General features: G+C 43.4%; 3 protein-coding genes and 1 pseudogene across 5 annotated transcripts; 3 read left to right on the top strand and 1 right to left on the bottom strand.

Annotated features, from left to right (window-relative positions):
• Nucleotides 1-24284: 24284 nt before the first annotated feature.
• On the top strand, nt 24285-25052 carry LOC147972653 (uncharacterized; annotated as a pseudogene).
• A 337-nt stretch (nt 25053-25389) lies between these two features.
• On the top strand, nt 25390-30972 carry LOC125510395 (cysteine--tRNA ligase CPS1 homolog, chloroplastic/mitochondrial). Of its 2 annotated transcripts, XM_048675557.2 has the most exons (9): nt 25390-25826; nt 26375-26438; nt 26902-27063; nt 27750-27920; nt 28039-28320; nt 28396-28521; nt 29827-30027; nt 30172-30273; nt 30433-30972. In XM_048675557.2, the coding sequence occupies exons 1-9, from the start codon at nt 25453-25455 to the stop codon at nt 30667-30669; spliced, it is 1719 nt and encodes a 572-aa protein (XP_048531514.1). In that variant the 5' UTR covers nt 25390-25452; the 3' UTR covers nt 30670-30972. The 2 variants fall into 2 exon arrangements, with proteins under 2 accessions (XP_048531514.1, XP_048531515.1); XM_048675558.2 differs by lacking the exon at nt 25390-25826 and having other exon boundaries at nt 26382-26438; nt 26870-27063.
• Nucleotides 30973-31167: 195 nt separating this feature from the next.
• Nucleotides 31168-39585, top strand: PHT4;5 (phosphate transporter 4;5). Its single transcript, XM_048675556.2, has 15 exons — nt 31168-31710; nt 32434-32579; nt 33285-33384; nt 33930-33982; nt 34619-34693; nt 34937-35017; nt 35094-35152; nt 36090-36190; nt 37167-37282; nt 37841-37877; nt 38040-38135; nt 38329-38470; nt 38553-38605; nt 39014-39100; nt 39201-39585. Exons 1-15 carry the CDS (start codon nt 31180-31182, stop codon nt 39327-39329), a joined length of 1806 nt encoding a protein of 601 aa, XP_048531513.2. The 5' UTR covers nt 31168-31179; the 3' UTR covers nt 39330-39585.
• A 220-nt stretch (nt 39586-39805) lies between these two features.
• Nucleotides 39806-42151, bottom strand: LOC125510396 (uncharacterized). 2 transcript variants are annotated; one of them, XM_048675559.2, is made up of 4 exons: nt 41995-42151; nt 41756-41856; nt 40476-40534; nt 39806-40392 (listed from the first exon to the last, which is right to left on the bottom strand). In XM_048675559.2, the coding sequence occupies exons 2-4, from the start codon at nt 41852-41854 to the stop codon at nt 40050-40052; spliced, it is 501 nt and encodes a 166-aa protein (XP_048531516.1). In that variant the 5' UTR covers nt 41855-41856; nt 41995-42151; the 3' UTR covers nt 39806-40049. The 2 variants fall into 2 exon arrangements, with proteins under 2 accessions (XP_048531516.1, XP_048531517.1); XM_048675560.2 differs by having other exon boundaries at nt 41990-42127.
• Between the last annotated feature and the right edge of the window lie 29938 nt (nt 42152-72089).

The following is a 72089-nucleotide window of genomic DNA, read 5'->3' as shown; positions in this document are numbered from 1 at the left end:
AAAGGTATATGTGATATACATGTTATTGATGTGTACCTTACTAATGCTCGCAGTAGCACCTGGGTATTTGATACTGGTTCTGTTGCTAATATTTGCAACTTGAAACAGGGACTACGGATTAAGCGAAGATTGGCTAAGGACGAGGTGACGATGCGCGTGGGAAATGGTTCCAAAGTCGATGTGATCGCAGTCGGCACGCTACCTCTACATATACCTTCGGGATTAATATTAGACCTAAATAATTGTTATTTGGTGCCAGCGTTAAGCATGAACATTATATCTGGATCTTGTTTGATGCGAGACGGCTATTCATTTAAATCTGAGAATAATGGTTGTTCTATTTATATGAGTAATATCTTTTATGGTCATGCACCCTTAAAGAGTGGTCTATTTTTGTTGAATCTCGATAGTAGTGACACACATATTCATAGTGTTGAAGCCAAAAGATGCAGAGTTGATAATGATAGTGCAACTTATTTGTGGCACTGCCGTTTAGGTCATATCGGTGTAAAGCGCATGAAGAAACTCCATACTGAATGACTTTTGGAACCACTTGATTATGAATCACTTGGTACTTGCGAACCGTACCTCATGGGCAAGATGACTAAAACACCGTTCTCCAGTACTATGGAGAGAGCAACAGATTTGTTGGAAATCATACATACAGATGTATGTGGTCCGATGAATATTGAGGCTCGTGGCGGATATCGTTATTTTCTCACCTTCACAGATGACTTAAGCAGATATGGGTATATCTACTTAATAAAACATAAGTCTGAAACGTTTGAAAAGTTCAAAGAATTTCAGAGTGAAGTTGAAAATCATCGTAACAAGAAAATAAAGTTTCTACGATCTGATCGTGGAGGAGAATATTTGAGTTACGAGTTTGGTCTACATTTGAAACAATGCGGAATAGTTTCACAACTCACGCCACCCGGAACACCATAGCGCAATGGTGTGTCCGAACGTCGTAATCGTACTTTACTAGATATGGTGCGATCTATGATGTCTCTTACTGATTTACCGCTATCGTTTTGGGGTTATGCTTTGGAGACGGCCGCATTCACGTTAAATAGGGCACCATCAAAATCCGTTGAGACGACGCCTTATGAACTATGGTTTGGCAAGAAACCAAAGTTGTCGTTTTTGAAAGTTTGGGGCTGCGATGCTTATGTGAAAAAGCTTCTACCTGATAAGCTCGAACCCAAATCGGAGAAGTGTGTCTTCATAGGATATCCAAAGGAGACTATTGGATACACCTTCTATCACAGATCCGAAGGCAAGACTTTTGTCGCTAAGTTCGGAAACTTTCTGGAGAAGGAGTTTCTCTCGAAAGAAGTGAGTGGGAGGAAAGTAGAACTTGACGAGGTAACTGTACCTGCTCCCATATTGGAAAGTAGTGCATCACAGAAAACTGTTTCAGTGACACCTACACCAGTCAGTGAGGAAGCTAATGATGATGATCATGAAACTTCAGAACAAGATACTACTGAACCTTGTAGATCAACCAGAGTGAGATCCGCGCCAGAGAGGTACGGTAATCCTGTTCTGGAAGTCATGCTACTAGATCATGATGAACCTACGAACTATGAAGAAGCGATGGTGAGCCCAGATTCCGCAAAATGGCTTGAAGCCATGAAATCTGAGATGGGATCCATGTATGAGAACAAAGTATGGACTTTGGTTGACTTGCCTGATGATCGGCAAGCAATTGAGAATAAATGGATCTTCAAGAAGAAGACTGACGCTGACGGTAATATTACTGTCTACAAAGCTCGACTTGTCGCAAAAGGTTTTTCGGCAAGTTCAAGGAATTGACTACGATGAGACCTTCTCACCCGTAGCGATGCTTAAGTCTGTCCGAATCATGTTAGCAATTGCCGCATTTTATGATTATGAAATTTGGTAGATGGATGTCAAAACTGCATTCCTGAATGGATTTCTGGATGAAGAGTTGTATATGATGCAACCAGAAGGTTTTGTCGATCCAAAGGGAGCTAACAAAGTGTGCAAGCTCCAGCGATCCATTTATGGACTGGTGCAAGCCTCTCAGAGTTGGAATAAACGCTTTGATAGTGTGATCAAAGCATTTGGTTTTATACAGACTTTTGGAGAAGCCTGTATTTACAAGAAAGTGAGTGGGAGCTCTGTAGCATTTCTGATATTATATGTGGATGACATATTACTAATTGGAAATGATATAGAATTTCTGGATAGCATAAAGGGATACTTGAATAAGAGTTTTTCAATGAAAGACCTCGGTGAAGCTGCTTACATATTAGGCATTAAGATCTATAGAGATAGATCAAGACACTTAATTGGACTTTCACAAAGCACATACCTTGACAAAGTTTTGAAGAAGTTCAAAATGGATCAAGCAAAGAAAGGGTTCTTGCCTGTGTTACAAGGTGTGAAGTTGAGCAAGACTCAATGCCCGACCACTACAAAAGATAGAGAGAAAATGAAAGATGTTCCCTATGCTTCAGCCATAGGCTCTATCATGTATGCAATGATGTGTACCAGACCTGATGTGTGCCTTGCTATAAGTCTAGCGGGGAGGTACCAAAGTGATCCAGGAGTGGATCACTGGACAGCGGTCAAGAACATCCTGAAATACCTGAAAAGGACTAAGGATATGTTTCTCATATATGGAGGTGACAAAGAGCTCATCGTAAAAGGTTACGTTGATGCAAGCTTTGACACTGATCCGGACGATTCTAAATCGCAAACCAGATACGTGTTTACATTAAACGGTGGAGCTGTCAGTTGGTGCAGTTCTAAACAAAGCATTGTAGCAGGATCTACATGTGAAGCGGAGTACATAGCTGCTTCGGAAGCAGCAAATGAAGGAGTCTGGATGAAGGAGTTCATATCCGATCTAGGTGTCATACCTAGTGCATCGGGTCCAATGAAAATCTTTTGTGACAATACTGGTGCAATTGCCTTGGCAAAGGAATCCAGATTTCACAAGAGAACCAAGCACATCAAGAGACGCTTCAATTCCATCCGGGATCTAGTCCAGGTGGGAGACATAGAGATTTGCAAGATACATACGGATCTGAATGTTGCAGACCCGTTGACTAAGCCTCTTCCACGAGCAAAAAATGATCAGCACCAAGGCTCCATTGGTGTTAGAATCATTACTATGTAATCTAGATTATTGACTCTAGTGCAAGTGGGAGACTAAAGGAAATATGCCCTAGAGGCAATAATAAAGTTATTATTTATTTCCTTATATCATGATAAATGTTTATTATTCATGCTAGAATTGTATTAACCGGAAACATAATACATGTGTGAATACATAGACAAACAGAGTGTCACTAGTATGCCTCTACTTGACTAGCTCGTTAATCAAAGATGGTTATGTTTCCTAACCATGAACAAGGAGTTGTTATTTGATTAACGGGATCACATCATTAGGTGAATGATCTGATTGACATGACCCATTCCATTAGCTTACCACCCGATCGTTTAGTATGTTGCTATTGCTTTCTTCATGACTTATACATGTTCCTATGACTATGAGATTATGCAACTCCCGTTTGCCGGAGGAACACTTTGTGTGCTACCAAACGTCACAACTTAAATGGGTGATTATAAAGGTGCTCTACAGGTGTCTCCAAAGGTACATGTTGGGTTGGTGTATTTCGAGATTAGGATTTGTCACTCCGATTGTCGGAGAGGTATCTCTGGCCCTCTCGGTAATGCACATCACATAAGCCTTGCAAGCATTGCAACTAATGAGTTAGTTGCGAGATGATGTATTACGGAACGAGTAAAGAGACTTGCCGGTAACGAGATTGAACTAGGTATTGAGATACCGACGATCGAATCTCGGGCAAGTAACATACCGATGACAAAGGGAACAACGTATGTTGTTATGCGGTCTGACCGATAAAGATCTTCATAGAATATGTAGGAGCCAATATGAGCATCCAGGTTCCGCTATTGGTTATTGACCGGAGACGTGTCTCGGTCATGTCTACATTGTTCTCGAACCCGTAGGGTCCGCACGCTTAAGGTTTCGATGACAGTTATATTATGAGTTTTGATGTGCCGAAGTTAGTTCGGAGTCATGGATGTGATCACGGACATGACGAAGAGTCTCAAAATAGTCGAGACATAAAGATTGATATATTGGACGGCTTTATTCGGACACCGGAAGTGTTCCGGGTGATTTCGGAGAAAACCGGAGAGCCGGAGGGTTACCGGAACCCCCCCGGGAGAAGTAATGGGCCATATGGGCCTTAGTGGAGAGAGAGAGGGGCAGCCAAAGGTGGGCCGCGCGCCTCCTCCCCCCCTGGTCCGAATTGGACTAGGAGAGGGGGGCGGCGCCCCCCTTTCCCTCTCCCTCCCCACTTCTTTCCCCCTCCTAGTAGGAGTCCTACTCCTACTAGGAGGAGGACTCCTTGGCGCGCCATAGAGGGCCGGCCGGCCTCCTCTCCTTGATCCTTTATATACGGGGGCAGGGGGCACCCCTTGACACACAAGTTGATCCACGTGATCATATTCTTAGCCGTGTGCGGTGCCCCCTTCCACCATAGTCCTCGATAATATTGTAGCGGTGCTTAGGCGAAGCCCTGCGACGGTAGTGCATCAAGATTGTCACCACGCCGTCGTGCTGAAGGAACTCTTCCCCGACACTTTGCTGGATCGGAGTCCGGGGATCGTCATCGAGCTGAACGTGTGCTAGAAATCGGAGGTGCCGTAGTTTCGGTGCTTGATCGGTCGGGCCGTGGAGACGTACGACTACATCAACCAAACGCTTCCGTTGTCGATCTACAAGGGTACGTAGATCACACTCTCCCCTCTCGTTGCTATGCATCACCATGATCTTGCATGTGCGTAGGAATTTTTTTGAAATTACTACGTTCCCCAACAATAAGGTGCGAGCAGAATATGACCCGCCCGCCCTCCTCCGGCGCCGGCGATATTTCCCCCTCCGGCGCGAGGCGGACCCGCACTAAGCTCCTGCCGGGCAGCCGCCGTGTCTTGCGGAGGATCTCGACGTCGTCGTCATCGACCTCGGAGCCATCCCACACTCCGGAGCACACAGCAGGAGGCGCGGCGGCGGAGGAAGAGCTCATCGCTGCGGGCGCGGTGTGGTTCAGAGTAGCAGCGGCGAGAGGAAGAAGAAGCAAGAAGGAGCGAAAGGGAGTAGGGAAGATGGGCGCGCGCGCGTCGCCGCCCCCTCCCCCCGCCTACTTATAGGCTCGTAGGCTGAGAGGCCGATGGGGCAGTCGTGGGATTAACTGTGCCCAGGAACCCACGACCCCCACGATTTACCACGCGAAGTTACTGCGTGCAGTAACTGCGCGGGAACCCCAACCGTCTGCACGGCCACAACGGATCCGTTCACACGCCGAGGCACGGTAGTGGCGGGCCCCACCTATAGGCCCGTCCCATCGCGCGCGTGGGTGGGTAGACTAGCTCAGCCACGTGGCGCCTCGTGACGGGTCCACAACGGGCGGCAACCCGGAGGCTTATCAGGCACGCCGCCTGGACTCCGCCGCGACGTTCAAACTTTTTTAGGGGCAAGTCGGCCTTAAGCAAGTCCGGCTCCAACTAGTCGGCTTGACAGAAGACGGCTAGCGAGGCCCAGATCCAACCGCCGAAAAGAAGAAATTGTTGAGGCTCCTCGACATATCGCCCTCAGTGCCTCACCAGCTTCGGGGACTACTGTCGGAGTAATGGGCCACGGTAGGCTAACCCAGGCCCAGAACCTTTCAAGACATTGGGGCAGGCTGCACCCCTCAAGACCCCAGGACGAAGAGCCGCCTTTTGAGAGTCGGCTGCGAGGCAGCCGACTGCCCACTCGCGGCCGAGTCCCGAGGACGACTTCAGGATGAGCCGACTCCTGACTGGCGACTTCCAGAGAAGCCGGCCATGGGGAGTCGGCCCGCGACGCCAACAACCCCCATGCCCTCATAAAGAGGGACGAGACGGGGAGTGGCCACAGTAAGGTCCACTCCACCCTTTTCCAAGGGCAGGCGTGGCCACAGTATGCCGTACCCGCGGAGATCTCCGCCCGGCGCGACACTGTTGCCATGTCGGCCCTGACGACGGCCCCAGTGGGCGGAGTCCTGTGCCCACGACGGCCTGCCGGTACGACCCAGGGACGACGGGTCCCACCAGTCGGTGGGCGTACGGAAGACGGCGAGAGCGCCACCAGTCGGCCCAGTTAGGAGTCGGCCCCCAGGAGTCGGTCGGCCCTTCCCACGGGCCCCACGCTCCATTAACCAGACGCGACAGGGAGTGGCCACAGTGATCGCCCGCCAGACGGCGGAGCTGTCGCCACGACCCCATGACCGAGCCCGCGTCATTAGAGGCACGGCTACAGTAATCTACAGCCGGCAAGACCCACCCGCGGTAGACGCGGCCTGTCGGCTCCATACCGAGCCAGTTGGCGGGCCCCAGGAGTCGGCGGATAAGACGGCGGCCAGAGAGACTAACGGTTGGGCCCGCGTCCAGCCAGATTACCATTGTACCCCTGGGGGGTAGGCCTATATAAACCCCCCAGGGCACCCATGCAAAGGGTTGGAATCCATTAGCACTAGACCAGATCATATAGGAAGGAGAGAGCTAGCCTTGCCTTCTCCTACCTCCAGGAAACAGCTCAAGGAGCAACCGTGTGCACACTTTGCCATAGTGATCATGCGGAGACCCCGCAGAGCAGCAGTAGGGGTATTATCTCCACGGAGAGCCCCGAAGCTGGGTAAGATTCGCCAGCGTGCATGCCTTCGCCTTATCCCGTTTCCAGGCACCGGCGACGTTCTACTCGCTCCCACCATGATAAGCCATCCTTTGGCATATGTCGCACCCAACCCCCGACACCTCCATAATCGAGAAACATATCCTTATTCCACTAAGGATAATTTTGACCGCTGTCTAGAGATCTACTCCTAGATCACTATTGTACTCCCTTGCCAAAAAAACAGTGTAGGGTATACAATAGATCTGGTACACAGCATGGCATACTTTGTAGAACCTATGGCTGAGGCATAGGGAATGACTTTCATTCTCTTTCTATCTTCTGCCATGGTCGGGCTTTGAGTCTTACTCAATTTCACACCTTGTAACACAGGCAAGAACTCTTTCTTTGACTGTTCCATTTTGAACTACTTCAAAATCTTGTTAAGGTATGTACTCATTGAAAAAACTTATCAAGCGTCTTGATCTATCTCTATAGATCTTGATGCTCAATATGTAAGCAGCTTCACGGAGGTCTTTCTTTGAAAAACTCCTTTCAAACACTCCTTTATGATTTGCAGAATATTTCTACATTATCTCCGATCAACAATATGTCATTCACATATACTTATCAGAAATGCTGTAGTGCTCCCACTCACTTTCTTGTAAATACAGGCTTCACCGCAAGTCTGTATAAAACTATATGCTTTGATCAACTTATCAAAGCGTATATTCCAACTCCGAGATGCTTGCACCAGTCCATAGATGGATCGCTGGAGCTTGCATATTTTGTTAGCACCTTTAGGATTGACAAAACTTTCTTGTTGCATCATATACAACTCTTCTTTAATAAATCCATTAAGGAATGTAGTTTTGTTTATCCATTTGCCGGATTTCATAAAATGTGGCAATTGCTAACATGATTCGGACAGACTTAAGCATTGATACGAGTGAGAAACTCTCATCATAGTCAACACCTTGAACTTGTCGAAAACCTTTTGCGACAATTCTAGCTTTGTAGGTAGTAACATTACTATCAGCGTCCGTCTTCCTCTTGAAGATCCATTTAATCTCAATTGCTTGCCGATCATCAGGCAAGTCAACCAAAGTCCACACTTCGTTCTCATACATGGATCCCATCTTAGATTTCATGGCCTCAAGCCATTTCGCGGAATCTGGGCTCACCATCGCTTCTTCATAGTTCGTAGGTTCGTCATGGTCTAGTAACATAACTTCCAGAACAGGATTACTGTACCACTCTGGTGCGGATCTCACTCTGGTTTACCTATGAGGTTCGGTAGTAACTTGATCTGAAGTTACATGATCATCATCATTAGCTTCCTTAATTGGTGTAGTAGTCACAGGAACATATTTCTGTGATGAACTACTTTCCAATAAGGGAGCAGGTATAGTTACCTCATCAAGTTCTACTTTCCTCCCACTCACTTCTTTCGAGAGAAACTCCTTCTCTAGAAAGGATCCATTCTCAGCAATGAATATCTTGCATTCGGATCAGTGATAGAAGGTGTACCCAACATTTTCTTTTGGGTATCCTATGAAGACGCACTTCTCCGATTTGGGTTTGAGCTTATCAGGTTGAAACTTTTTCACATAAGCATTGCAACCTCAAACTTTAAGAAACAACAGCTTAGGTTTCTTGCCAAACCACAGTTCATACGGTGTCGTCTCAACGGATTTAGATGGTGCCCTTTTTAACGTGAATGTAGCTGTCTCTAATGCATAACCCCAAAATGATAGTGGTAAATCGGTAAGAGACATCATAGATCGCACCATATCTAATAAAGTAGGGTTACGACATTCGGACACACCATTACACTGTGGTGTTCTAGGTGGTGTGAGTAGTGAAACTATTTCACATTGTTTTAACTGAAGGCCAAACTCGTAACTCAAATATTTTACTTCTGCGATCATATCGTAGAAACTTTTATTTTTGTTATGATGATTCTCCACTTCACTCTGAAATTCTTTGAACTTTTCAAATGTTTCAGACTTGTGTTTCATCAAGTAGATATACTCATATATGCTCAAATCATCTATGAAGATCAGAAAATAATGATACCTGCCGCGAGCCTCAATATTCATCGGACCACATACATCAGTATGTATGATTTCCAACAAATATGTTGCTCGCTCCATTGTTCCGGAGAACAGAGTCTTAGTCATCTTGCCCATGAGGCATGGTTCACAAGCATCAACTGATTCATAATCAAGTGATTCCAAAAACCCATCAGCATGGATTTTCTTCATGCGCTTTACACCAATATGACCTAAATGACAGTGCCACAAATAAGTTGCACTATCATTATTAACTTTGCATCTTTTGGCTTCAATATTATGAAAATGTGTATCACCACGATCGAGATCCAACAAACCATTTTCATTGGGTGTATGACCATAGAAGGTTTTATTCATGTAAACAGAACAACAATTATTCTCTAACTTACATGAATAACCATATTGCAATAGACATGATCCAATCATATTCATGCTCAACACAAACACTAAATAACATTTATTTTAGGTTTAACACTAATCCCGAAAGTATAGGGAGTGTGCGATGATGATCATATCAATCTTGGAACCATTTCCAATACACATCGTCACTTCACTTTTAACTAGTCTCTGTTCATTCTACAACTCCCGTTTCGAGTTACTATTCTTAGCAACTGAACTAGTATCAAATACTGAGGGGTTGCCATAAACACTAGTAAAGTACACATCAATAACATGTATATCAAATATACCTTTGTTCACTCTGCCATCCTTCTTATACGCCAATTACTTGGGGTAGTTCCGCTTCTAGTGACCAGTCCCTTTCCAACAGAAGCACTCAGTTTCAGGCTTAGGTCTAGACTTGGGTTTTTTCACTTGAGCAGCAACTTGCTTGCTGTTCTTCTTGAAGTTCCCCTTTCTTCCCTTTGTCCCTTTACTTGAAACTAGTGGTTTTGTTTACCATCAACACTTGATGCTTTTCTTGATTTCTACCTTCGTCGATTTCAGCATCACGAAGAGCTTGGGAATCGTTTCTGTTATCCCTTGCATATTATAGTTCATCATGAAGTTCTACTAAATTGGTGATGGTGACTAGAGAATTCTGTCAATCACTATTTTATCTGGAAGATTAACTCCCACTTGATTCAAGCGATTGTAGTACCCGGAAAATCTGAGCACATGCTCACTGCTTCAGCTATTCTCCTCCATCATTTAGCTATAGAACTTGTTGGAGACTTCATATCTCTCAACTCGGGTATTTGCTTGAAATATTAACTTCAACTGCTGGAACATCTCATATGGTCCATGATGTTCAAAACGTCTTTGAAGTCCCGATTCTAAGTCATTTAAGCATGGTGCACTAAACTATCAAGTAGTCATCATATGGAGCTAGCCAAACATTCATAACATCTGCATATGCTCCTGCTACAGGTTTGTCACCTAGTGGTGCATCAAGGACATAATTCTTCTGTGCAGCAATGAGGATAAACCTCAGATCACGGATCCAATCCGCATCATTGCTACTAACATCTTTCAACTTAGTTTTCTCTAGGAACATATCAAAAATAAAACAGGGGAGCTAAACGCGAGCTATTGATCTACAACATAGATATGCTAATACTACCAGGACTAAGTTCATGATAAATTTAAGTTCAATTAATCATATTACTTAAGAACTCCCACTTAGATAGACATCCATCTAATCCTCTAAGTGATCACGTGATCCATATCAACTAAACCATGTCCGATCATCACGTGAGATGGAGTAGTTTCAATGGTGAACATCACTATGTTGATCATATTTACTATATGATTCAAGCTCGACCTTTCGGTCTCAGTGTTCCGAGGCCATATCTGTTATATGCTAGGCTCATCAAGTTTAACCTGAGTATTCCACGTGTGCAACTGTTTTGCACTCGTTGTATTTGAACGTAGAGCCTATCACACCCGATCATCACGTGGTGTCTTAGCACGAAGAACTTTCGCAACGGTGCATACTCAGGGAGAACACTTGTACCTTGATAATTAGTGAGAGATCATCTTATAAAGCTACCGTCAAACTAAGCAAAATAAGATGTATAAAAGATAAACATCACATGCAATCAAAATATGTGACATGATATCGCCATCATCATCTTGTGCCTTTGATCTCCATCTCCAAAGCATCGTCATGATTTCAATCGTCACCGGCATGACACCATGAACTCCATCATCTTGATCTATATCAATGTGTCGTCACATGGTCGTCTCGCCAACTATTGCTCTTGCAACTATTGCTATCGCATAGCGATAAAGTATAGCAATTATTTGGCGCTTGCATCTTATGCAATAAAGAGACAACCATAAGGCTTCTGCCAGTTGCTGATAACTCGGTTACAAAAAATGATCATCTCATACAATAAAATTTAGCATCATGTCTTGACCATATCACATCACAACATGCCCTGCAAAAACAAGTTAGACGTCCTCTACTTTGTTGTTGCAAATTTTACGTGGCTGCTACGGGCTTAGCAAGAACCATTCTTACCTACGCATCAAAACCACAATGATAGTTTGTCAAGTTGGTGCTGTTTTAACCTTCGCAAGGACCAGGCGTAGCCACACTCGGTTCAACTAAAGTTGGAGAAACTGACACCCGCCAGCCACATGTGTGCAAAGCACGTCGGTAGAACCAGTCTCGCGTAAGCGTACGCGTAATGTCGGTTCGGGCCGCTTCATCCAACAATACCGTCGAACCAAAGTATGATATGTTGGTAAGCAGTATGACTTATATCGCCCACAACTCAATTGTGTGTCTACTCGTGCATGTGACATCTACGCATAAAACCTGGCTCGAATGCCACTGTTGGGGAACGTAGTAATTTCAAAAAAATTCCTACGCACATGCAAGATCATGGTGATGCATAGCAATGAGAGGGGAGAGTGTTGTCCACGTACCCTCGTAGACCGAAAGCGGAAGCGTTAGCACAACGCGGTTGATGTAGTCGTACGTATTCACGATCCGACCGATCAAGTACCGAACGGACGACACCTCCGAGTTCAGCACACATTCAGCCTGATGATGTCCCTCAAACTCCGATCCAGTCGAGTGTTGAGGGAGAGTTTCGTCAGCACGACGGCGTGGTGACGATGATGATGTTCTACTGACGCAGGGCTTCGCCTAAGCACCGCTACAGTATTATCGAGGTGGACTATGGTGGAGGGGGGCACCGCACATGGCTAAAAGATCAACTGATCAATTGTTGTGTCTCTAGGGTGCCCCCTGCCCCCGTATATAAAGGAGCAAGGGGGGTGCGGCCGGCTAGGAGAGGGGCGCGCCAGGAGGAGTCCTACTCCCACCGGGAGTAGGACTCCCTCCCTTTTTCCTAGTTGGATTAGGACTTGGGGGGAAAGTGGACGAGAAGAAGGAAGGGGGGGCGCCCCCCTCTCCTTGTCCTATTCGGACTAGGGGGGAGGGGCGCGCAGCCCTTGCCCTGGACGCCTCTCCTCTCTTCCATTAAGGCCCACTATGGCCCATTAACTTCCCGGGGGGTTCCGGTAACCTCCCGGTACTCCGGTAAAATCCCGATTTCACCCGGAACACTTTCGATATCCAAACATAGGCTTCCAATATATCAATCTTCATGTCTATACCATTTTGAGAATCCTCGTCGTGTCCGTGATCACATCCGGGACTCCAAACAACCTTCGGTACATCAAAACATAAAAACTCATAATATAACTGTCATCGAAACGTTAAGCGTGCGGACCCTACGGGTTCGAGAACTATGTAGACATGACCGAGACACGTCTCCGGTCAATAACCAATAGCGGAACCTGGATGCTCATATTGGCTCCCACATATTCTACGAAGATCTTTATCGGTCAGACCGCATAACAACATACGTTGTTCCCTTTGTCATCTGTATGTTACTTGCCCGAGATTCGATCGTCGGTATCTCAATACCTAGTTCAATCTCGTTACCGGCAAGTCTCTTTACTCGTTCCGTAATACATCATCCCGCAACTAACTCATTAGTTGCAATGCTTGCAAGGCTTAAGTGATGTGCATTACCGAGAGGGCCCAGAGATACCTCTCCGACAATCAGAGTGACAAATCCTAATCTCGAAATACGCCAACCCAACAAGTACCTTCGGAGACACCTGTAAAGCACCTTTATAATCACCCAGTTACCTTGTGATGTTTGGTAGCACACAAAGTGTTCCTCCGGTAAACGGGAGTTGCATAATCTCATAGTCATAGGAACATGTATAAGTCATGAAGAAAGCAATAGCAACATACTAAACGATCGGGTGCTAAGCTAACGGAATGGGTCAAGTCAATCACATCATTCTCCTAATGTTGTGATCCCGTTAATCAAATGACAACTCATGTCTATGGTTAGGAAACATAACCATCTTTGATCAACGAGCTAGTCAAGTAGAGGCATACTAGTGACACTCTGTTTGTCTATGTATTCACACATGTATTATGTTTCCGGTTAATACAATTCTAGCATGAATAATAAACATTTATCATGATATAAGGAAATAAATAATAACTTTATTATTGCCTCTAGGGCATATTTCCTTCAGCTATGCTGTTTACTAGTCCTATTGTATACCTTAGCATTTTTCTATCAAGGGAGTGCAATAGTGATCTAGGAGTAGATCACTAGACAGCGGTCAAAATCATCCTTAGAAGACTAAGGAAATATTTCTCGGTTATGGAGGTGATAAAAGAGTTCGTCGTAAAGAGTTACGTCGATGCAAGCTTTTTACATCGATCTGGATGACTCTAAGTCTCGATCTAGATACATATTGAAAGTGTGAGAAATTAGCTAGAGTAGCTACGTGCAAAGCATTGTAGACATAGAAAATTTACAAAATACATATGGCTCTGAATGTGACAGACCCGTTGACTAAATTTCTCTCACAGGCAAAACATGATCACTCTTTGGGTGTTAATCACATAATGATGTGAACTAGATTATCGACTCTAGTAAACCCTTTTGGGTGTTAGTCACATGGAGATGTGAAATAATCACATAAAGATGTGAACTATTGATGTTAAATCACATGATGATGTGAACTAGATTATTAACTCTAGTGCAAGCGGGAGACTGAAGAAAATATGCCCTAGAGGCAATAATAAAGTTGTTATTTATATTTCCTTATATCATGATAAATGTCTATTATTCATGCTAGAATTGTATTAACCGGAAACTTAGTACATCTGTGAATACATAGACAAACAAAGTGTCGCTAGTATACCTCTACTTGACTAGCTCGTTGAATCAAAGATGGTTAAGTTTCCTAGCCATAGACATGAGTTGTCATTTGATTAACGGGATCACATCATTAGGGAATGATGTGATTGACTTGACCCATCCGTTAGCTTAGCACGATGATCGTTTAGTTTGTTGCTATTGCTTTCTTCATGACTCATACATGTTCCTATGACTATGAGGTTATGCAACTCCCGATTACCGGAGGAACACTTTGTGTGCTACCAAACGTCACAACGTAACGGGTGATTATAAAGGTTCTCTACAGGTGTCTCCGATGGTACTTGTTGAGTTGGCATAGATCAAGATTAGGATTTGTCACTCCGATTGTCGGAGAGGTATCTCTGGGCCCACTCGGTAAGGCACATCACTATAAGCCTTGCAAGCATTGTAACTAATGATTTAGTTGCGAGATGATGTATTACAGAACGAGTAAAGAGACTTGCTGGTAATGAGATTGAACTAGGTATTGAGATACCGACGATCGAATCTCGGGCAAGTAACATACCGATGACAAAGGGAACAACATATGTTGTTATGCGGTTTGACCGATAAAGATCTTCGTAGAATATGTGGGAGCCAATATGAGCATCCAGGTTCCGCTATTGGTTATTGACCGGAGACGTGTCTCGGTCATGTCTACATAGTTCTCGAACCCATAGGGTCCGCACGCTGAAAGTTCGGTGACAATCGGTATTATGAGTTTTTGTGTTTTGATGTACCAAAGGTAGTTCGGAGTCCCGGATATGATCACGGACATGACAAGGAGTCTCAAAATGGTCGAGACGTAAAGATTGATATATTGGACGACTATATTCGGACACCAGAAGTGTTTCGGGTGGTTTCATAGAAAACCGGAGTGCCGGAGGGTTACTGGTGTTGGAAATATGCCCTAGAGGCAATAATAAAATGGTTATTATTATATTTCCTTGTTCATGATAATTGTCTATTGTTCATGCTATAATTGTGTTATCCGGAAATCATAATACATGTGTGAATACATAGACCACAACACGTCCCTAGTGAGCCTCTAGTTGACTAGCTCGTTGATCAAAAGATAGTCATGGTTTCCTGACTATGGACATTAGATGTCATTGATAACGGGATCACATCATTAGGAGAATTATGTGATGGACAAGACCCAAACCTAAGCATAGCTCAAAGATCGTGTAGTTCGTTTGCTAGAGCTTTTTCGAATGTCAAGTATCATTTCCTTAGACCATGAGATTGTGCAACTCCCGGATACCGTAGGAGTGCTTTGGGTGTCGTAACTGGGTGACTATAAAGGTTCACTACGGGTATCTCCAAAAGTGTCTGTTGGGTTGGCACGAATCGAGACTGGGATTTGTCACTCCGTATGACGGAGAGGTATCTCTGGGCCCACTCGGTAATGCATCATCATAATAATGTGACCAAGTGGTTGGTCACGGGATCATGCATTACGGTATGAGTAAAGTGACTTGCCGGTAACGAGATTGAACGAGGTATTGGGATACCGACGATCGAGTCTCGGGCAAGTAACGTACCGATTGACAAAGGGAATTGTATACGGGATTGATTGAATCCTCGACATCGTGGTTCATCCGATGAGATCATCAAGGAGCATGTGGGAGCCAACATGGGTATCCAGATCCCGCTGTTGGTTATTGACCGGAGAGTCGTCTCGGTCATGTCTGCGTGTCTCCCGAACCCGTAGGGTCTACACACTTAAGGTTCGGTGTCACTAGGGTTGTTGAGATATTAGTATACGGTAACCCGAAAGTTGTTCGGAGTCCCGGATGAGATCCCGGACGTCACGAGGAGTTCCGGAATGGTCCGGAGGTGAAGATTTATATATAGGAAGTCAAGTTTCGGCCATCGGGAAAGTTTCAGGGGTAATCGGTATTGTACCGGGACCACCGGAAGGGTCCCGGGGGTCCACCGGGTGGGGCCACCTATCCCGGAGGGCCCCATGGGCTAAAGTGGGAGGGGAACCAGCCCCTAGTGGGCTGGTGCGCCCCCCTTGGGCCTCCCCCTGCGCCTAGGGTTGGAAACCCTAGTGGTGGGGGGCGCCCCACTTGGCTTGGGGGGCAAGCCACCCCCTTGGCCGCCGCCCCCCCTTGTAGATTCCATCTCCTAGGGCCGGCGCCCCCCTTAGGGGTCCTATATATAGTGGGGGGAGGGAGGGCAGCCGCACCCTAGCGCCTGGCGCCTCCCTCTCCCTCCCGTGACACCTCTCCCTCTCGCTAAGCTTGGTGAAGCCCTGCCGAGATCGCCGTTGCTTCCATCACCACGCCGTCATGCTGCTGGATCTCCATCAACCTCTCCTTCCCCCTTGTTGGATCAAGTTGGAGGAGACGTCTTCCCAACCGTACGCGTGTTGAACACGGAGGTGCCGTCCGTTCGGCGCTAGGTCATCGATGATTTGGATCACGACGAGTACAACTCCATCAACCCCGTTCTCTTCAACGCTTCTGCTCGCGATCTACAAGGGTATGTAGATGCACTGCCCTCTCCCTCGTTGCTAGATGACTCCATAGATTGATTTTGGTGATGCGTAGAAAATTTTAAAATTCTGCTACGTTCCCTAACAGTGGTATCAGAGCTAGGTCTATGCGTAGTTTCTATGCATGAGTAGAACACAAAGCAGTTGTGGGCGTCGATATTGTCAATTTACTTGCCGTTACTAGTCTTATCTTGATTCGGCGGCATCGTGGGATGAAGCGGCCCGGACCGACCTTACACGTACGCTTACGTGAGACTGGTTCCACCGACTGATTTGCACTAGTTGCATAAGGTGGCTAGCGGGTGCCTGTCTCTCCCACTTTAGTCGGATCGGATTCGATGAAAAGGGTCCTTATGAAGGGTAAATAGAAATTGGCATATCACGTTGTGGTTTTGGCATAGGTAAGAAACGTTCTTGCCAGAAACCTATAGCAGCCACATAAAAACTTGCAACAACAATTAGAGGACGTCTAACTTGTTTTTGCAGCATGTGCCGTGTGATGTGATATCCCCAAAAGGATGTGATGAATCACGACTTGCATGTCGATGAGTATGACAACCGGCAGGAGCCATAGGAGTTGTCTTAATTTATTTATGACCTGCCTGTCAACATAAACGTCATGTAATTACTTTACTTTATTGCTAAAGCGTTAGCCATAGTAGTAGAAGTAATAGATGACGAGACAACTTCAAGAAGACACGATGATGGAGATCATGGTGTCATGCCGGTGACAATGATGATCATGGAGCCCCGAAGATGGAGATCAAAAGGAGCAAATGATATTGGCCATATCATGTCACTATTTGATTGCATGTGATGTTTATCATGTTTTACATCTTATTTGCTTAGAACGACGGTAGCTTAAATAAGATGACCCCTCGTAATAATTTCAAGAAAATGTTCCCCCTAACTGTGCACCGTTGCGAAGGTTCGTTGTTTTGAAGCACCACATGATGATCAGGTGTGATAGATTCTAACGTTCGAATACAATGGGTGTAAGCCAGATTTACACACGCAATACACTTAGGTTGACTTGACGAGCCTAGCATGTACAGACATGGCCTCGGAACACGGAAGACCGAAAGGTCGAGCATGAGTCGTATAGAAGATACAATCAACATGAAGATGTTCACCGATGTTGACTAGTCTGTCTCACGTGATGATCGGACACGACCTAGTTGACTCGGATCATGTTTCACTTAGATGACTAGAGGGATGTCTATCTGAGTGGGAGTTCATTGAATAATTTGATTAGATGAACTTAATTATCATGAACTTAGTCTAAAATCTTTACAATATGTCTTGTAGATCAAATGGCCCACGTTGTCCTCAACTTCAACGCGTTCCTAGAGAAAACCAAGCTGAAAGATGATGGCAACAACTATACGGACTGGGTCCGGAACCTGAGGATCATCCTCATAGCTGCCAAGAAAGATTATGTCCTAGAAGCACCGCTAGGTGACGCACCCATCCAAGAGAACCAAGACGTTATGAACGCTTGGCAGTCACGTGCTGATGATTACTCCCTCGTTCAGTGCGGTATGCTTTACAGCTTAGAACCGGGGCTCCAAAAGTGTTTTGAGCAACACGGAGCATATGAGATGTTCGAAGAGCTGAAAATGGTTTTCCAAGCTCATGCCCAGGTCGAGAGATATGAAGTCTCCGACAAGTTCTTCAGTTGTAAGATGGAGGAAAATAGTTCTGTCAGTGAGCACATACTCAAAATTTCTGGGTTGCATAACCGCTTGACTCAGCTGGGAGTTAATCTCTCGGATGACGCGGTCATTGACAGAATCCTTCAGTCGCTTCCACCGAGCTACAAGAGCTTTGTGATGAACTTCAATATGCAGGGGATGGAAAAGACCATCCCTGAGGTATATTCAATGCTGAAATCAGCGGAGGTGGAGATCAAAAAGGAACATCAAGTGTTGATGGTTAATAAAACCACTAAGTTTAAGAAAGGAAAGGGTAAGAAGAACTTCAAGAAGGACGGCAAGGGGGTTGCCGCGCCCGGTAAGCAAGCTGCCGGGAAGAAGCCAAAGAATGGACCCAAGCCCGAGACTGAGTGTTTTTGCAAGGGAAGTGGTCACTGGAAGCGGAACTGCCCCAAATACTTAGCGGACAAGAAGGCCGGCAACACTAAAGGTATATGTGAATATGTGATATACATGTAATTGATGTGTACCTTACCAGTACTCGTAGTAGCTCCTGGGTATTTGATACCGGTGCGGTTGCTCACATTTGTAACTCAAAGCAGGAGCTGCGGAATAAGCGAAGACTGGCGAAGGACGAGGTGACGATGCACGCCAGGAATGTTTCCAAGGTCGATGTGATCGCCGTCGGCACGCTGCCTCTACATTTACCTACGGGATTAGTTTTAAACCTCAATAATTGTATTTAGTACCAGCTTTGAGCATGAACATTGTATCGGGATCTCGTTTAATTCGAGATGGCTACTCATTTAAATCCGAGAATAATGGTTGTTCTATTTATATGAGAGATATGTTTTACGGTCATGCCCCGCTGGTGAATGGTTTATTCTTAATGAATCTCGAGCGTAATGCTACACATATTCATAGTGTGAATACCAAAAGATGTAAGGTTGATAATGATAGTCCCACATACTTGTGGCACTGCCGCCTTGGTCAGATAGGTGTCAAAGGCATGAAGAAGCTCCATGCGGATGGACTTTTGGAGTCTCTTGATTACGAATCATTTGACACGTCCGAACCATGCCTCATGGGTAAAATGACCAAGACTCCGTTCTCAGGAACAATGGAGCGAGCAACCAACTTATTGGAAATCATACATACTGATGCGTGCGGTCCAATGAGCGTTGAGGCTCACGATGGCTATCGTTATGTTCTCACCCTCACTGATGACTTGAGTAGATATGGGTATGTCTACTTAATGAAACACAAGTCTGAGACCTTTGAAAAGTTCAAGGAATTTCAGAGTGAGGTTGAGAATCAACATGATAGAAAAATCAAGTTCTTGCGATCAGATCGTGGGGGAGAATACTTAAGTCATGAATTTGGTACACACTTAAGGAAATGTGGAATAGTTTCACAACTCACGCCGCCTGGAACACCTCAGCGTAATGGTGTGTCCGAACGTTGCAATCGCACTCTATTGGATATGGTGCGATCTATGATGTCTCTTACCGATCTACCGCTGTCATTTTGGGGCTATGCTTTAGAGACTGCTGCATTCACTTTAAATAGGGCTCCGTCGAAATCCGTTGAGATGACACCGTATGAATTATGGTTTGGGAAGAAACCTAAGCTGTCGTTTCTAAAAGTTTGGGGATGCGATGCTTATGTCAAGAAACTTCAACCTAAAAAGCTCGAACCCAAGTCGGAAAAATGCGTCTTCATAGGATACCCTAAAGAAACTATTGGGTATACCTTCTACCTCAGATCCGAAGGCAAGATCTTTGTTGCCAAGAATGGATCCTTTCTAGAGAAAGAGTTTCTCTCGAAAGAAGTAAGTGGGAGGAAAGTAGAACTTGATGAAGTATTACCTCTTGAACTGGAAAGTGGCGCAACTCAGGAAAATGTTCCTGAGGTGCCTGCACCGACTAGAGAGGAAGTTAATGATGATGATCATGAAACTTCAGATCAAGTTGCTACTGAACTTCGTAGGTCCACAAGAACACGTTCCGCACCAGAGTGGTACGGCAACCCTGTCTTGGAAATCATGTTGTTAGACAACGGTGAACCTTTGAACTATGAAGAAGCGATGGCAGGTCCAGATTCCGACAAATGGCTGGAAGCCATGAAATCCGAGATAGGATCCATGTATGAAAACGAAGTATGGACTTTGACTGACTTGCCCGATGATCGGCGAGCCATAGAAAATAAATGGATTTTTAAGAAGAAGACAAACGCGGATGGTAATGTAACCATCTATAAAGCTCGGCTTGTCGCTAAGGGTTACCGACAAGTTCAAGGGGTTGACTACGATGAGACTTTCTCACCCGTAGCGAAGTTGAAGTCCGTCCGAATCATGTTAGCAATCGCCGCATTCTATGATTATGAGATATGGCAAATGGACGTCAAAACGGCATTCCTTAATGGTTTCCTTAAGGAAGAATTGTATATGATGCAGCCGGAAGGTTTTGTTGATCCTAAGAATGCTGACAAGGTGTGCAAGCTCCAACGCTCGATCTATGGGCTGGTGCAAGCATCTCGGAGTTGGAACATTCATTTTGATGAGATGATCAAAGCGTTTGGGTTTACGCAGACTTATGGAGAAGCCTGCATTTACAAGAAAGTGAGTGGGAGCTCTGTAGCATTTCTCATATTGTATGTGGATGACATATTGTTGATGGTAAATGATATAGAATTCTTGGAAAGCATAAAGGCCTACTTGAACAAGTGTTTTTCAATGAAGGATCTTGGAGAAGCTGCTTACATATTAGGCATCAAGATCTATAGAGATAGATCAAGACGCCTCATTGGTCTTTCACAGAGTACGTACCTTGACAAGATATTGAAGAAGTTCAATATGGATCAGTCAAAGAAGGGGTTCTTGCCTGTATTGCAAGGTACGAGATTGAGCACGGCCCAATGCCCGACCACGGCAGAAGATAGAGAAAAGATGAGTGTCGTCCCCTATGCCTCGGCCATAGGGTCTATCATGTATGCTATGTTGTGTACCAGACCTGATGTAAACCTTGCCGTAAGTTTGGTAGGAAGGTACCAAAGGAATCCCGGCATGGAACACTGGACAGCGGTCAAGAATATCCTGAAGTACCTGAAGAGGACTAAGGATATGTTTCTCGTTTATGGAGGTGACGAAGAGCTCGTCGTAAAGGGTTACGTCGATGCTAGCTTCGACACAGATCTGGATGACTCTAAGTCACAAACTGGATACGTGTATATTTTAAATGGTGGGGCAGTAAGCTGGTGCAGTTGCAAGCAACACGTTGTGGCGGGATCTACATGTGAAGCGGAGTACATGGCAGCCTCGGAGGCAGCACAAGAAGCAATCTGGGTGAAGGAGTTCATTACCTACCTAGGAGTCATTCCCAATGCATCGGGCCCGATGATTCTCTTCTGTGACAACACTAGAGCTATTGCCCTTGCCAAGGAGCCTAGGTTTCACAGGAAGACCAGGCATATCAAGCATCGCTTCAACTCCATTCGTGAAAGTGTTCAAAATGGAGACATAGATATTTGTAAAGTACATACGGACCTGAATGTGGCAGATCCTTGACTAAACCTCTCCCTAGAGCAACACATGATCAACACCAAAACTCTATGGGTGTTAGATTCATCACAATGTAACTAGATTATTGACTCTAGTGCAAGTGGGAGACTGTTGGAAATATGCCCTAGAGGCAATAATAAAATGGTTATTATTATATTTCCTTGTTCATGATAATTGTCTATTGTTCATGCTATAATTGTGTTATTCAGAAATCGTAATACATGTGTGAATACATAGACCACAACACGTCCCTAGTGAGCCTCTAGTTGACTAGCTCGTTGATCAAAAGATAGTCATGGTTTCCTGACTATGGACATTAGATGTCATTGATAATGGGATCACATCATTAGGAGAATGATGTGATGGACAAGACCCAATCCTAAGCATGGCTCAAAGATCGTGTAGTTCGTTTGCTAGAGCTTTTCCGAATGTCAAGTATCATTTCCTTAGACCATGAGATTGTGCAACTCCCGGATACCGTAGGAGTGCTTTGGGTGTCGTAACTGGGTGACTATAAAGGTTCACTACGGGTATCTCCAAAAGTGTCTGTTGGGTTGGCACGAATCGAGACTGGGATTTGTCACTCCGTATGACGGAGAGGTATCTCTGGGCCCACTCGGTAATGCATCATCATAATGAGCTCAATGTGACCAAGTGGTTGGTCACGGGATCATGCATTACGGTACGAGTAAAGTGACTTGCCAGTAACGAGATTGAACGAGGTATTGGGATACCGACGATCAAGTCTCGGGCAAGTAACGTACCGATTGACAAAGGGAATTATATACGGGATTGATTGAATCCTCGACATCGTGGTTCATCCGATGAGATCATCGAGGAGCATGTGGGAGCCAACATGGGTATCCAGATCCCGCTGTTGGTTATTGACCGGAGAGTCGTCTCGGTCATGTATGCGTGTCTCCCAAACCCGTAGGGTCTACACACTTAAGGTTCGATGACGCTAGGGTTGTTGAGATATTAGTATACGGTAACCCGAAAGTTGTTCGGAGTCCCGAATGAGATCCAGGACGTCACGAGGAGTTCTGGAATGGTCCGGAGGTGAAGATTTATATATAGGAAGTCAAGTTTCGGCCATCGGGAAAGTTTCGGGGGTAATCGGTATTGTATTGGGACCACCGGAAGGGTCCCAGGGGTCCACCGGGTGGGGCCACCTATCCCGGAGGGCCCCATGGGCTGAAGTGGGAGGGGAACCAGCCCCTAGTGGGCTGGTGCGCCCCCCTTGGGCCTCCCCCTGCGCCTAGGGTTGGAAACCCTAGGGATGGGGGGCGCCCCACTTGGCTTGGGGGGCAAGCCACCCCCTTAGCCGCCGCCCCCCTTGGAGATTCCATCTCCTAGGGCCGGCGCCCCCCTTAGGGGTCCTATATATAGTGGGGGGGAGGGAGGGCAGCCGCACCCTAGCCCCTGGCGCCTCCCTCTCCCTCCCGTGACACCTCTCCCTCTCGCTAAGCTTGGCGAAGCCCTGCCGAGATCGCCGTTGCTTCCACCACCACGCCATCGTGCTGCTGGATCTCCATCAACCTCTCCTTCCCCCTTGCTGGATCAAGTTGGAGGAGACGTCTTCCCAACCGTACGTGTGTTGAACGCGGAGGTGCCGTCCGTTCGGCGCTAGGTCATCGGTGATTTGGATCACGACGAGTACGACTCCATCAACCCCGTTCTCTTCAACGCTTCCGCTCGCGATCTACAAGGGTATGTAGATGCACTCCCCTCTCCCTCGTTGCTAGATGACTCCATAGATTGATTTTGGTGATGCGTAGAAAATTTTAAAATTCTGCTACGTTCCCCAACAACCGGAACCCCCTCGGAAGAAATAGTGGGCCTTATGGGCCTTAGTGGAGAGATAGAGGGCTGGCCTAGGGCAGGCCGCGCGCCCCTCCCCCTTTGGTCCAAATTGGACTAGGAGAGGGGGGGGCGCCCCCTTTCCTTCTCCCTCTCCCCCTTCCTTTCCCCCTCCTAGTAGGAGTAGGAAAGAGGGGAGTTCTACTCCTACTAGGAGGAGGACTCCTCTTGGCGCGCCTATAGGGGTCGGCCGGCCTCCCACTTGCTCCTTTATATACGGGGGCAGGGGGCACCTCTAGAGACACAAGTTGATCATTGATCCCTTAGCCGTGTGTGGTGCCCCCTCCACCATAATCCACCTCGATCATATCGTAGTTGTGCTTAGGCGGAGCCCTGCGTCGGTAGCAACACCATCACCGTCATCACGCCGTCGTGCTGACGGAACTCTCCCGTGAAGCTCTGCTGCATCGGAGTTCGTGGGACGTCATCGAGCTGAACGTGTGCTGAACTCGGAGGTACCGTACGTCGGTACTTGGGTCGGTCGGATCGTGAAGACGTACGACTACATCAACCGCGTTCTCATAACGCTTCCGCTTACGGTCTATGAGGGTACGTGGACGATACTCTTCCCCTCTCGTTGTGCATCACCATGATCTTGTGTGTGCGTAGGAATTTTTTTGAAATTACTCGTTCCCCAACAGTCCGGTCACTAACCGATCACGATTTTTCAACCCGGACGACCCCCCCTCAAACGGGTCTCAAACGTCCGGACTGACCGGCACCCCTCATATCCAGTCAAATATGGGACAGATATGGGGCCCAAGCGCGTCTGCCACGTAGGATTGATGATGGGGTCCCACACGAACTTGTCCGGAAAACCGGTGGTCCGACGGACGCCTCCTCCGTCACTAGGGTGTAAACGTCGTGTGGCGCCGCTCTAACTCGCTGCCCAAGGCCAAATCCGGCTATTTAAGCCGGCCGACGTCCTCCAACCCTAGCCCATCCACCTCCTCCCTCTATGTGCCGCCACCCGAGCCCATCCGTCTCCTCTCCCCCACTCTTCCATCGCCATAGTCCGGCGGCTGATCACCACGTACGCTATGCTCACGCCTGAGCGCCGCAGGCAGATCACGGAGGAGATCCAGGCAAGGTGCGCCGCCCGCATCGCTGCTGGGTTGCTTCCGGACTCGCCGGAGCCAGAGGAGGACGAGGAGTAGTAGTTGGAGGAGGAGGAGGGAGAGCCTCTGTCGGAGCTGATGGAGGAGGCAGATCCGGAGGAGGACGAGGCGAAGCTGCCGGAGCATGGCTTCAATATGGCGGAGGTGGAGGCGGATTTCGCCGTCGCCCAAGCCGTGGAGATGGCGGAGCAGCAGGCCATCCTGGAGTCCATCCAGGATGAGGCCTTCGTGGAGGCCAACCGGCAATTCCTTTGGTAGGAGTAGGCGGTGTCCGACGGGCTCTTCGACGAACTCGGTACGAAGATAGAGGAGGAGAAGGCCGAAGCGGAGCAGCCGGAGGCTCTGCCGCCCATGCTTCCGGAGCTGGGCACGGAGATTGTCGGCATCTCCGACGAGGAGTAGTGGCCCGGTGGTGTGTTTCCGCCGGCGGATATAGTCGGAATTGAAGGCGGTGGGCGGGCGGCGACGGCGGCGGGTAGCTGCGGAATTGGAAGGGGGGAGGCGCGCGGGCTGAAATGTCCCTCTCATCAACTGTTTTTTCACTATAAAGGGCACCGGCGCAGCGAAGGGAATCTGTGTTTTCATGGGTGAAGGGAAGGCAATTAACCGCGCCTCTCAAAAGAATTTAAGGACCGGGGGCGTCTTAGATGTCTGCTCGAATCGCTTTTTCACGTAAAATTGTAAACTGACGGTTATTTGCAGTTTGGCGCGATACAAGGGGTCTGTTTTTACAGGGGGCAAAGCGAAAAATCCAGAAAAACGCTATCCTGCCCCTTGCGCGTGCGGCCTTCACGACCCACCCATGATGGCGGCGGCGGCGGCGGCGGCGGCGAGGCGCGCCGCCACCGGCCTCTTCCCGCTGCTCCTCTCCTCGCATTCCCGAGCCCTCCCGCGCCACGGAGATCTCCTAGCACTGCCCTCCCTCGTTCGCCCCCGCCGCCTCCCTTCTCACCCCGCCAAGCTCTTCTTCTGCTCCGCCGCCGCCTCCTCCAATGGTGCGGCCCCGGAGAAGGCCCGGGACATGCACCTGTACAACACGAGGTCGAGGAGAAGGGAGCCGTTCCGTCCCCGCGCGCCCGGCGGGGAGGTCGGCATGTACGTCTGCGGCGTCACGCCCTACGACGACAGTCACATCGGCCACGCCCGCGCCTACGTCGCCTTCGATGTCCTCTTCAGGTTCGTCCGTCCACTAGTCATTCAAGCTCGGGGCTGCTGATTCAGTGGCAGTTTTGGTCCACTTGGCCGTGTCCTGTGTTTGTACCAGTTGTTCGTGTGGGTCAAACGGTGGAAATCAGAAACGATTTTGCAACTGTAAACGCAATTCTAATACCTAATATTTGAATTTCATAGACCATTTTATCTCTGTGTATCTCTAGATGGAGAGGCCAGAAGCAATTCGTCCATTTGATAGTCAACACTTAATAGTACCCATTTTTGTGATATGCCCAGCTCAGTTTAGGAAGTTCTAACATTAACACCATAGTAAACTGTGCTATAATGATTCAGTTATTCGACTAAACTTGAATATGCATCTCATAGTAAATTTTGGCTATGGGCTTACGCACCCGCTGATAGTCTGGCATTCTAAAACACCATGCATGTAATGTCACCAGTGAACATTTGGTCCTCTCTTGTTTTCGTAAGTACGTTTTTCCAGGTAGGCAATCGGAAGCACTGCATCTGATTATCTTTGGTCTCCTGACATGTGATTATGGCCATCTTAGGTACTTGCGTTATTTGGACTATGAAGTATGCTATGTTCGGAACTTTACTGACATCGATGACAAGGTGATTTTCAGGTTAAATTTGTTTGCATATACCTACAAGCGATGTTTGGTTCTTACTTCTTAGTTTTTAAACTAATTTAAAACAAAAAATGCTACTATTGTATTTATAGCTTCTCTTGCATCATCTCCATTTGAAAGTTGTAAATTATACCTTTACTGTCCAGAAAAATGATTATGACCTGACCTGAAATAGAGAAGGCAGACTAATCCCTGAATTTAGTTTGCTCAGTAATATGAACTGTTCAGAAAAAAGTTGCATCATCTCCATCTTCTTTGGAATGCTCATGTCATATGAACTGTTCACTTCAGACTAATCCCTGAATTTAGTTTGCTCAGTTCATATCCACTGCATTCAGTTCGCTGCTAATTGTATTAAGCTAGTCTACCTGGAAAACTAGAAAGAAAATTTAAACACCGATTGCATCTGCACAGGAAACCTGAGTTGCACTTCTGGAATTCTGTAGATAATTGCAAGAGCTAACCAATTGGGGGAAGATCCTTTTAGCTTAAGCAAAAGATACTCTGATGATTTCCTGTCGGACATGGCTCATCTTCAATGTCTACCACCATCTGTGGAGCCCCGTGTTTCAGATCACATTGATCAGATTGTAACCATGATAAAACAGGTAAGTTGTACTTGTAGCGTGACTCTTTGGTGTTTTACTGTCTTATGTGCAGTACTTTATTTATATATATGAAGTTGGTTGTGGTTATTTTCTTTTGTTTTTATACTGCTTTCTGCAATAGCCTTGTTAAGTGGATTTGCTCCCATATTTGGTTGAAATATCCTTGTGTTGACATACTCTTATCTATCCAGACCATTCGGTTGTTATCATTATAATGTGCTGCTTTCATGGGGTTGATCAATGCATTTAGGGTTCATTTTTAAGCAGGTTATCTTATAAAATAGAATTCTTGTATAAAGGACATCCATTTTCAAAGTAGGTTGTTACCATGGCAACCTAAGAATTTGCCATTACATTCAGTATACTCACATCCTCTTCATTTATGTAAAGAAACAACCTGAGATTGCACTAAGTTCTTTGCACATGTATAATGTATATGGCAATGTTGGATGTGATATAATTCTGTATATGCAGCTGTGGACATGAATAGCAATGTTTTGTATTATTGATGTTTAGTATCTCTTACTGTTGATCTGAGTTCTAGTACCTATATAATATGTTTACACAAATCCAAAATAAATTACAGACACTTACAATTCTCATATTTTCAGAGTATAAAAGTTGTCATAATAGAGTTCTTGTTTTTTGGTTTGACTTCCTTTCTTATGCTATTTTTCTTGGAACAGATTATCGATAACGGTTGTGCATATGTAGTAAGTGGGGATGTCTATTTCTCTGTTGACAATTTTCCTGAATATGGGAAGTTATCGGGTCGAAAACTAGATGATAATAGAGCTGGTGAAAGGGTTGCAGTTGACGAGAGAAAGAAAAACCCAGCTGATTTTGCTTTATGGAAGGTAATAGATGCCCCATTTTTCCATTTCTAATATGTAGATTGTTCTGTGTCTGCTCTGTGAAGAGATGATATAGATATTTAGTTCAGCACTAAGTTAGTTGATTCTGTGTGAACTGTAGGCTGCAAAAGATGGGGAACCATGGTGGGATAGCCCTTGGGGCCCGGGTAGGCCAGGATGGCACATCGAATGCAGTGCCATGAGTGCACAATACTTGGGCAATTCTTTTGACATTCATGGTGGCGGGGAGGACCTGATATTTCCACATCATGAGAATGAAATCGCTCAAAGCCGTGCCGCATGTTGTGACAGCAGCATAAATTATTGGGTGCACAATGGTTTTGTCAATGTAAATGGCCAGAAAATGTCTAAATCGCTTGGTAACTTTATCACTATACGCAAGGTAATTCATCACATGAATACTTTATTTTCTGAATAACTATACCCCTGCTTTCTCAAAGATTGCCAACCTTTCCAGGTCATAGAGCTTTACCACCCACTTGCGTTGAGGATGTTCTTACTTGGTACCCACTACAGGTCCCCAATCAACTACACAGTAGAGCAGCTTAATGTTGCATCGGATAGATTGTACTACACTTATCAGGTATATTATATCTTTATATGTTCATGGCTTCACGCTGTTGCTATCTGTTGCTACTATATTCACATGAACTGCTTACACGCTTAATAACAGTTTGTATATGCTATTAGCCTATACTATGTCATATTGTTTTGAAATCGAAGTGGTGGGTCTCTGTGGCCGTTGGGGTAGTGGCTACAAGAATGTTCAAATAACAGCAACCAGTTTAAACAACATTGAGTCTATTTATATGAATTTGCTTGTAAATTGTAGGCGCCTGTTGGATATGAAGATCACTTCCTTGGATGCAGGAGCCGACAAATATGTCAGGCCTTCATAGTTTGGCTTTTCTTTTAACTGTGTTCATACTCCAAAAATGACCATCCTAGAAAAGTAAAGCCAGTGAAGCTTAAAATGGCGTGCGCAAAAAAGGCACTTTATTCCTATGCCAATGTACTTGTGTATCTACAAGTAAATTTAGTGATTTCACATATTATTTTGACTAGTAGAGGCGCACGTGCAACGCACGTTAATATTTAGGCAATATATTAATTACACGTGAATATTAGGAATGCAATCATTCGTGTGTTAATCGTGTGATTGGTGCAATATTTGGTATATATTAATTGCACGTTAAACACGTTTAACGCTCACCATTGGAGCAGTCTAGGTCGTTGGATTGACTTAGTTCGATGGCCGAGATCAGTTGGATCTACCCCTTTGGGTCTTTTTATATTGGTATAGATACACGATGCTTTTTGTCGCATCTTCTTGAAACGGACTTGTAGCATGGTTTCAGTGCTATTCTGCTGTACAACTTTCAGTAACTGAATAATCAATGCTCAACCTTGACTAGCTTATGAGATTGTCCCTGGATGTTGTTATCCCGGTCAGAAATTTTAATCTGAGCCTTTTGTGGCCTAGTCTGGCTTAATGTGAAGAACTGTTTTTTTTCCTAAACTGATTTTTTTAATATATTTTTTGAGCGCCCTGATTTTATCCTGCCTGTTTAGAAGTGCCGACAGATCAGCCCAAAATTTAGAGTTATTATTTCAGCCATGGTCTTGTTCTTCCACATGGTGTCACTCGACAGTGTTGTTTTAGAATCCATGGGAGTACGGTAGTAGTCGCTGTGTCTCTGGCTGAAGTCAGTTAGTTTACAGCCTGCAACGGCTATGAAATTGCTCCTCGTGCCTGACTAGTCGGAACTCTCAACTTGTGTTGGCACTGAAAGTTACATTTCAGCATTCTTGTTATTTCATCAGGCGACATTTTAAATGCCATTACTTCTACTTCATGGCCTTATGCTGAATCATTTCCTACATACAGACATTGCGCGATTGTGAAGAAAGCACCCAGCAGGACCAAAGCAGTAGTGGAGGTTCACTACCTTTTACTACCACGCATTGCGTCGAGAAGCTTCACGGGGATTTTGAGACGTCAATGTCTGACGATCTTCACACTTCGGTGGCGCTGGCTGCTATTTCCGAGCCGTTGAAAGTTATGAATGATTTGCTGCATACTCGTAAGGTAAAGCCAGTGATAATAAACTTGCGGAGGTACATTTCAGATTCACTACTCTACTCAGGTAGTGTCTGAGTTGCGCCGCTGTTAGACAAAGGTAGAAGTACTAGCCGCCTTGACTTTCTTTCCTCTGGCGTTGTGTTTGGTCAGGGAAAGAAGCAGGAGAAACGGCTGGAATCGCTTGCGGTCTTGGAAGAGAAAGTGAGAATGGTGCTTTCTGTCCTGGGGCTGATGCCCTCGAGCTACCATGAGGTGAGCGCCGTGTTGTGTAAACTGAAACCAGCAGATTGGCGGCCAGCCACTGTTGTGATGCTTGGTTCTTCGGGTGAAGAACACAAATGTTTTTCCATGCTGTGCATTCTAGTGTTGATGCTCTACCGACAATGACGACCTTGTGCTGTTGTGTCCCAGGCTCTGCAGCAGCTGCGGGAGAAGGCGCTGCGGAGGGCGTGCGTCACCGAGGAGCAGGTGCTGCAGAAGATCGAGGAGCGGACCGCCGCGAGGAAGGCGAAGCAGTTCGGTCGGTCGGACGAGATCCGGGATGAGCTGGCGGCCCTCGGCATCGCCCTCATGGACGGCCCCGACGGCACCGCCTGGAGGCCGTCCGTGCCGTCCTCCCAGCAAGCGGTGGTCACCAGCAGTACATGATCGGCACCACACACCACGGGCTCAGGGGTGTCTTGGACAGTTTTGAGGAGTTGCAGTGTTTTCCAGGGATCTATGACTGGAAGCCAGCAAATATTTAACGAATCAACTGGATTATACATACATGAAAAAAAAAAGAGCTGCGCACTCTCCTTGGAAGCTCCTGTAGAGTTTTTATTAAGTATAAATGAAATGAAATGTAGAGATTTTGATGATTTTTTTCTTTCACCCACATGTCTTGTTCTCGCCAGACATTCTTGACATATAGCTGAGCATTTTTTTTGCTGGTAGCCTATTGTTTTTATACATACGTACTTGTTTTATTTAAACGAGCCAGAAATTATATGTTCCAGTCAGTTGCCATTGACGTGGTTAGCATCCGGCTGCCAGAAACAATGAGTGGCAACGATTCCCACGTGGCCTGGCCGACATGCGGGCCCCGTGGGTCAGTGGCTGAGGGCCGACCCCAGCCACACGCTCGTCGCCGTCCCCTCCCCGCCGCGGAGCAGTGGCATGCGACACGCTTGCTCCGCTGCCCATGGCCGCTCGTTCCGCACCTCGCCGCGTGTACTCCTCCCCTCCTCTCCAAAAACCCCACCGAGAAATTTCAAACTCCACTGCAGCACCACGTCTAGCTCGCGAACCCCGAGCGAAGCGGCCATGGCGATGGCGGCCTCCTCCGCGCTGCAGCCCGAGCTCTGCCTCCTCCCCCACGCCGGGCCCCGCCGCCGCATGCTCCCGCCGCGCGCTCCGCATCTGCTTGTCCTCCCGCACCGGCGCCGCGGGGCCGTGAGGCGGTTCTCCTCCAGGGACGGCGGGGGCGGGGGCGGGGGAGGGCCCGCGGGCGCCGTGGAGAAGCGCTCCGTGGTCCCGGAGGTGGCGGCGGAGAGGAAGGGAGGAGGGGATGCGCACGCGGAGGAGTTTGAGGAGGAGGCGGTGGACGGGGCGCTGGAGCTGCGGTGGCCGCCCTGGGAGGGGCTGCCCGAGCGCTACAGGCTCATCGGCGCCACCTCCCTCGCCTTCGTCATCTGCAACATGGACAAGGTTTGCTCTCTCTCGTTGCATTTCTTACTGCCACTACTGCTTAATTAGCCTCTATCCAGTAGCACGGACGGTGCTAATGACACGCCGTGCGGTGGTCCGCGAGAGCAAATCGGAGAAACTCAACATGGGGGAAAAACAAAGCATGGCTTAAAACTGGGGCGCAGGTCGGCAATCTAGACTGAATCAAACACCATTGTTGCGTCAAAGCGTCGACAGAAATGCACGCGTCGCATTTGGGAGAATGCTAATACCGATTTGCTCATGATCAAAGCAAGTGGTTACCATTTACCACCACACATCTGCCACGCCGAACCAGTTTTGATGCTTGGGGTGGCGTCTTCTTTCGGTTTTCCTCTAGCCGCATGTACGACCCTGAGAGGGCGTAACTGTGAGAAACTTCAGTTCAAGCCTACCGGTTGGGATTTTCCTCTTATGATTTTGCTTAACGGTTAATTCCATACCAAACATTGAGTATCTGTCAAGTTGTGCGGTATCCGTTCTGGCATCCGTCTGCATCCATACTCCACGTATTTTTTGTCGTTGTTGACGTCAACCAAAGTGTTTCTTCACTTAGCATCTAACTTGCTCGAGGTTGTTAATGTGGTCTTGATATGTGCTTCTTCACTTAGCGTAGCTAATTACTTCTATGTGTAGCTTATCTAGGCAGTTCAGTTTTTGCTTCCTCTGGAATTTCTGCTAAATGCAACTAGTCTACCTTTTCAGGTTAACTTGAGTGTTGCGATTATTCCAATGTCACATCAGTATGGTTGGAGCTCATCGACTGCTGGCCTAGTTCAATCATCATTCTTTTGGGGCTATGCTTTGAGTCAACTACCTGGGGGCTGGCTGGCAAAATTGATTGGTGGAAGGTTTGTTTGGGGTAACAAAAAGCCTCCTGTACATTTTATAAATACAAATACAATGTTATCTTTGATTTTGCATACACAATGATTTTTTGCATCATAGGTATAGTTATTGACTGCTGCTGACTCTAATATGGCATTGTCCCAAATAAAAGTTAAATGTCATGATGACAGTTGTTTCTTCTTCACCTATGCTATCTAACTAAAACCATCTGTCCGTACCATCGGAAGAATCTTTAGACTAAGTGTAGTAGGTAAGGAAAAATGCAAAAGAGAAGTATGATGTGCTAAATGCTACTCCCTCCAATCCAAAATAAGTGTCGCAGTTTTGAACTAAGGTTAGTTCAAACCTACGACACTTATTATGGATAGGAGGGAGTATAATATGGTTTGTGAGTTCTACCTGGCTTTATAATGTTATTTTTCCTCTTTTCCGGTTGCATATTTTTATGTTATCAGTCTAGCTTGACTCTGTTAAATTCTTAGCCACAAAAATTCATAGGCGTAAACCAACAATAGATGAATTAAGAAACAAGCATGTAACTTGTTTAGCAGGCGCTTCTTGCATAACTCAAAGGCCATCTCTTATAATTTGATTTCTTATAATTTGATCATATGCTTTTTCTCATCTTATATTTCTCATATAATGCATATTATTCATTTATTTATTTTCATATTGCAATAATTGCTTTTCTCATATGCTAATTGCAGGACAGTGCTTAAGGCCGGTGTTCTTGTGTGGTCTTTGGCCACAGCTGTTATTCCTGTTGTAGCAGGATTCATGCCAGGACTTGTGCTATCAAGGATTCTGGTATACCTCTACTCATTAGTTAGCCTCTAGAAACTTCTTGTTCACATATGATCCGGTACACTTAACTTCTTTTGTGCTTTTTTTACCATGTTTTGTACATTGTTTTCATTTTTGTATTAGGAACACATACCCTTACAACGCATACTTTCATCCGAGAGTGATGGCTGTTATTATTTGGGTTAACGTTTCTGTGTATTCTGAGCATAAATTAGCATAGATTGGATTACCTATAAAAACATTTCGTTAAGATGATGATTGCTATATTATTTTATATGCACATCTCCAGGTGGCAGGTGTATCATATTTATGTATAAAAATGTGTTTTGGTGCAAATAAGTGTCCCTTCATCTTACCATATAAAGCACCCTATGCATTATTGCAATACCTGCATGTCAACTTTGGTTTTTAGAGCATTCCCATGCGATGACAATACTTAGTTTCTTTATGACATCTTCATGTCAGTACAGTGGGAGTGTTCCTAGTAATAATTTACTATCTAAATATTATCCTTGTATTTATTCATTTTAACTTTGTTGCTATGCTAGGTAGGCATTGGAGAAGGAGTCTCACCATCAGCAGCTACAGATTTAATTGCACGGTAAGCCTAAAATACCTTCTCCTTGGACGCAGGCTACCATTTACATCTCCTTCATGTGAATTTTAGGCTGCTTCCTAAAATTTTAAGCAGGAATGTCAGGGTTCTCATGTAGTTGTAGAGATATTTATTAGAAATACCCTGTATCGATGATGGTGAATCTCGTGACTATACACTCTTCGCTAGCTAACTAGTGTATTTGCATTGTTTTTGTGGATATTTGATGTTTAGATGGATTCTTTTTTAGCTACCTGTGCTAAATCGCAGGTGGTAGCTATTCACGTTCTTTTATTGAAATACACAAAAGATTGATGTACGTCTTATTCTGGATTTTTTATGACGATTATATTGCATAACTTTCTCAATGGTTCAGTTGCCATTGGTGTGGATATGATGTAGCTTCTCTGTTGACACGTTTATGAAAGAAAAGAGAACTATTTATTACTTGTTATGCTTAAAGGAAATCCAATAGAAAACTACCTTATCTCCCTGCTGGGATCTTAATTCTATTGAACATAATAGAGGGTAGTAGAGTTATTGCTGCTCTCTGGAAGAACATAGAATAAACACATTAAACTTGAGAAGCATCATTCTCATACATTATTATTGCATATTTAACTGCTATGGCTGCACATGCAGGACCATTCCTCTTCAAGAAAGATCAAGAGCGGTTTCTGTTGTTTTTGGTGGTTTAGCCTTTGGAAGTGTCTTAGGGTAAGTGTTTTGCAGTATTTTCTACATATATTCGGATGCACGTAAAAGTTTTTGGGTCTAAGCAGAAACTTTCATCTTTACAGAAATCCTGATAGATTATCAGACCTTTGTAACCTGATGTAACTTTTTTGCTTGGTTCTAAAACAACATTGCATTGCATTTTGACTGTATGACATTATGATTACACAACTTAATTGACAATGGTATGAGATAGTTAACTCCTGGTCTATGATAATATTACAGACTTCTGTTCGCCCCTCCCATCATTCAGAACCTTGGCTGGGAATCTGTCTTTTACATATTTGGTCTTCTTGGAATTATATGGTAAGCAAAAAACTTCTTAGCAGCACATAATTGAATATTTCTTCTGGTTTAGCTTCATCTTCTTTTATGTCCACAGGTGTCTAGTGTTTGAATCTGTACAAGAACTACAGCCAGGTGACAATGAAGACATATTAAGTAAGTGCACATCTATTTTTACAAGTCTTAACAACCATGATAGAAACTGTCCATTGAAACTTGCAATGAATGTTACTTCTAATCATATCTCCTTTTCAATATACTCCGTTTGTATGAGTTTATAGAAGAAAATGAATTGTGGCATGCTAGTTTAGCTGAAGGAATCATATTGTGGCCTTAATGATATCATTGTGTTTTTTTTTTCATAAGCAGATATGATATATCTAGTGAAAAATCATAGCTTGATGTAATTACCCAAACCATCTTGGTTTGTGTGATCGTATATGAACTGTAGAATATTCGGCAACCTTGTATAGCCAGGTTGTCGGTTTGGTTTGATCTTGTGATCATGATTGTACAATCTGGTCTTCGTAACCTCTATGTCAAGTTTGATCTAACATAAGTGCCATGCCCGACCCAAGTTTACGTATCGTGGCAAATCCTATATGTGCGCATCTGACTGCTTGAGCATCAAGGTAACTTGAAAATTTTCCCCAAAAAAAGAGAGAAGCAAAGAGTCACCCATGTAGTCTATTAAGTAACAACTGTTAAACTTGGAAGAGAGAAAAGGGAGATCAATGTGATGCTGACACAGATTTATGTCAGAAAATCATCCTTTCAATCTAGCACTAATCAGTTTTAAATATGAGAAATTTCAGTTGTGCAGCAGATACATTGAGGACTACCTCAAATTTGGTAGTTCCAAATTGATTTGATGTACTAACCAATATGTTTGCATGATTATGTTTTGAGTGTGGTTTGCACTAGATTTATTGATACTATTACAAAATAGCAGTCAATATGTTTAGTATTAAGTATTCTTTGAGCTTAGCTGTACCTGTTTGCTAAAAATATTTGTTCATTACGATCCTACTATTTCTGCGCAATAAGTACAAAATTTCAACTACAATACCTGAAAATATCATCTACTTTACAGATCTTGAAAATAGTTCTGCTGGATCTAATGGTCATGTCTCATCATCTGTGCCTTCAAAGTCATCGGCCTCATCACTTGAAGAGATGACAGACTCGCTAAAGGTTTGAGAGCTGACAGATTCACTGAGTTTTTTCCACCAGTTGCAAAGTAGCTATTGGCATGTCACTTAACTTCTTTGTTAGAACATAGAAGACATGAATCAAGTTAAAAGTGTTACAAAGTTGTGAGATCGATGAAAAAGTTCCAGAATCAAGATACATCAACTAATGTGATAGCCTTTTTAGTTCGTGGGGTACACCAAATTACATCAAATGATCTGAGAAACTTTTCAGTTCATTGGCAAGAAATATGTTGGTTGCTAGAGTGTTTCAAATTGTGAATTTGTCTGAACTGTTTGGTGTTGTAAAAGTGTGAAGACTCGAGAATCCTCTCAAGTAGTTAGTATGTGCAATATAATCGAAACTATCGTTGGTGTAGATTTTGTGCTAGCTTCTGCAATTTAATTTGCTCGAATGAAAATTTATTTTAATCTCTTTGTTTACATGCCATTCTTAGTTTTGTTTACTATATGCGCAGAATAGCCAATAGACTGTTCTGCTAGTCTGTTGCTGCTGTGTGGTGAGACTGCAAAATATAAATGCTGCTATAGACTTCAGTGGGGTTGCAGAAAGATGCCCACTGTACTTGGAAGACATCATTTTGTAATAACGATAAGCCAACAAACCAACGAAAACTGTGCCTTCCAGATAAGGAATTTTTCACATGTATCACATGGCCATCTTGGTCTAACTATAGCACATAACTATGTTTTTGTTAACTTGCATGACATTAAAGGCATACCACTGAGCCCCTCCCTATTTGAAAGTTGTATACAGTACATGTAGGGCTTTCCCCCATCAAGCGACAGTTCAGCACGAGTGCTCTGACCTGTTTCACTTAGCTGTAGATGTAGTTTATAACCCCCAATAAAATAAGGTGCCCTGTTGGTGGGAGTGATGCATTATTATGTATAAAATAGTGTAGGTGCTTGATTCACAAACATTACTGATATAGCAAGTTTTATCCTTTGTGTTGTAGGATGTGCCTTGGGGGGAATTCTTTAAAAGCAAGGCAGTGTGGGCAATGATATACACTCACTTTTGTGGAAGCTGGGGCCACTATACTTGCTTGTCTTGGCTTCCAACATTCTTTAGGTTTGGCACTTTCCATATTTGTCTTGTCATTTTTCACTCAATGTATCCCCTTTCGATTAACTAACTGTCTTGTTTTCATGAACTGTCCCTAGTGAGTTGAATACACCTATTTCTTTTACTATTCAACATTTTGGTTCTACTATTGAGATTGAATTGCTAGGATTTCATTCACTAACTTTTCAATGTGTTAACACCCTATATGAACAACTTTCTTGCACGTGCACACTTTTCCTACTCGTTCGGTTCAGTTTTCTGAAAGTGGGTTGACTTCAACAAAGATAGAACCAAATAAAACAGGAGATTTTTCAATATAAATTTTCTGAAACTTGTGCTCAAGTTGAGACTGGACATTATAGATTTACGGGGCGCTGTATTGCATAGCTGCTTTCGTATCATAGTTACATTTGTTGTGATACGTGAATTTAATAATGCTTTAGAAGTCCAGCAAAATGTTTGGAGGAATCCAATCTTCTTTCTGCTGTTCAGCACATTATGTTAAATATTTGTAACAATGTCCTTGCTTTTTTTGTGATATATTCCTGTTCAATTCTTATGCAGTGAGGAGCTAAACTTGAACTTGACAGACGCTGCATGGGTATGTACATGCTTTCATTTCTTATAATTACAGGAACACCCTTGTAGTGAAAGCATCATATCCCTCCTCGTTCTTACTATGTGATCATGTCATGTCCTTGTTTTTCATTTACGACTACTGCTCCAGTATCTTATGAAGTCCCATATTTGGTATTTGTTGTAGGTGTCAATTCTTCCTCCTTTGGGCTCGATGGTTATTACATCTATTGCAGCACCTTTTGCAGACAACTTGATATCAAGTGGAGTTGACACCACAAAGGTAAATCATTTCCTTGAAGATGAAAAAGGAATAAATAAAAATCTGATTGCTCCTAGAGTTCATTTGTAAAGGTTGGAATATTTAAAAATCATCACTGCAAATTGCCATGAGATGTCCAGTTTTCTTGTGTAAATAAGGCCTTTTTACAGGATAATGAAAAAGTTGAGTCTGAGTTGATTAATTTCCTTTGTAGGTACGGAAAATATGTCAAGCAATTGCGTTTCTGTCACCTGCAGCTTTTATGATGCTTTCCTCTGTCGATCTTGGACTCCCTCCCTGGGTAGTTGTTGCTTTCCTTACGGGTGGTATATCACTCTCCAACTTTGCATTATCAGGTAATTGTGCTAAGCTTGCATCCATTCTTATTCCTGCCATGTTTCCAAGGTCCAAAATCTTAATGTTTTTGCTTACAAACAGGTCTTTATTGCACCCATCAAGATATATCACGTGAATATGCAAGCATTCTCCTGGTAAGGCATGCAACTTATATTTGGTATTAAAACCCTCTAGGATTTTTCTGTGTTTGTCTTGTAAAAATGGGATGGTAAAAAGAAAACAAAATTCCTTGCTCTCTTTCCCCCTTTGTTTAGACCAGATATTTGGTTGTAATTTTGTTACTATATCAAACCCTGGACAGGGATTCGGAATCAAAACCCTTCAGATTTATCTGATGCTAATAAATGCTAAACATTTCCAGAGGAATATCCCTTGTCTAAACGCATCCTAGAGTTTTCACTTTTGGTAGTTTCAGTGCCAATCTCTTTGAGTCTATAATTCAAACGGTGGAGAAGCTCTGGTGGAAAGGGGAAGCAGAGTTGGCAAAAGAAAAGGCGATTTCTTATATTGGTAGTTGTTGACTCACTGCCTTTGCATTCCAGGGAATCACAAACACCGTAGGGGCCGTGCCTGGAATCGTTGGTGTCGCGCTAGTCGGCTATCTTGTCGACACAACTCATTCTTGGAGTGTATGCTTGCCAACACCACAAATCTGATCCATCTCCTTGACCTGTATTTTCTATCACGTATCATTCCAACAACTCATTATCGTCTTTTGTATATGTGCAGATGTCGCTCTTTGCTCCTTCGATCTTCTTCTACTTAACAGGCACTGCCGTCTGGTTGACATTTGCCAGCAGCGAGCCCCAGGATTTCAACAAGTTGGCATCGGAGTCGTTAGCAGAGAGTAATCAGTAGTCAAAGGACCATTCAGAAGGAAAATCCGTTGGGAGTTTAGCTCACCCTGCCCAGCAAATTTGGAGCTCCTGGGCACTGGATAGACTGGTAGGAACAAGTAGACAGTGTATGTACATGCCGCATGGGCATCCATATACGGTAGAGATCTCTGTATATTGTTATATTGTATAGGCCATTTCTGCAGTGGATGTATGTTAAGTGGAGTATGTTGTGGCACAATTTTGGAATGGAAGTGCCTGTCACTGTTTTCCATTGCTGGGAGCTGTGTTGTCCCATCCTGAAACACTGATTATCATTCAACATCCGTGCAAAGATGGGTTTCTCGAATGCTTCTTCGGTTCTTCTATTAGATTTGAAGTGCCTTTTCCTTCCAGGTTATTCAAATCCTAACATTCAAATAGCAGTCACCAAAAGCATAAAATAATTTGGATTTCATACAGTAAAACCAAAAGCCATTCAAAGAACATGTGACAACATGGAGTAACAAGAATTAGATTGAATGGTATCACAGCTCCAATAAACACAGCACATCAACACCGAAATGTTAAGACTACTTGCACAACGCAGGAAACAACATTAGAAGTTCAATGTTCTACCCTATGAGACACCAAACCACCAAGACACAGAAGCTACATAGGTCGGTGTGTACCAGACCCGCTCAATCAACATCTAGACAGCAGATAAACTAACGGACTGAAACACTGACAGCAGGAAGGCAGATCATTTCTTCTTCTTGGCCGGTGGCTGGTCCTCATCTTCCTCGTCCTCCTCATCCTCATCCTCGTCATCATCATCGTCGTCCTCGCCGTCTTCACCATCATCATCGTCGTCGTCACCATCATCATCATCGCTCCCCGCGCCAGCGTCGTCGCCGTTCGCCTCAGGGTCATCATCCTCGTCATCGTCCTCGCCTTCTTCACCCGAGAAGTCCTCTCCAGCATCGGCATCATCATCATCAGCATCACCAGTTTCATCATCCTCATCTTCATCATCGTCATCATCGTCATCAGACCCTGCATCCTTGTTCTCAGGAACAGTCTCGGATTTGATTCTGCCAAATTGCCTTCAGCATTGCAAAAACGAGTCAGCAACAGAAAACTATACATCGCAGTGGAAGTCATATGCAGAATAGGGTAATGGATTTACTTGATAATTTCTTGCTGGTCTTCAGTGAAGATATCTGCTCCATTGTTTACAGCTTCAATCTAAACATGATTCAAGTCACATCAGCACAGGAAGATAGGTAGTAATAAGAAATAAGGTTATCAAACAATTTGATGATACAAATAAATGCATATACAAAGCTTATTCAACCATGAGCAGGAATAAATGCAAGATCAGTAAGCAATCCCTTGGTATACAGAATAACCACGGCACTACAATTTTATTTATTATTGACATAAGAGATGACATTCAATTCCAGTCACAGTACAGGGATTTTCAATAAAACCAGTTTGGGGGTTTCCATTAACATCACAAAAAAACCTGCCTAGGCTTTCCGCAAGAACGACACTCATTCGACAGCCACAGTACATATTTTTTTCATTAAATTAATTCAAGGGCTTCCGTAAGAGCTAATTCCTAACAGCAAACACAATCACAACAATTTTATTGGAAATTAGTAAAACACTACCAAAAACATAACTGATAACCTAACCATTTTCTTATATAGTGGACGTATGGCCAATCACACGCGACAATTGCTAGGAAACTACCACTGTAACGGTAGCCGTTATCCATTCACCTGCCTAAACCTTGTTTGCAGCAGCATTTACTGCTCTAACCAAACAGGGCGCGATAACAAACCCACGCCCCGAGTCCGAATGACACTCGGAAACAAAAAAATGCACTCCATGATGGGACACAGGTGGAGTCCAAGCGCCGAAAGTAGTTTTGGTAATCATCGTGCTCTACAACTGGCAAAACCCGACAATAACAATTTTCTCTGCTTGGCAGAGTGGATGCTTGGAATCATCAAACCTGCCCTGATGCAATGCAGCCAGATATTTTTCTCTGGTTGGCACAATGTACCGGCCTAGGTTTGCACTTGCAACCGTACTTCCCCTGATGCAGCCACCCAGATCTGCCTAGATCTACCCGCAGAAACCAACCGAGGGAACTAAACAAGCACTGTTTAGCAGGATACCGAGGTCAAAATTGCCTAAACATTACGGAAGTGCATACGCCTCCAGATCCAGGGGCCAAACCAGCCGGATTCCTTGGGTCAAACCCTCAGGGACGCAAACCACACCATGCCTTGGCCTAACGAACAAGGAAAATTCAACCTACCAGCGCTAGAATCACGGTCAACGAACCAATCTGGCAGCAACTCGCAACAACAAACGGAATAACAAGGGATGCAGCACGCGCAGGCAAAATAACAAGGCGGAGGTAGTAAATAGTGGAGAGGGGCGCCGGAGGCTCACCACGAGAGCGAGGAGAAGCAGCAGCCTCTGCGCGGCGACGGCCAGCGCGCCGGCCGCCTGGCTCCCGTGGACCGCCGTCGTCGTCGCCACCGCCGCCATCTCTGCACGGAAACCGGCGAAGCAAACGGGTGAGGCGCGGTGTGTGGGCGCGGAAGCGGCCAAATCTGGGCTCCAGACCCGGAACCCTAGGCGGGGCGGGGCGGAGCGGGGGGGAGGGGAGGGAGCAGGCCGTACCGTACCTCTGTTGCTGCGCCGAGGGGGGGAGGAAAGAGATGACGGGATAGAGGGGCGAGCGTGCGCCGGATTTCTTGGGGCGGAGGCTTTAATAGTTGGGAGGTGGGGTGGGGGGTTAGGGTTTTGGGCTCTGCGGTGGACTGTGGGCTAGGCTGGGGTGGAGGGAGGCGCGGCCGTGCCCGTCCCGTCCTAGGGTTTTGGTGCGGCTGCCGGGCGGGGCCGGGTCCGTTCCAGACGGAAGACGGTGAGGTGGGTGGTTCCTGTGGCTGCAGTCCACTGGCTTCCATCGGCTTGGATTTGGGCTGGCTGCCAAGCAGGGCCCATTTGCCAGGGAGTATCATGCTCTCCAGCCTAACAATATACACTACTAGATCACCGATGACGCGCGTTCCCGTGTCCGTATGTTAGAGCAACTCCAACGGGGCGACCCATTTCGTCCGCGGCCGTCCATTTGGGTCGGCGCGGACAGAAAAGGCGGCCCAACGCGCCGACCCAAACGGACGCGTGTCCGTTTTTCGTCCGTGGGCGACCCATTCCCGACTCATTTTTGAGCCTAATTTGCGTCGGTGCGGACACGCGACAGACGCGCGCGCGGTCGCCTACTCCTGTCCCCGGGCCCGCTGGTCTATGGCACATTGGCCTTCCTCCTCCGGCCAACAAGCAACCCTCGCCCTCCGCCTCCCCCGTCACCGACGCCGCCACCCATTTTTGCGGCGACTCTTCCAGCTGCCGCCGCCTCCACATCCGCCCAGCAACGCCGCTCCTGCCCCCAGTCGCCCGCCGCCGCCGGGGAGCAAACTAGTTCCCGCCGCCGCTTCCCCCACCGCACAGCCGCCCGCGACCAAGAAGACGCCTCGCCGCCCCCGCTACATACGACCGGCACGCTCGTCGGACGCCGGCAGGGCAGCTAGCTGGTCTGTGGGCGCCGCGTCTCCCCTCGCCGGCCGTCTCCTTCTTCGACGCCCGCAAGATGTTCGACAGTTTGCCAAGGTACGAAAATGGACTCCGCCGACGAGTTCTTTTTCCACAATTTCATTTGCGACTCCGACGATTCATCGTTCGACGACGAGGAGGAGATATTGGCTGTCGTGTCGGTCCATCACCACCTCAACAACCAGCGGCGTTGTTCCGTGGCTCCATTTCGGGCCACCTTCCGGCGTTGAATCATAACCGAGAGAGCGGGCATTTCCTTCTCTGGAAAGACTACTTTGATACAACAAACCCGTTGTTCAAACATCACAAATTCCGCCGCCGGTTCCGTATGAGTAGGCATGTTTTCAACTGTATTAGAGAGGGAGTGGTCGGCTATGATGACTACTTCGAGTGCAAAGAGGATGCCGTCGGCAAGATTGGTTTCTCCTCTTATCAGAAATGCATTGCCGCCATCCGAATGCTTGCATACGGAGTACCCGGTGATCTCATTGACGAGTATGTCCGTATGAGCGAGTCTACATGCCTAGAGTCCCTGTATAAGTTCTGCAAGGTTGTGATTGCTGTGTTTGGCCTTGAGTACTTGAGAGAGCCGATAGCTGCAGATACAGCCCGTCTGTTGGCGATGAATGCTAGCAGGGGCTTCCCGGGGATGTTTGGCAATATAGACTGCAAGCACTGGGAGTGGAAGAACTGCCCTTCTACTTGGCAAGGACGGTATAAGGGACATGTCAGGGCTTGCACTGTCATACTAGAGGCCGTGGCGTCTCAAGATCTCTGGATCTGGCACTCTTTCTTTGGCATGGCTGGATCACACAATGATATCAACGTGCTTCAGCGCTCGCTGGTGTTTGCTAGGCTTGCCGAAGGTAACAACCCATTGGTGAACTTTACTGTCAACAACCACAACTACGACAAAGGGTACTATTTGGGTGACGGTATCTATCCTCAGTGGACCACTATTGTAAAGACAATACCCAACCCTGTTGGAGAGAAAAGGAAAAGATTTGCCCAAGAGCAAGAGAGTTCTAGAAAGGATGTCGAGCGTGCCTTTGGTGTTTTGCAATCTCGATGGGGCATCATTCGGTATCCTGCTAATACTTGGAGCACGCAGAAACTATGGGAGGTGATGACTGCTTGTGTGATCATGCACAATATGATCGTAGAAGACGAGCGCCCGGAACATCTGTACGATCAAGGCTTTCAGTTTCAGGATGAGAATGTTGTGCCTGAGCATGGAGTAGCGGCAACATTTGAGCAGTTCACTCAGTTTCATGAAGACATGCGTGATTGGAAAACTCACGTGCAACTGTAAAATGATTTGGTTGAATATATGTGGACTCATGTTGGCAACCAATAGATGTATCTTCTTTTATTCATTTGTAAAACTATGTGAAACATTTTTATTTTTATTTGGCCTATAAACTATACTACTTATTTGGGCGGACTATTTTGTTTGTTAAATTTTCATTTCATAATATGTTGAATGCAGTGCAAAATTGGACGGCTAGCCGACCACGCCTGCACATATGGGTCGGCGCGTTGGGCGCGCTGCCGACCCATATGAAAAACAGGGCGGACGCCGGGCGGGCGGCCGACCCAAACGGACAAAAAGCGGACGAAATCGCCGTCCATTTGGGTCGGCCCCTTGGAGTTGCTCTTATGGCGATAGAATAACACGCAAATAATATCCTACTTAATATCCGCATGCACTTAATATACTTCCGAATGAACATGCATTGCACGTACACATTGACTAGTTTCACAAGAATTCTAACATCCACTCCAATCTCTTGAAAGAAATCATTTGTTTTTTCCGTGACACAATCAAACAAACTCAATCTTATAAGGATCCAATGGACATGTCATTCCAATCCTAGGTTTTCCCTATTTCTGTGTTTTTGCAGTCCTATGAATCAGGGAGGCCGTTAATGTGATGTGACAAACTTTTGCCCGAGTTTCGAAAATGAAGAACAAAATCACACATTCAACCATCATTCGGTGTTAACCTTGATTTAATTGATAATCATATTTCCCAGGACACATGTAATAAACTAGTTTGTTTATATACCACAAGGGTCTATGCGACGTACATATAATTTGAATGTGTCTCTAGTAGAAACTAGATGATTCCCCGCGCGTTGCTGCGGGAATGTATGGTCAAAAAATAAACATTGATGATTATGTAGAATGATGATTTCGATGATCAGACTACTCTTTCAGTCACATGGAATAATGTTATGAGTTCAAGGGAAAAGAGAATTTTACTTTTCACTGTCCAGTACAATTCTATGTTTAGGTGCTAATAACGGGAATTTTGCACCAACCAAAATTTGGAAGTACATTATCAAAGACTTGGTCATTACATACTTCCCAAATGCACCAAGTCTCTGAATAGCAATTTCCATGGCAAATAGTTTGTTTATCTATTCTTTAACAATCTTTATCCCTCCAATAATTTGGGTGCCTGTTCTCCATTAGCACTGCAAGGCAAAAGAAAATTCCAAGGAAAATACAGCTATATTCCTTGACATAAGTACTTGAGCCGGCAGAACATTTCCAAAGCAAATTGAAATGGAATAAAAGATCCCTCAACTTTTAATATGCCCGCCAAAAGACTAAGGCACACCATGGAATCGGGAGCCCTGCCGGATTAGTAATGCTGGATGTCAATAAGGAAGCTCGTAGTTATACAAAATAGCAATAGATGTATTACGGTTCCCAACAAAAAGATTGATCATATGACGTCATGAAATGGGAGGATAAAAGACAGATGCATCAAGTAGCAAGACGGAGCAAGAACACAGCCCACTTTTTATTATTTTTTTGCATTTATTCTCAGCATAGATGAATTATACAATTAGAAAAACAATACTGCCATGAGACTATACATAAAAGATCCCTTTGAAGGAAATATGCCCTAGAGGCAATAATAAAGTTATTATTTATTTCCTTATATCATGATAAATGTTGAGGTAAATACACCCGAAGTCATAGAACTTGCACGCGATGGTCAGTTTGGTGCACAAACTTGTAAAATACATGTTTCCGGTCATCAAACTTGTACCAGCGTTCATATACGATCACATTTCATGTACACGGACGTATCCATAGGCTATGTGGCATTCCAGTGTGGCCAGGGCCCATTGTCATCCGCTGTAGCATGTAGATCTGCAGAGAAGCCTTTGGCTTTTTTTATTTTCGTATTAAGCCCCTAAAAATAAAATGAAAAAACAAGCGATGTGGGGTCTTGAAGCTGCAACGTGCCCTAGTAGTCATACGTGGACAACCACCAGACTACTGATCATTCATGTCTATGTAGCATGACTAATTTCTGTATCATATAAACATTGACTGGAAATAATTTTTACAAGAAATGTAACACGGAAAAAATGAGCACCGTGGCTCGACCATGTGACCTTGTGCTCAAGGTTAACTAACATTACCACTGACAACACAACACGTCCAGATGTAAGAAAACAATTTATATTCTTGTGTTTGTGACATTCAAAAAATATTTATGTGTTACAAAAAAGGTACGCGGCATTTTAAAAAGCTTCAAAAACTTGTATTTGGAAAAATGTTAATCAACACAACACGTCCATATTAACATTTTTTCAAATACAAGTTTTGAAACTTATGTGTATTGAAACATATACTCCATGTGATACATATATCTTTTGATGTTTTAAATACTCCAGTATACATCTATGTTTTGATACACATATATTTTAAATACTCCAGTATACATCTATGTTTGGAGTATTTAAAAAATATATGCTTAATACTTTTTAAGTGTATGATTGGCATTTTTTTCAAATACAAGTTTTGAAAATTTTTGAAACTTTTTTCAACTATGTTTTTAACATTTTCGGATGGTACGACACATTTTAAAGCTACACAAACTGTTTTATACATTGTATAGGCATTTAAAAATTGTCATGACCAGTTTTTTTGGAATGCATGAACATTTTTAAAATGCAACGTATCATTTTTAATTACACAAATGTGGTTTACAATGTTTATTTTTTTTAAATGTCACACACCTTTTTTTGTAACACATAAACATTTATTAAATATCACAAACACAATAATATAATTTTTTTTCTTACATAGAACAAGAAGGAATAACAACATGAAAAATATTTATCCCATTTGATATGTTGTGTTGTCGAAGCCCGGTGGTAATCTTAGTTAACGTTGACCACGAGGTCACATAGTCGAGCCATGGTGCTCCCTTTTTTGGGGTTACATTTCTTGCAAAATTGATTTTTCGGCCGTGTTTATATGATATAAAAACTATTCGTGCTATCTAGACATGAATGGTCATTGGTTTGGTGGTTGTTAACCCAAGCCTAGTAGGGGCACGTCCCTAGTTTGTAACCGAACCATCCCTTATTTTTCCATTTTATTTTAGGGGCTTTATACGTAAATAAAAAATCATTTTATTTTAGGGGCTTAATAAGTTAAAAAAATAGGTGCATAATACGTAAATAAAGAAAAAGCCTACAGATCTACCATGCGTGGTGGGCTTACAGTGGGCCTTGGCCATGCTGGCATGCCACATAGGCCACGGATACGTCTGCGTACATGAAATGTGACCGTATATGAAAGTTTGTGCAAGTTTGATGACCAAAAACACGTATTTTACAACTTTATGCACCAAACTGACCATCACGTGCAAGTTCTATGACTCCTGGTGTATTTACCTCATAAATGTTTATTATTCATGCTAGAATTGTATTAACCGTAAACATGATAATGTGTGAATACATAGACAAAACAGATTGTCACTAGTATGCCTCTACTTGACTAGCTCGTTGATCAAAGATGATTATGTTTCATAGCCATAGACAAAGAGTTGTCATTTGATTAACGAGGTCATATCATTAGGAGAATGATGCGATTGACTTGACCCATTCCGTTAGCTTAGCACTTGATCGTTTAGTTTGTTGCTATTGCTTTCTTCATGACTTATACATGTTCCTATGACTATGAGATTATGCAACTCCCGTTTATCGGAGGAACACTTTGTGTGCTACCAAACGTCACAACGTAACTGGGTGATTATAAAGGTGCTCTACAGGTGTCTCCGAAGGTACTTGTTGGGTTGGCGTATTTCGAGATTAGGATTTGTCACTCCGATTGTCGGAGAGGTATCTCTGGGCCCACTCGGTAATACACATCACTTAAGCCTTGCAAGCATTGCAACTAATGAGTTAGTTGCGGGATGATGTGTTACGGAACGAGTAAAGAGACTTGTCGGTAACGAGATTGAACTAGGTATTGAGATACCGACGATCGAATCTCGGGCAAGTAACATACCGATGACAAAGGGAACAACGTATGTTGTTATGCGGTTCGACTGATAAAGATCTTCGTACAATATGTAGGAGCCAATATGGGCATCCAGGTTCCGCTATTGGTTATTGACCAGAGAAATGTCTCGGTCATGTCTACATAGTTCTCGAACCCGTAGGGTCCGCACGCTTAACGTTCGCTGACGATATAGTATTTATGAGTTATGTATGTTGGTAACCGAATGTTGTTCGGAGTTCCGGATAAGATCACGGACATGACAAGGAACTCCAGAATGGTCCGGAGATAAAGTTTGATATATGGGATAATAGTGTTTGGTCTTCAGAAGGGTTCCGGAATTCACCGGAAGGGGTTCCGGATGTTTCCCGAAATGTTTGGGTACGAGAACACTTTATTTGGGCCAAAGGGGAAAGCCCACAAGGTTTTTGGAAAGCGCAAAAGGAAGTTTTGCGGAGTCCAGGGGCCAGACGCCAGGGTCCATGGCGTCTGGGTCCAGACGCCGGGAACCCTGGCGTCTGGCCCTGGAGTCTGAGAAGGACTCTTGCCTTTCGGGTGAAACCAACTTTGTGGAGACTTTTACTTCAAGTTTCGACCCCAAGGCTCAACATATAAATATAGGGGTAGGGCTAGCACCAAAGAGAGATCAAGAAACACCAAGCCGCGTGCCGGCTACCCCGTCCCCTCTAGTTTATCCTCCGTCATAGTTTTCTTAGTGCTTAGGCAAAGCCCTGCGGAGATTGTTCTTCACCAACACCGTCACCACGCCGTCGTGCTGCCGGAACTCATCTACTACTTCGCCCCTCTTGCTGGATCGAGAAGGCGAGGACGTCATCGAGCTGAACGTGTGCTGAACGCGGAGGTGCCGTACGTTCGGTACTTGATCGGGACGGATCGTGAAGGTGTATGACTACATCAACCGCGTTGATAAATGCTTCCGCTTACGGTCTACGAGGGTACGTAGACAACACTCTCCCCTCTTGTTGCTATGCATCACCATGATCCTACGTGTGCGTAGGAATTTTTTTTTGAAATTACTACGTTCCCCAACAGTGGTATTAGAGCCAGGTTTTATGCGTTGATGTTATATGCACGAGTAGAACACAAGTGAGTTGTGGGCGATACAAGTCATACTGCTTACCAACATGTCATACTTTGGTTCGGCGGTATTGTTGGATGAAGCGGCCCGGATCGATGTTACGTGTACGTTTACGCGAGACTGGTTCTACCGACGTGTTTTGCACACAGGTGGCTGGCGGGTGTCAATTTCTCTAACTTTAGTTGAACCGAGTGTGGCTACGCCCGGTCCTTGAGAAGGTTAAACAACACTAACTTGACGAACTATCGTTGTGGTTTTGATGCGTAGGTAAGAATGGTTCTTGCTCACCCCGTAGCAGCCACGTAAAACTTGCAACAACAAAGTAGAGGACGTCTAACTTGTTTTTGCAGGGCATGTTGTGATGTGATATGGTCAAGGCATGATGCTAAATTTTATTGTATGAGATGATCATGTTTTGTAACCGAGTTATCGGCAACTGGCAGGAGCCATATGGTTGTCGCTTTATTGTATGCAATGCAAACGCCCTGTAATGCTTTACTTTATCACTAAGCGGTAGCGATAGTCATAGAAGCATAAGTTGGCGATACGACAACGATGCTACGATGGAGATCAAGGTGTCGCGCCGATGACGATGGTGATCATGACGGTGCTTCAGAGATGGAGATCACAAGCACAAGATGATGATGGCCATATCATATCACTTATATTGATTGCATGTGATGTTTATCTTTTATGCATCTTATCTTGCGTTGATTGACGGTAGCATTATAAGATGATCTCTCACTAAATTATCAAGGTATAAGTGTTCTCCCTGAGTATGCACCGTTGCGAAAGTTCTTCGTGCTGAGACACCACGTGATGATCGGGTGTGATAGGCTCTACGTTCAAATACAACGGGTGCAAAATAGTTGCACACGCGGAATACTCAGGTTAAACTTGATGAGCCTAGCATATAACAGATATGGCCTCGGAACACTGAGACCGAAAGGTCGAGCATGAATTATATAGTAGATATGATCAACATAGTGATGTTCACCATTGAAACTACACCATCTCACGTGATGATCGGACATGGTTTAGTTGATATGGATCACGTGATCACTTAGAGGATTAGAGGGATGTCTATCTAAGTGGGAGTTCTTAAGTAATATGATTAATTGAACTTAAATTTATCATGAACTTAGTACCTGATAGTATCTTGCTTGTCTATGTTGATTGTAGATAGATGGCCCGTGTTGTTGTTCCGTTGAATTTTAATGCATTCCTTGAGAAAGCAAAGTTGAAAGATGATGGTAGAAATTACACGGACTGGGTCCGTAACTTAAGGATTATCCTCATTGCTGCACAGAAGAATTACGTCCTGGAAGCACCGCTGGGTGCCAGGCCTGCTGCAGATGCTGCTGACAACGTTAAGAACGTTTGGCAGAGTAAAGCTGATGACTACTCGATAGTTCAGTGTGCCATGCTTTACGGCTTAGAACCGAGACTACAACGACGTTTTGAACGTCATGGAGCATATGAGATGTTCCAGGAGTTGAAGTTAATATTTCAAGCAAATGCCCGGATTGAGAGATATGAAGTCTCCAATAAGTTCTATAGCTGCAAGATGGAGGAGAATAGTTCTGTCAGTGAACATATACTCAAAATGTCTGGGTATCATAATCACTTGACTCAACTGGGAGTTAATCTTCTTGTTGATAGTGTCATTGACAGAGTTCTTCAATCACTGCCACCAAGCTACAAGAGCTTCATGATGAACTATAACATGCAAGGGATGGATAAGACGATTCCCGAGCTCTTCGTAATGCTAAAGGCTGCGGAGGTAGAAATCAAGAAGGAGCATCAAGTGTTGATGGTCAATAAGACCACCAGTTTCAAGAAAAAGGGCAAAGGGAAGAAGAAGGGGAACTTCAAGAAGACCAGCAAACAAGTTGCTGCTCAAGGGAAGAAACCCAAGTCTGGACCTAAGCCTGAGACTGAGTGCTTTTACTGCAAGCAGACTGGTCACTGGAAGCGGAAGTGCCCCAAGTATTTGGCGGATAAGAAGGATGGCAAGGTGAACAAAGGTATATGTGATATACATGTTATTGATGTGTACCTTACTAATGCTCATAGTAGCACCTGAGTATTTGATACTGGTTCTGTTGCTAACATTTGCAACTCGAAACAGGAGCTACAGATTAAGCGAAGATTGGCTAAGGACGAGGTGACGATGCGCGTGGGAAATGGTTCCAAAGTCGATATGATCGCAGTCGGCACGCTACCTCTACATCTACCTTCGGGATTAGTTTTAGACCTGAATAATTGTTATTTGGTGCCAGCGTTGAGCATGAACATTATATCTGGATCTTGTTTGATGTGAGACGGTTATTCATTTAAATCAGAGAATAATGGTTGTTCTATTTATATGAGTAATATCTTTTATGATCATGCACCCTTGAAAAGTGGTCTGTTTTTGTTGAATCTCGATAGTAGTGATACACATATTCATAATATTGAAGCCAAAAGATGCAGAGTTGATAATGATAGTGCAACTTATTTGTGGCACTGCCGTTTAGGTCATATCAGTGTAAAGCGCATGAAGAAACTCCATACTGATGGACTTTTGGAATCACTTGATTACGAATCACTTGGTACTTGCGAACCGTGCCTCATGGGCAAGATGACTAAAACACCATTCTCCGGAACAATGGAGCGAGCAACAGACTTGTTGGAAATCATACATATACAGATGTGTGTGGTCCGATGAATATTGAGGCTCGCGGCGGGTATCGTTATTTTCTCACCTTCATAGATGATTTAAGCAGATATGGGTATATCTACTTAATGAAACATAAGTCTGAAACATTTGAAAAGTTCAAAGAATTTCAGAGTGAAGTTGAAAATCATCGTAACAAGAAAATAAAGTTTCTACGATCTGATCGTGGAGGAGAATATTTGAGTTACAAGTTTGGTCTTCATTTGAAACAATGCAGAATAGTTTCGCAACTCACGCCACTCGGAACACCACAACGTAATGGTGTGTCCGAACGTCGTAATCATACTTTACTAGATATGGTGCGATCTATGATGTCTCTTACTGATTACCGCTATCATTTTGGGGTTATGCTTTAGAGACGGCTGCATTCACGTTAAATAGGGCACCATCAAAATCCGTTGAGACGATGCCTTATGAACTATGGTTTGGCAAGAAACCAAAGTTGTCATTTCTTAAAGTTTGGGGCTGCGATGCTTATGTGAAAAAGCTTCAACCTGATAAGCTCGAACTCAAATCGGAAAAATGTGTCTTCATAGGATACCCAAAAGATACTGTTGTGTACACCTTCTATCACAGATCCGAAGGCAAAACTTTTGTTCCTAAATTTGGAATCTTTCTAGAGAAGGAGTTTCTCTCGAAAGAAGTGAGTGGGAGGAAAGTAGAACTTGATGAGGTAACTGTACCTGCTCCCTTATTGAAGGGTAGTTTATCATAGAAATCGGTTTCTGTGACACCTACACCAATCAGTGAGGAAGCTAATGATAATGATCATGAAGCTTCAGATCAAGTTACTACCAAACCTCGTAGATCAACCAGAGTAAGATCCGCACCAGAGTGGTACGGTAATCCTGTTCTGGAAGTCATGTTGCTAGACCATGACGAGCCTACGAACTATGAGGAAGCGATGATGAGCTCAGATTCCGCAAAATGGCTTGAAGCCATGAAATCTGAGATGGGATCCATATATGAGAACAAAGTGTGGACTTTAGTTGACTTACCCGATGATCAGCAAGCCATCGAGAATAAATGGATATTCAAGAAGAAGACTGACGCTGACGGTAACGTTACTGTCTACAAAGCTGGACTTGTTGCGAAAGGTTTTCGACAAGTTCAAGGAGTTGACTACGATGAGACCTCACCCGTAGCGATGCTTAAGTCCGTCTGAATCATGTTAGCAATTGCCGCATTTTATGATTATGAATTTGGCAAATGGATGTAAAGACTGCATTCCTGAATGGTTTTCTGGAAGAAGAGTTGTATATGATGCAACCTGAAGGTTTTATCGATCCAAAGGGTACTAACAAAGTGTGCAAGCTCCAGCGATCCATTTATGGACTGGTGCAAGCCTCTCGGAGTTGGAATAAACGTTTTGATAGTGTGATCAAAGCATATGGTTTTATACAGACTTTTGGAGAAGTCTGTATTTACAAGAAAGTGAGTGGGAGCTCTGTAGCATTTCTAATATTATATGTGGATGACATATGGTTGATTGGAAATGATATAGAATTTCTGGATAGCATAAAAAGATACTTGAATAAGAGGTTTTCAATGAAATACCTCGGTGAAGCTGCTTATATATTGGGCATCAATATTTATAGAGATAGATCAAGACGCTTAATTGGACTTTCACAAAGCACATACCTTGATAAAGTTTGGAAGAAGTTCAAAATGGATCAAGCTAAGAAAGGGTTCTTGCCTGTGTTATAAGGTGTGAAGTTGAGTAAGACTCAATGCCCGACCACTGCAGAAGATAGAGAGAAAATGAAAAGTGTTCCCTATGCTTCAGCCATAGGCTCTATCATGTATGCAATGTTGTGTACCAGACCTGATGTGTGCCTTGCTATTAGTTTAGCAGGGAGGTACCAAAGTAATCCAGGAGTGGATCACTGACAGCGGTCAAGAACATCCTGAAATACCTGAAAAGGACTAAGGATATGTTTCTCGTTTATGGAGGTGACAAAGAGCTCGTCGTAAATGGTTACGTCGATGCAAGCTTTGACACTGATTCGGACGATTCTAAATCGCAAACCGGATACGTGTTTATATTGAACGGTGGAGCTGTCAGTAGGAGCAGTTCTAAACAAGGCGTCGTGGCGGGATCTACGTGTGAAGCAGAGTACATAGCCGATTCGGAAGCAGCAAATGAAGGAGTTCATATCCGATCTAGGTGTCATACCTAGTGCATCGGGTCCAATGAAAATCTTTTATGACAATACTGGTGCAATTGCCTTGGCAAAGGAATCCAGATTTCACAAAAGAACCAATCACATCAAGAGACGCTTCAATTCCATCCGGGATCAAGTCCAGGAGGGAGACATAGAGATATGCAAGATACACATGGTTCTGAATGTTGCAAACCCGCTGACTAAGCCTCTTCCACGATCAAAACATGATCATCACCAAGACTCCATGGGTGTTAGAATCATTACTGTGTAATCTAGATTATTGACTCTAGTGCAAGTGCCCTAGAGACAATAATAAAGTTATTATTTATTTCCTTATATCATGATAAATGTTTATTATTCATGCTAAAATTGTATTAACCGGAAACATGATACATGTGTGAATACATAGACAAAACAGATTGTCACTAGTATGCCTCTACTTGACTAGCTCGTTGATCAAAGATGGTTATGTTTCCAAGCCATAGACAAAGAGTTGTCATTTGATTAACGAGGTCACATCATTAGGAGAATGATGTGATTGACTTGACCCATTCCGTTAGCTTAGCACTTGACCGTTTAGTTTGTTTCTATTGCTTTCTTCATGACTTATACATGTTCATATGACTATGATATTATGCAACTCCCGTTTACCGGAGGAACACTTTGTGTGCTACCAAACGTCACAACGTAACTAGGTGATTATAAAGGTGCTTTACAGGTGTCTCCGAAGGTACTTGTTGAGTTGGCGTATTTCGAGATTAGGATTTGTCACTCCGATTGTCGGAGAGGTATCTCTGGGCCCACTCGGTAATACACATCACTTAAGCCTTGCAAGCATTGCAACTAATGAGTTAGTTGCGGGATGATGTGTTACGGAACGAGTAAAGAGACTTGCCGGTAACGAGATTGAACTAGGTATTGAGATACCGACGATCGAATCTTGGGCAAGTAACATACTGATGACAAAGGGAACAACGTATGTTGTTATGCAGTTTGACCGATAAAGATTTTTGTAGAATATGTAGGAACCAATATGAGCATCCAGGTTCCGCTATTGGTTATTGACCGAAGACGTGTCTCAGTCATGTCTACATAGTTCTCGAACCCGTAGGGTCTGCACGCTTAAAGTTCTGTGACGATCGGTATTATGAGTTTTTGTGTTTTGATGTATGAAAGGTAGTTCGGAGTCCCAGATATGATCACGGACATGACGAGGAGTCTCGAAATGGTCGAGACGTAAAGATCGATATATTGGAAGGTTATATTTGGACACCAGTTGAGTTCCGGGGGTTATCAGATAAATATTGAAGAACCGGGAGGTTACCGGAACCTCCCGGGGGGGGGGGGGGGGTTATTGGGCCTTATGGGCCTAAGTGGAGGAAGAGGAGAGGCGTCTAGCTAGGGGCGCACAGCCCCCTAGCCCAAACCGAATTGGACTAGGGGGCCGTCCCCCCTTTCCTTCTTCTTCTCCTCCCCTTCCTTCCCCTCTCCTACTAGGACTAGGAAAGAGGGGGGAATCCTACTTGGAGTAGGATTGCCCCCCTTGGGCGCGCCTCCTCCTCCTTGGCCGCCCCTCCTCCTCTCCCTCCTTTATATACGGGGAGGGGGGCACCCCTTGGAGACACAACAATTGATCTGTTGATCTCTTAGCCGTGTGCGGTGCCCCCCTCCACCATAATCCACCTCGGTTATATCGTAGCGGTGCTTAGGTGAAGCCCTGCGACGGTAGCTTCATCAACATCGTCACCACACCATCGTGCTGACAAAACTCTTCCCCGAGCTCTACTGGGTCGTGAGTTCGCGGGACGTCACCGAGTTGAACGTGTGCTAAACACGGAGGTGTCGTACGTTTGGTGCTGAGGATCGGTCGATCGTGAAGACGTACGACTACATCAACCGCGTTGTTATAACGCTTCCGCTTAACGGTCTACGAGGGTACGTGGACGACACTCTCCCCTCTCGTTGCTATGCATCACCGTGATCTTGCGTGTGCATAGGAATTTTTTTGAAATTACTACGTTCCCCAACACATAGTTATGAGAATATCTAGGCATGATCATAAACATAGGCATCACGTCCGTGTCAAGTAGACCGAAACGATTCTGCATCTACTACGATTACTCCACACATCGACCGCTATCCAGCATGTGATACGTCTCCGTCGTATCTACTTTTCCAAACACTCCCTTGTTTTGGACTCTAACTTGCATGATTTGAATGGAACTAACCCGGACTGACGCAGTTTTCAGCAAAATTACCATGGTGTTATTTATGTGCAGAAACAAAAGTTCTCGGAATGACCTGAAACTTCACGGAACGTCTATTTGGAAATAATAAAAAATCCTTGCAAAAGATGAAGACCAGGGGCCCACACCCTAGCCACGAGGGTGGGGGGTGCGCCTGCCCCCCCTAGGGCGCGCCCCTACCTCGTGGGCCCCCTGGAGCTCCTCCGACCTCAACTCCATCTCTATATATTTGCTTTCGGGGAGAAAAAAAATCAGAGAGAAGGATTCATCGCGTTTTACGATACGGAGCCGCCGCCAAGCCCTAAACCTCTCGGGAGGGCTGATTTGGAGTCCGTTTAGGGCTCCGGAGAGGGGAATCCGTCGCCATCGTCATCATCAATCACCCTCCATCACCAATTTCATGATGCTCACCGCCGTGCGTGAGTAATTACATCGTAGGCTTGGTGGACGGTGATGGGTTGGATGAGATTTATCATGTAATCGAGTTAGTTTTGTTAGGGTTTGATCCCTAGTATCCACTATGTTCTGGGATTGATGTTGCTATGACTTTGCTATGCTTAATGCTTGTCACTAGGGCCCGAGTGCCATGATTTCAGATCTGAACCTATTATGTTTTCATCAATATATGAGAGTTCTTGATCCTATCTTGCAAGTCTATAGTCACCTATTATGTGTTATGATCTGTTAACCCCGAAGTGACAATAATCAGGATACTTACTGGTGATGATCGTAGTTTGACGAGTTCATGTATTCACTATGTGTTAATGCTTTGGTTTGGTACTCTATTAAAAGGAGGCCTTAATATCCCTTAGTTTCCGCTAGGACCCCGCTGCCACGGGAGGGTAGGACAAAAGATGTCATGCAAGTTCTTTTCCATAAGCACGTATGACTATATTTGGAATACATGCCTACATTACATTGATGAATTGGAGCTAGTTCTGTGTCACCCTAGGTTATGACTGTTACATGATGAACCGCATCCGGCATAAATCTCTATCACCGATCCATTGCCTACGAGCTTTACATATATTGTCCTTCGCTTATTTACTTTTCCGTTGCTATTGCTATCATTGCTACAAAATACAAAAAACATTACTTTTGCTATCATTACCTTTTGCTATCATTACCACTACTATCATATTACCTTGCTACTAAACACTTTGCTGCAGATACTAAGTTTCCAGGTGTGGTTGAATTGACAACTCAGCTGCTAATACTTGAGAATATTCTTTGGCTCCCCTTGTGTCGAATCAATAAATTTGGGTTGAATACTCTACCCTCGAAAACTGTTGCGATCCCCTATACTTGTGGGTTATCAAGACTATTTTCTGGCGCTGTTGCCGGGGAACATAGCTCTATTCTTTGAGTCACTTGGGATTTATATCTGTTTATCATTATGAAGAACTTGAGAGATCCAAAAACCAAGATTTATCCCTCAACTACGAGGGGAGGTAAGGAACTGCCATCTAGCTCTGCACTTGATTCACCTTCTGTTTTGAGTAAGCTTGCGACACCTAAACCTGCCTCTGTTATTCGTTCTGATATGTGGCATGTTATTGATGATGCCACTTCTGCTATGCATGATACTTATGATGAAACTACTTCTATGATTGATACTACTGTGCCACTTGGTGAATTTCTTGATGAACAACTTGCTAGGGTTAGAGAGAATGAAAATATTGAATCTGATAATATTGATGAAAGTGATGGTGAAGACTCTCCCTCTAATGAATATGAATCACCTGTTATTCCTGAGGGTTATGTTTTTGAAAAAGAAGCTGCTCTAGCTATTTTAGCTTGCAAAGATAGATACGAGCTCAAGAGGTTATTAGCTAAATGGAAGCAGCAATCTCTTAATGCTAGAATGAAACCTGACCCTGCTTTTGCTACTTCACCTATCTGTGTAACTGATAAGGATTATGAATTCTCTGTTGATCCTGATATAATTACTTTGGTTGAATCTGATCCTTTTTATGGCTATGAACTTGAAACTGTTATGGCACATCTTACTAAATTAAATGATATAGCTACCCTGTTCACTAATGATGAGAGAACTCGTTACTTTTATATCCTTAAAATATTTCCATTCTCATTAAAGGGTGATGCTAAGATATGGTTTAATTCTCTGGATCCTGGTTGTGTGCGTAGTCCCCAGGATATGATCTATTACTTCTCTGCTAAATATTTCCCTGCTCATAAGAAACAAGCTGCTTTGAGGGATATATATATAATTTTGTGCAAATTGAAGAAGAGAGTCTCCCACAAGCTTGGGGGAGGCTTCTCAAGTTACTTAATGCTTTGACCGATCATCCTCTTAAGAAAAATGAAATACTTGATATCTTTTATAATGGACTAACCGATGCTTCCAGAGATTACCTGGATAGTTGTGTTGGTTCTGTTTTCAGGGAAAGAACACCAGATGAAGCTGAAATTCTATTGAATAATATGTTGACAAATGAAAATAATTGGACACTTCCTGAGCCAGCTCCGGAGCCTACTCCTAAACCAACTCTGAAGAAGAGGGGTATTCTATTTCTCAGTCCTAAAGATATGCAAGAGGCAAAGAAATCTATGAAAGAAAAGGGTATTAAAGCTGAAGATGTTAAGAATTTACCTCCTATTGAAGAAATACACGGTCTTAATTTACCGTCTGTTGAAGAAACATATGATCTTAATCCCTTACCTATTGAAGAAATACATGGTCTTGATAACCCGACATAGGTAGTAAAGGTAAATTCTCTCTATAGATATGATAAAGCTGAAATCCCATTTACTAAGTTTGCTAGCCCATGCTTAGATGAGTTTGATAATTTTATGGTGAAGCAAGAAGATTTTAATGCTTATTTTAGTAGACAATTGAAATACAATTCAAATATGCTTGAACACTTGGGTGATTATATGGCTAATGTCAAAGGTGAACTTAAACTTATTAGTAAACATGCTTCTATGGTTACCATTCAAGTAGAACAAGTACTTAAGGCTCAAAATGATTTGCTCAATGAATTGAATAGTAAGAATAATGATAATGTTGTTAGAGTTATGACTAGAGGTGGTAAAATGACTCAGGAACCTCTGTATCCTGAAGGCCACCCTAAGAGAATTGAGCAAGGTTCTCAGAGAAATAATATAGATGCACCTAGTCCTTCTAAAAGGAAGAAAAAGAAAAATGATAGGACTTTGCATGCTTCTAGTGAACCTATTGCTGAAACACCTGAGAATCCAAATGATATTTCTATTTCTGATGCTGAAACACAATCTGGTAATGAACCTGAAACTAGTGATAATGTTAATGATAATGTTCATGTTGATTCTCAACCTAGCAATGATAATGATATAGAAATTGAACCTGCTATTGATCTTGCTAACCCACAATCAAAGAATCAATGTTATGATAAGAGAGACTTTGTTGCTAGGAAACACGAAAAGGAAAGAGAGCCATGGGTTCAGAAACCCATGCCTTTTCCTCCCAAACCATCCAAGAAAAAGGATGATGAGGATTTTGAGTGCTTTGCTGAAATGATTAGACCTATCTTTTTGTGTATGCGATTAACTGATATGCTTAAAATGAATCCTTATGCTAAGTACATGAAAGATATTGTTACAAATAAGAGAAAGATACCGGAACCTAAAATTTCCACCATGCTTGCTAATTATACTTTTAAGGGTGGAATACCAAAGAAACTTGGAGATCCAGGAGTACCCACTATACCATGCTCCATTAAAAGAAACTATGTTAAAACTGCTTTATGCGATCTTGGAGCTGGTGTTAGTGTTATGCCTCTCTCTTTATATCATAGACTTGATTTGAATAAGTTGACACCTATTGAAATATCTTTGCAAATGGCTGATAAATCAACTGCTATACCTGTCGGTATTTGTGAGGATGTGCCTGTTGTAGTTGCAAACGTTACTATTTTAACGGACTTCGTTATTCTTGATATTCCCGAGGACGATAGTATGTCTATTATTCTTGGAAGACCCTTTTTGAATACTGCATGGGCGGTTATTGATTGCACTAAAGGCAATGTCACTTTTCATGCTAATGGTAATGAGCATACATCACACTTTCCGAGGAAACAACCTCAAGTCCACAATATCAATTCTATTGGAAAAATTTCATCGATTATTTTTGGAGGTTTTGAATTTCTTCTTCCTATTGTCAAGAAGAAATATGATATTCTTATTGTTGGGGATGTGCATATCCCCGTTGAGGTAACATAGTGTTATTCGAAATTTCTCCGGTTCCATGTTATTCGGAATGAGTTCGTTAACAAGACTTGATCAACCTTGTTAGTGGATTCCTTTTGATGAGCATGAGATGGATGAAACTAGAAGGCACAACCTTCTGTACCCTCCTTTTAATTTCTATTATTTATATTAAATAAAATAAAAATAGTATTTTTCTATCTGTTATCTGAATTATCCGTGCAATATAAAAATACCACAAAAATAAAAGTTCTCTAAATGCCCTGAAATTTAAATATGATTTTTCTGAAATATTTGAGAATATTTGGCACTGAGAACACAGCACGGGGGGCATCCACCTGGCCACGAGGGTGGAGGGCGCGCCCTACCCCCCTGGGCGCCCCCCTGCCTCGTGGGCCCATGGTGGCCCTCCTCCACTTATTCCTGCACCCACACACTTCTTCTTCCTCCCACAAACACGAATATCCAGCTCAAGCACGAGTTCTAGCTCATTTTGCTACGATTTTCGATCTCCTTGCTCAAAGCACCTCTCACAAAACTGCTTGGGGAGATTGTTCCTTGGTATGTGACTCCTCCATTGGTCCAATTAGTTTTTGTTCTAGTGCTTTATTCATTGCAATTTTTTGCTGCTTAGGTGACCCTGTTCTTGAGCTTGCATGTCAAATTTATATGGTCAAAAGTAGTTTTGATGCATGATATAGACTCTAGGCACTTGTAGGAGTAGTTGCTATCAATTTTTTTGAATTTGGTTTACTTTTATTTTGAAGTCACTAAAAATTTCAGAATTTTTCAGAAAATAATGAAGAGATTTTTGAGGGGCTCATCGAGACGAAGCTCGAAGGAAAAGCAAAATGAAGAAGCAAAGAAGCCCAAATATAATCTGCCTCGCACCGCGGAGGTTCGGCCGTGTGAATGGCCTTCCGATGATTTCTTGAGAGCAGTCGGGATTTATGATGATTTTTATGAATTGGCTGAGAATGCAGGCCTCGCCGCCTTCCTCCACGACCAACGCGAACAGTATCTCTTACTCACAAATATCTTTGTGCAAAACTTTCATTTCCATGCTAGGAGCTCACCACCTACGGTGGAGTTTTATTTATATGATGAGCATAAGGAGATGTCACTTTATGATTTTTGTCGAGTTTGTTTGATCCCTTTTGAGGGCACGATAGAGGAACCACATCGTGGTGATGTGGATGGGTTTATTGATACCATCACTGTGGGGGAAACGAGGAAGGTTTCCGACGAATCACTAGCATACATTCTCCTGTTTTACGCTACTTTGCAATATTTGCTAGTCGTTTCTTAATTGGTCGTGGAAACTGTGGAAATCTTAGTGTTCCTGATATTATTATTTTGTTCCACGGTTTATTCTCTGATAACTCTGTTAGTATGGGTGGTATTATTGCTAAACAGTTAAGTCTGAACCATACAAAGGGCCCCATCTTTGGAAGCATCTATGCTTCACGCCTAGCTGCACATTTTAACATACCTATTAGGCATTATGAGAAGGAAGAAAAATTGCTGCCCCATGTTTATTTAGATTATAAGAGTATGGTGGCACACAATTTTATTGTTAAGAATAGGGAAGGGGAGCTTAAATACAAATTGTTCTTTCATAAACATCATCCTGAGACTATTACCCTGCCTGCTCCTTCCTTGTTTGATTTATCTGCAGGCCAGTACCTTGTTATGTTAGAGGCTATTCACGCCTACCGGAACCCTACATCAGCCACAGAGCCAGAGTCGGAACCACAAGTTGATCCTCCACGACAGTCTAATTACCATTGGGATCCGGAGATGATTGCCAACCAGTGGCAATCAGAGTCTTCTTCTTCGCAGTTCGACCCCAACTATTACTATGGATATCCGCCAGGCCAACCATGGCCATAGACCAACTTAGGCCAAAAGCCTAAGCTTGGGGGAGTACGTATTTCCCATCGACATTACATTCATGTTCACACACTCATTGCTAGATGTCGGTGCTCATACTTTTTCATTATATGATCCATGCTAGTTTATTTCCCTTTTTATGATTTCTTCTTGTGTGCTTAATAAAACCTTAATAAAAACCAAAAAATTAGTTGTAGTTTTTAATTAGTTTACTTTCCATGCTTGTAGTAGTATTTAAAAAGAAAACCCCAAAAGATTTCCTGTTCTTCTTTTACTTGTTGGGAGCTTTCCCATGTAAATATTTTTATTTCTTTTCTTTGGGGGTCGATAGGAGAAGACCATGATTAAATTGTTGAAGTGGCTCTTATATGCATTATCTGACAAAAGAGCCCATATCACCTTGTCTATATGATGGACTGATTGAGATGACAAAAGCTGGTATGAACTCGACCTCTCTTGTTTTTGTAAATATGATTAGTTCATCGTTCCTGATTCAACCTATTATGAATAAACATGTTTGCAATGACAACTAGAGATCATAATTTCTTGTGCCATGCTTGACTAGCTAGGAGCTTATAATGGTTTACCTTGCGTGCCAACATGCTATTAAAATGGTTGTGATATGGTATGATAGGGTGGTATCCTCCTCTGAATGATTTAAGTGACTTGACTTGGCACATGTTCACGCATGTAGTTGAAACAAAATCAACATAGCCTTCACGATATTTATGTTCATGGTGGATTATATCCTACTCATGCTTGCATTCGGTGTTGATTAATTTTAATGCATGTTCATGACTGTTGTCGCTCTCTAGCTGGTCGCTTCCCAGTCTTTTGCTAGCCTTCACCTGTACTAAGCGGGAATACTTCTTGTGCATCCAACTCCATAAACCCCAAAGTTGTTCCATATGAGTCCACCATACCTACCTATATACGGTATCTACCTGCCGTTCCAAGTAAATTTGTATGTGCCAAACTCTAAACCCTCAAATAAATATCCTGTTTTGTATGCTCGAATAGCTCATGTATCAACTAGGGCTGTCCGTATCTTCCATGTTAGGCGGGTTATTCTCAAGAGGAGTGGACTCCCCTCCTCACTCACGAGAAAGTGGCTGGTCACCGGGATGCCCAGTCCCATGCTTTATGCAAATCAAATCAAAGTAATTGCAAACAAAACCCCCCCTGGGACTCTTGGTAGTTGGAAGCACTCGTTGTTTCGAGCAAGCCATGGATTGATGCTTGTTGGTGGAGGGGGAGTATAAACTTTACCATTCTGTTTGGGAACCGCCTATAATGTGTGTAGCATGGAAGATATCGCCATCTCTTGGTTGTTATGTTGAAAATGAAAGTATATTGCTCAAAATATTATTCACATTTATTTTAAAACCGAGATCTGGCACCTCTACAAATCCCTGCTTCCCTCTTCGAAGGGCCTATCTATTTACTTTCATGTTGAGTCATCATCCTCTTATTAAAAAGCACCAGTTGGAGAGCACCGCTGTCATTTGCATTCATTACTGTTAGTTTACATTGAGTATGACTTGACTGGATCTCTTTTACCATGAATTACAATGTCTAGTCAGTCCTTGATCTTTAAAGGTGCTCTGCATTTATGTTTTGCGGTCTCAGAAAGGGCTAGCGAGATACCATCTTGTTATATCATATTACGATTGTTTTGAGAAAGTGTTGTCATCCGAGATTTATTATTATTGCTCGCTAGTTGATTATGCCATTGATATGAGTAAACATGAGACCTATGCGTTATTGTGAGTATGGTAGTTCATAATCTTTGCTGAAAACTTGAATGCTGGCTTTACATGTTTACAACAACAAAAGCAAACCGAGTTTGTATTTTTTTTCTTTATCACTTTCAGTTTATCAACTGAATTGCTTGAGGACAAGCAAAGGTTTAAGCTTGGGGGAGTTGATACGTCTCCGTCGTATCTACTTTTCCAAACACTTTTGCCCTTGTTTTGGACTCTAACTTGCATGATTTGAATGGAACTAACCCGGACTGACGCAGTTTTCAGCAGAATTGCCATGGTGTTATTTATGTGCAGAAACAAAAGTTCTCGGAATGACCTGAAACTTCACGGACCGTCTATTTGGAAATAATAAAAAATCCTTGCAAAAGATGAAGACCAAGGGGCCCACACCCTAGCCACGAGGTTGGGGGGTGCGCCTGCCCCCTTAGGGCACACCCCCTACCTCGTGGGCCCCCTGGAGCTCCTCCGACCTCAACTCCAACTCTATATATTTGCTTTCGGGGAGAAAAAAAATCAGAGAGAAGGATTCATCGCGTTTTACGATACAGAGCCGCCGCCAAGCCCTAAAACCTCTCGGGAGGGCTGATCTTGAGTCCGTTTAGGGCTCCGGAGAGGGGAAACCGTCGCCATCGTCATCATCAATCACCCTCCATCACCAATTTCATGGTGCTCACCGCCGTGCGTGAGTAATTCCATCGTAGGCTTGCTGGACGGTGATGGGTTGGATGAGATTTATCATGTAATCGAGTTAGTTTTGTTAGGGTTTGATACCTAGTATCCACTATGTTCTGAGATTGATGTTGCTATGACTTTGCTATGCTTAATGCTTGTCACTAGGGCCCGAGTGCCATGATTTCAGATCTGAACCTATTATGTTTTCATCAATATATGAGAGTTCTTGATCCTATCTTGCAAGTCCATAGTCACCTATTATGTGTTATGATCCGTTAACCCCGAAGTGACAATAATCGGGATACTTACCAGTGATGACCGTAGTTTGAGGAGTTCATGTATTCACTATGTGTTAATGCTTTGGTCCGGTACTCTATTAAAAGGAGGCCTTAATATCCCTTAGTTTCCGCTAGGACCCCGCTGCCACGGGAGGGTAGGACAAAAGATGTCATGCAAGTTCTTTTCCATAAGCACGTATGACTATATTCGGAATACATGCCTACATTACATTGATGAATTGGAGCTAGTTCTGTGTCACCCTAGGTTATGACTGTTACATGATGAACCGCATCTGGCATAATTCTCTATCACCGATCCATTGCCTACGAGCTTTACATATATTGTCCTTCGCTTATCTACTTTTTCGTTGCTATTGCCATCATCGCTACAAAATACCAAAAACATTACTTTTGCTATCATTACCTTTTGCTATCGTTACCACTACTATCATATTACCTTGCTACTAAACACTTTGCTGCAGATACTAAGTTTCTAGGTGTGGTTGAATTGATAACTCAGCTGCTAATACTTGAGAATATTCTTTGGCTCCCCTTGTGTCAAATCAATAAATTTGGGTTGAATACTCTACCCTCGAAAACTGTTGCGATCCCCTATACTTGTGGGTTATCAGCATGCATCTAGAGTATTAAGTTCATAAGAACAGAGTAACGCATTAGGCAATATGACATGATGTAGAGGGATAAACTCAAGCAAAATGATATAAACCCCATCTTTTTATCCTCGATGACAACAATACAATACGTGTTGGTTCCCTTTCTGTCACTGGGATCGAGCACCGCAAGAGTGAACCCAAAGCTAAGCACTTCTCCCATTGCAAGAAAGATCAATCTAGTAGGCCAAACCAAACTGATAATTCGAAGAGACTTGTAAAGATATCAAATCATGCATATAAGAACTCAGGGAAGAATCAAATATTGTTCATAGATAAACTTGATCATAAACCCACAATTCATCGGATCTCGGCAAACACACCGCAAAAAGTATTACATCGAATAGATCTCCAAGAACATCGAGGTGAACTTTGTATTGAGAACCAAAGAGAGAGAAGAAGCCATCTAGCTAATAACTATGGACCCGAAGGTCTGTGATAAACTACTCACACATCATCAGAGAGGCTATGGTGTTGATGTAGAAGCCCTCCGTGATCGAATCCCCCTCTGGCAGATCGCCGGAAAAGGTCCCCAGATGGGATCTCACGGGTACAGAAGGTTGCAGCGGTGGAAAAGTGGTTTCATGGCTCCCCTGGATGTTTTCAGGGTATAAGAGTATATATAGGAGAAAGAAGTAGGTCGGTGGAGCTACGAGGGGCCCACAAGGGTGGGGGGCGCGCCCGCCCCCTGGGGGCGCCGCCCAATCTCGTGGCCGCCTCGTGGCTTCCTTGACCTCCACTCCAAGTCTCTTGGATTGCGTTTGTTCCAAAAACGATCGCCGCGAAGGTTTCATTCCATTTGGATTCCGTTCGATATTCCTTTTCTACAAAACACTGAAATGGGAAAAAAACAGCAATTTGCACTGGGCCTTCGGTTAATAGGTGAATCCCAAAAATAATATAAAAGTGCATAATAAAGCCCATAAAACATTCAAAACAGATAATATAATAGCATGGAACAATAAAAAATAATAGATACATTGGAGACGTATCAAGCATCCCCAAGCTTAATTCCTGCTCGTCCTCGAGTAGGTAAATGATAAAAACAGAATTTTGGATGTGGAATGCTACCTAACATATTTTTCAATGTAATTTTATTTATTGTGGCATGAATACTCATATCCGAAAGATTCAAGACAAAAGTTTACTATTGACATAAAAACAATAATACTTCAAGCATACTAACCAAGCAATTATGTCTTCTCAAAATAACATGGCCAAAGAAAGCTAGCCCTACAAAATCATATAGTTTGGCTATGCTCTATCTTCATCACACAAAATATTTAAATCATGCACAACCCCGATGACAAGCCAAGCAATTGTTTCATACTTTTGATGTTCTCAAACTTTTTCAATCTTCAGTCAATACATGAGCGCGAGCCATGAATATAGCACTATAGGTGGAATAGAATGGTGGTTGTGGAGAAGACAAAAAGGAGAAGATAGTCTCACATCAACTAGGCATATCAACGGGCTATGGAGATGCCCATCAATAGATATTAATGTGAGTGAGTAGGGATTGCCATGCAACGGATGCACTAGAGCTATAAGTATATGAAATCTCAACAAAAGAAACTAAGAGGGTGTGCATCCAACTTGCTTGCTCACGAAGACCTAGGGCATTTTGAGGAAGCCCATCATTGGAATATACAAGCCAAGTTCTATAATGAAAAATTCCCACTAGTATATGGAAGTGACAACATAAGAGACTCTCTATCATGAAGATCATGGTGCTACTTTGAAGCACAAGTGTGGAAAAAGGATAGTAGCATTGCCCCCTCTCTCTTTTTCTCTCATTTTTTATTTGGGCTTGTTCTTTTTTATGGCCTCTTTTTTTCTTTCTTTATTTTTCGTCCGGAGTCTCATCACGACTTGTGGGGGAATCATAGTCTCCATCATCCTTTCCTCACTGGGACAATGCTCTAATAATGATGATCATCACACTTTTATTTACTTACAACTCAAGAATTACAACTCGATACTTAGAATAAAATATGACTCTATGTGAATGCCTCCGGCGGTGTACGGGGATGTGCAATGAATCAAGACTGACATGTATGAAAAATTATGAACGGTGGCTTCGCCACAAATACGATGTCAACTACATGATCATGCAAAGCAATATGACAATGATGGAGTGTGTCATAATAAACGAAACGGTGAAAAGGTGCATGGCAATATATCTCGGAATGGCTATGGAAATGCCATAATAGGTAGGTATGGTGGCTGTTTTTTGGAAGGTAAATGGTGGGTTTATGATACTGGCGAAAGTTGCGCGATACTAGAGAGGCTAGCAATGGTGGAAGGGTGAGAGTGTGTGTAATCCATGGACTCAACATTAGTCATAAAGAACTCACATACTTATTGCAAAAATCTATTAGTTATCGAAACGAAGTATTACGCGCATGCTCCTATGGGGGTAGATTGGTAGGAAAATACCATCGCTCGTCCCCGACCGCCACTCATAAGGAAGACAATCAAAAAATAAATCATGCTCCGACTTCATCACATAACAGTTCACCATACGTGCATGCTACGGGAATCACAAACTTTAACACAAGTATCTCTCAAATTCACAACTACTCAACTAGAATGACTCTAATATCACCATCTTCATATCTCAAAACAATCATCAAGTATCAAACCTCTCATAGTATTCAATGCACTTTATATGAAAGCTTTTATTATACCCATCTTGGATACCTATCATATTAGGACTAATTTCTTAACCAAAGCAAATTACCATGCTGTTCTAAAAGACTCTCAGAATAATATAAGTGAATCATGAGATACCAATAATTTCTATAAAATAAAACCATCACCGTGCTCTAAAAAGGTATAAGTGAAGCACTAGAGCAAAATTTATCTAGCTCAAAAGATATAAGTGAAGCACATAGAGTATTCTAATAAATTCCGGTTCATGTGTGTCTCTCCCAAAGGTGTGTATAGCAAGGATGATTGTGGTAAACTAAAAAGCAAAGACTCAAATCATACAAGATGCTCCAAGCAAAACACATATCATGTGGTGAATAAAAATATAGCCTCAAGTAAAGTTACTGATAGACGAAGACGAAAGAGGGGATGCCTTCCGGGGCATTCCCAAGCCTAGGCTTTTGGTTGTCCTTGGATTTTACCTTGGGGTGCCTTGGGAATCCCCAAGCTTAGGCTCTTGCCACTCCTTGTTCTAAAATCCATCAAATCTTTATCCAAAAACTTGAAAACTTCACAACACAAAACTCAAGAGAAAATCTCATGAGCTCCGTTAGTATAAGAAAACAAACCACCACTTTAAGGTACTGTAATGAACTCATTATTTATTATTGGTTTTAAACCTACTGTATTCCAACTTCTCGATGGTTCATACCCCCCGATACTAGCCATAAATTCATCAAAATAAGCAAACAACACACGAAAACAGAATCTGTCAAAAACAGAATAGTCTGTAGTAATCTGTAGGTTTCGAATACTTCTGTAACTCCAAAAATCCTGAGAAATTAGGACGTCCTAAATAATTTGTATATTGATCTACTTCAGTTGGTATTGGTATTTTATGCACTCTGGTAAAAAATGAAAATTATTCTCGTGAGCGCAAACTTTCTGTTTTTTTCAGTAAGATCAAACAACAATCATCCAAGAAGATCCTAAAGGTTTTACTTGGCACAAACACTAATTAAAACATAAAAAACACAATCATAACAAAGGATAGATGATTTATTTATTACTAAACAGTAACAAAAAGCAAGGAACAAAAATAAAATTGGGTTGCCTCCCAACAAGCGCTATCGTTTAACGCACCTAGCTAGGCATAAAAACAAGAATAGATCTAGGTTTTGTCATCTTTGGTATGCAATCCATATGTGGCTCTCATAATAGATTCATAAGGTAATTTAATTTTATTTCTAGGAAAGTGTTCCATGCCTTTCCTTAACGGAAATTGGAATATAATATTTCCTTCTTTCATGTCAATAATTGCATCAATCGTTCTAAGGAAAGGTCTACGAAGAATAACAGGACATTAAGGATTGCAATCTATATCAAGAACAATGAAATCTACGGGCACATAATTCTTATTTGCAACATTAAGAACATCATTAATCCTTCCCATAGGTTTCTTAATGGTGGAATCCGCAATATGCAAATTTAAAGAACAATCATCAAATTCACGAAAACCTAACACGTCACACAAAGTTTTTGGAATCGTGGAAACACTAGCACCCAAATCACATAAAGCATAGCATTCATGATCTTTAATCTTAATTTTAATAGTAGGTTCCTACTCATCATAGAGTTTTCTAGGGATAGAAACTTCTAATTCAAGTTTTTCTTCATAAGATTGCATTAAGACATCAATGATATGTTTAGTAAAAGCTTTGTTTTGATCATAAGCATGAGGAGAATTTAACACGGATTGCAACAAGGAAATACAATCTATCAAAGAGCAATTATCATAATTAAATTTCTTGAAAACCAAAATAGTGGGTTCTTGCTATGTAAAGTTTTGACCTCCTCAATCCCACTTTTACCAATTTTTGCATCAAGATCTAAAAACCCCGAATCATTGGGACGCCTTCTAACTAAAGTTGACTCATCTCCAGTCCCATCTTTATAAACATTCATATTGGAAAACAAAGATTTAATAGGAGACACACCAATCACTTTTAGATCTTCATCATTATTATCATGAAAACTAGAAGAACACGCTTTCACAATGCAATCTTTTTTAGCATGCATCCTAGCGGTTCTTTCTTTGCACTCATCAATGTAAATTCTCATGGATTTTACAGGCTCATTGATATCATGATTAGGTGTAATAGATCTAAGTTTCAAAGAATCAACATCAAGAGAAATTCTATCCACGTTCCTAGCCAACTCATCAATCTTAAGCAATTTTTCTTCAAGCAAAGCATTGAAATTCTTTTGCGAATTCATAAATTCTTTAACACTAGTCTCAAAATCACAGGGCATCTTATTCAAATTTCCATAAGAGTTGTTGTAGGAATTACCATAATTGTTAGAGGAATTACTAGGGAACGACCTAGAATTAAAATTTCCTCTATACGCGTTGTTACCAAAATTGTTCCTACCAACAAAATTCACATCCATAGATTCATTATTATTCTCAATCAAAGTGGACAAAGGCATATCATTAGGATCAGAAGAAACACTCTTATTAGCAAACAATTTCATAAGTTCATCCATCTTTCCACTCAAAACATTAATCTCTTCAATAGCATGAACTTTTCTACTAGTAGATCTTTCGGTATGCCATTGAGAATAATTAACCATAATATTGTCTAGGAGTTTAGTAGCTTCTCCTATAGTGATTTCCATAAAAGTGCCTCCCGAGGCCGAATGTAAGAGATTTCTAGAAGCAAAATTCAATCCAGCATAAAAAATCTGTATAATCATCCATAAATTCAAACCATGTATAGGGCAATTACGTATCATTAATTTCATCCTCTGCCAAGCTTGTGCAACATGCTCATGCTCAAGTTGCTTAAAATTCATAATATTGTTTCTAAGAGATGATCTTAGCGGGAGGAAAATACTTAGAGATAAAAGCATCTTTGCACTTATTCCATGAATCAATACTATTTTTAGGCAAAGAAGAGAACCAAGTTTTAGCACGATCTCTAAGCGAAAACGGAAATAGCTTTAATTTAACAATATTATTATCCACATCTTTCTTCTTTTGCATATCACACAAATCAACGAAGCTGTTTAGGTGGGTAGCGACATCTTTTCTAGGAAGTCCAGACAATTGATCTTTCATAACAAGATTCAACAAAGCAGTATTGATTTCACAAGATTCAACATCGGTAGTAGGAGCAATCAGAGTGCTAATAAAATCATTATTGTTGGTATTGGAAAAGTCACACAATTTGGTATTGTCTTGAGCCAACGTGACAAACAATCAATCCAACACACGAGCAAACAAGAGGCAAGTGAAAAGAGATGAACGGAAAAGGGCGAATAAAACGGCAAAGGTGAAGTGGGGGAGAGGAAAACGAGAGGCAAATGGAAAATAATGTGATGCGAGGGATAAGAGTTTGTGATGGGTACTTGGTATGTCTTGACTTGAGTTTAGATCTCCCCGGCAATGGCGCCAGAAATGGCTAGTTGACGGGAGATCAAATCT

The sequence above is a fragment of the Triticum urartu genome, chromosome 5A, assembly GCF_056163025.1.
Source record: "Triticum urartu cultivar PI428250 chromosome 5A, HENAU_Tu73, whole genome shotgun sequence".
Lineage (NCBI taxonomy): Eukaryota > Viridiplantae > Streptophyta > Magnoliopsida > Poales > Poaceae > Triticum > Triticum urartu.
The sequence above is the reverse complement of the archived record's forward strand: the minus strand, read 5'-3'. Positions and strand labels throughout refer to the sequence as shown.

Excerpts from the sequence above, each read along its gene's own strand:
- LOC125510395 (XM_048675557.2), top strand. The coding sequence starts at position 25,453 with ATGATGGCGGCGGCGGCGGCGGCGGCGGCGAGGCGCGCCGCCACCGGC. Across the intron at positions 27,064-27,749 it reads TTGTAACCATGATAAAACAG|ATTATCGATAACGGTTGTGC; the intron begins GTAAGTTGTACT and ends TTCTTGGAACAG. Across the intron at positions 27,921-28,038 it reads CTGATTTTGCTTTATGGAAG|GCTGCAAAAGATGGGGAACC; the intron begins GTAATAGATGCC and ends TGTGAACTGTAG.
- LOC125510396 (XM_048675559.2), bottom strand. The coding sequence starts at position 41,854 with ATGGCGGCGGTGGCGACGACGACGGCGGTCCACGGGAGCCAGGCGGCC. Across the intron at positions 40,535-41,755 it reads TGCTTCTCCTCGCTCTCGTG|ATTGAAGCTGTAAACAATGG; the intron begins GTGAGCCTCCGG and ends AATCATGTTTAG. Across the intron at positions 40,393-40,475 it reads GACCAGCAAGAAATTATCAA|GCAATTTGGCAGAATCAAAT; the intron begins GTAAATCCATTA and ends GCAATGCTGAAG.